The 60,948-nt window shown below is 37.6% G+C and overlaps 1 protein-coding gene and 1 long non-coding RNA gene across 4 annotated transcripts; one reads left to right on the top strand and one right to left on the bottom strand.

Moving 5' to 3' along the window:
- Positions 1-4,542: 4,542 nt before the first annotated feature.
- On the bottom strand, positions 4,543-25,477 carry LOC113964953. 3 transcript variants are annotated; one of them, XR_003533358.1, is made up of 7 exons: positions 25,376-25,477; positions 24,073-24,303; positions 23,252-23,298; positions 22,520-22,577; positions 21,352-21,432; positions 7,033-7,118; positions 4,543-5,825 (listed from the first exon to the last, which is right to left on the bottom strand). It is a non-coding gene; the product is annotated as an uncharacterized LOC113964953 (long non-coding RNA). The 3 variants fall into 3 exon arrangements; XR_003533356.1 differs by lacking the exons at positions 21,352-21,432; positions 25,376-25,477 and having other exon boundaries at positions 24,073-25,075; XR_003533357.1 differs by lacking the exons at positions 21,352-21,432; positions 23,252-23,298; positions 25,376-25,477 and having other exon boundaries at positions 24,135-25,075.
- Positions 25,478-25,647: 170 nt separating this feature from the next.
- LOC113964952 (exosome complex component RRP43-like) lies at positions 25,648-35,082 on the top strand. The gene is made up of 11 exons (XM_027677725.1): positions 25,648-25,683; positions 27,319-27,355; positions 27,965-28,028; positions 29,118-29,191; positions 29,734-29,779; positions 30,749-30,854; positions 30,942-30,987; positions 31,240-31,336; positions 31,914-32,034; positions 34,297-34,403; positions 34,864-35,082. The coding sequence occupies exons 1-11, from the start codon at positions 25,667-25,669 to the stop codon at positions 34,977-34,979; spliced, it is 831 nt and encodes a 276-aa protein (XP_027533526.1). The 5' UTR covers positions 25,648-25,666; the 3' UTR covers positions 34,980-35,082.
- Positions 35,083-60,948: the final 25,866 nt, after the last annotated feature.

Genomic DNA, 60,948 nt, shown 5'->3' with positions numbered 1-60,948 from the left:
ATTTATAGAATTTGCTGCTTGCATGGGAGTGCTGAGAAGTGTGGTAGAGTAAATTTAGACAAATGATAACCTCTCACAACCCGTTAAAGCTCTTATGACTGAATACTGCTTGCTGATGGTAGACTGTCCTTAGAAAAGGTCTGAGAATTCGGAGGCCTTAATGCAGTATCTGGAAGCTGCAGAAAGTCTGAAAAGGAGTATTCCCTGCTTGTGGTGGCTTTCCTCAACAGAAGTTGGAAGCATTTCCCCTGGGCCCTGCTATAGAAATGCTTACTTTGCAGTTGGCCAGCATGCCTAGCTGCCCCACAGCCCGTGCTGCTGCAGCTTGCTTGCTGCTCTTTCCCTCAAGTAAGTCAGAATATTTCTAGTAACTGCAGTCATGCATTTACAGTGCATTGAAGAGCTACTGCTGACCTGGCTGCTGGTCTGAAATGGGCTAGACCATTTAACTTCAGGTGTGGAGTGATATTACCAGCAGATTCCACATTCAGCAAGAGTTCATCTCCTTCTGCAGAAAGGGAAACATGGAAAACATTGCTTTAGCAAAAAGCAGGTCTACTCTTTGCACTAACACAAACATACTGTGTTTGTGTTAGTGTGTGTAAATGTGTGTAGTTTAAGGATCTGGCAGACAGACTGACAACTTACAGACTGATTTACAGGCTGATACACCTGCAAGAGTGTACAGGTACTTCAAAGACTGCATCCAGCAAGCAGGACTAGAAAAGTTTTGTTTCTTTCTTACATCAGGGAAATACTTAATTATGCAGCTTGGGCAGTTGAACAGCTCGATTAACAGTATAAAGAAAAATAGATTAAAAAATATCCAGGAAAATGGAGGCTAGTTAGCTCTTTCTTTTCTGATGGATCTATTAAATGAAATCATATTCTAGCACAGCCCTCTCAGCTATGATCTCACAACTATTAGTTAAGCTTGGTCATATGAAAATGCCATTTCTTTTCCCAGTAAGAAACAAAGGTTTGTCTGTAGCTTCTCCCCTGAGCCCCTGAGGGTGCTCAAGACTCTCTTATGTGCCGTTGGCTAATGCAATAGGCAGGTCGTAGTAGCATCCAGTTCTTAACCTCTAAATCCCTATCCCAAAGAGGTAGATAATTTATGGTTTAACTGGCAGGGTGCAGCCTTCAACAATGCTGGAACACTACTTTAATTCATGCCCCTTGAGCTACTACAGACATGCCACTCCATCCCTAAGAAATGTACATGGATCATAAATAAGGTTAGATGTTATTTTAAGTAATAAACATTGAGATACAAAAGCTTCATTGCAGCCTTCTGTCTTCGTCTGTCTCTTCATTTCAACTATTTTTAGTTTGTAGTCAGCATTATGACTGTGAAATCAAGGAACACTTGGACAATAGGTACATAAATAGTTATGGATAGGTCTCCAGAGCCTTAAACATTAGCAGAGAATTCAAGTTAAATACTATCTGGGACTATTCAATGGCTTAGAAATGTTGCTGTGCTTATACATATTGATATAATTTAATTTCCTATGGTGAAAAAACTAACCTGGACGTTGGCAGTGGTGGAATGGTCCACACAGAAGCTTTGAGAGTTGCAAATCTATGTATTACTGAACGCAATTCTGCAGAATGAGCTGGAGCCATCTTCGACATTTGTCTGCTTACACTTCACAACAGTGATCTCTGAGAACTTTATATAGGTTAAAACTGATTAAAGCTGTGTTATTACTCATTTAAGAGTTACCCTGCCTTGTGATAATGCTGCAGTGTTGCTGACACCTGTTTGAGATATTAACTGCTGGAGTTGTCAAAGAAAACATAGTGCACATCTGCAGACATGCCTGAGAGTAAAAAGAGATATTTTTACTGGTTTTCCAATAGATATTTAAAATATGAGTTAAACAAATAGCTTGTAAGGATAAAAGCTGAGTGTGTATCAATGGATACTGCATTGCTGTTGCTTTGGGTTCTGATAAAAAATGACAACAGTGAAGAAAACTTGTATAAACTACTGAACCTTTTTCAGTAACTTGCTTTTTCTGCATGTGTTTTTCAAAGACAACTCTTTGATATTAAGTTGCCCCTTGAAAAAGTCTCTTATGAAGTATTAGTTAAAGGGTGCAGAAAAGTAAGCCTTTTATGCAGAGATATAAAAATATTTTTTAAAACATTGAAATTTCTATTTATGAAAGCAGTAGCTATGCAGACATTGATGTTGGTAAGAATGTTGCAAAATTATCATGTAGATTTTCTCTATTTGTTTTTATTTCCTTTTCAAAGTTTGTGAGAATAATTTGTTTTGATGTGTCTTTGGAGGGCTGGATCATGCAGGACAGTGTGCAACATGGAAGATTTTCACCTCCCTGGGTCACCCCTGCAAATGCAAGGGTAGGAAGAAATAGTAAAGGTTAAGAGTCCACTGAAATACAAATGTATCTCTGCAAATCTATAAAGAGAAGAGTGAGGACCAGTTAGGCAGAGGACTGATTTGAATGACAGCTTTGGTGATCAGGGAAGTTGTCAGCATAGCCTCCCGTTCCATGTTGTGACACTAAAATCAAGCGGGGGCCCTGGAATACATCAAGAGCCAGAGCCAGGACTTTCTTGCTTAGTAATTAAAAGTCTCATTTTAAGAGGGCAACAAGACCTCAGGTCTTATCTAGGCTTAAAAAAGGGAGAATTTAAATTCACATTTCCTGTCCTTGAAAAGTGTACTAGCTTCCAGGTGACAAGTCAGTCTTTAAACTTGTGGTGAGTTTACAGCTGTGAAAAGGGGAAGCCCTCCTCTTGCTGCTGCACCCTGTGCCTGCTGGACCACTCAGGGAGTCATTTTAGATCACTGAAATGGCAGAAAACTACCTCAGAAGAAAGGAAAAAATAACAAAGAAGACAGCATCCTGCCATTCCAGTGAGCTGAAGTGGCTTGAGGGAGCCTCTAAGCAGCCCAAGAACAGGTGTAGAGGGAGCAGGAACACTCCTCTTTATGGCTGTGTGCAATTAAACCAGTACATCTGCTTCTGAAATGGTGCTTAGGATAATCTTCTCTTGATTCTGGGATTGCTGAGGTATGTTGAGCCTGAAGGAACACAGAGCAGAGCAAAAACCTAAAACAAAGTGTAAGTCTAAACTTCTGTTAGAGCATGTGCCTGGTGGTGTCCTGTGTGTATTTCATAATCTGCAAATACTAGGTAGGAATTAGGTATGTTACCCAGAAGACTTCTGATTGGTACATGAGTGACAGAATCTGAAGCCAACCATCCTTCTCAGGTAAAGTAAGTCTTCCATTTCACTCTCTGACTTTTAATCTCAGCCCCAGATCAGTCTTCTTTTCTACTTCTCCGCATTCTCCTTCTGTCCCAGTTTACTCCTTTTTTTATTCCAGTTCAGCTTTTATCTCCACTGCAATGGAATGCATCAGGCCACACTTATAGAAGCAAACCACACTGTAGCAGGTGTCTCACAACTGTCTATCTCTGCTCCCAAAATACTTTTGGGCACAGCGTGGTGGTCAGTGCAGGTCAAGGACTATCCCCAGCAGGCAGTTTGAAGAAGCAAGCCTGCTTTGAAAGGCAGTTGAAAAGAGACATATGGATGTGACCAGTGCCATGTCTGTCCACCTCAGAGTCTACGGACTATGGAGACATGTAGTGACCTTTATCTACAGCTCAAATCCACTGAAACAATAAGAGAATTCCCTGCAAACAAGTTCTAGCACCCAACTCCACAAAGTGCTGAGACTGTAAATGTGGTCTTACTTCTACATCTCTAAGGTGGAAGGAATCAAGTATTTTGTTGCCCTGACATGCACAGTTGATAAAGGAGACTGCTCAATAAGGAGAGAGTTACTGGAGAGTTTATCTGCAAAGTTTTGAAAAAAGTTTGTAGAATATGCTCAAGTGACCATAAAATAAAACTTAAGAAGTTCTACCTCAACATGAGGAAGAACTTCTTTACATTGAGGGTGGCAGAGCACTGGAACAGGCTGACCAGGGAGACCATGGAGTCTCTGGAGACATTCAAACACCACACAGATACATTCCTGTGTAATCTGCTGTAGGTAACCCTTCCCTGGCAGGGTACCAGATGATCTCCAGAGGTCCTTTGCAACCCTAACTATCCTGTGATTCTGTGAAATTATAAAAAAATATATATAATGTTTAGCACCCTCTTTCCAACCTTTGGCATATGATTCAAAAGAAGAATTTTTCTTAAGAAGATATCACCAGATGTTTACTTATCACGCTAAAAATAATGCATGGCCTAAGCCTCATAATTTGAAAGAGGTGAGCTACTTTCATTAAAATTTCAAACATGCTCAATTCTAAGGTAAGATGTGAGGAAAATTTGGGGAATCTGCTTTTGAAAACTGGTGGGCAACTTCAATTATGAGCAGAGCTATTACTGTTTACGTTTGATCACAGAAATTCACTTTACAAAAACCGAGAAGCTGGTATTTTATTCTAGTAATGGCATAGAGGAGTTGTGATTGATTCTGCAGAAGTGACAGAGATGTATCTGGACTAGGCAAGAGAATAAAGCCTGCGAAATCAAACTGAATATATTTTTTGAGAATTTATTCCAGCACTTGACAGAAAACTGAGGTAACCCTAACAGGAACAAAATCCAAGTCAATATTACAGAAAGAATAAGAAAAATCACCAGTGAATTTCCATGTGAAAGTACAACCATATACCATTCATTCTTTACAACTGTTCAAATTTGTACATGTTTCTGAAAGACAGACTGGCTTAGTTTGTTGGCAATCCACAACTATTTTGAAAGCACAAATGAAACTATGTTACTGTACTGTAACATAGCATGACATTACTATGAAAGACTCAAGACCCCTCCCTCCCTCTCTGATCTCATTTGAAGTGTGACAACATCAGATTGGCATTGCTAATGCACAGCCCCCCCAGTGTATACTGGGTCTCATTTTTGCATGCTCTGAACTAGCTTTCCATAACCTCTTCACTTTCAGACCTGTAGATGTCAAGGACTTCTAGCCTTGAGCAGGCAGGAATAATTAGTACACACGAACAAAACACATTTATAAAAGACAACATTTTAAAACTAAATGTGCTTGGTCTTGGACCTTCTACAGTCTGCACATGATCTACAGTTTGATCTCAGGAAAACTATTTCAGCTTCAGACAAAAACATTTGGAATTTTAAGAGACTACTGAGAAGTCCTTAGAACAACTTTAAGAACATTACTGTTATAACTCAGTAAAATCCATTAATGTTTCCAATAACATTGAATCTAAACATGCATCAGTGTGAACCATGAATGATAATTCCAAGTTGCAATATCGCCTAAAATTTCCAGATATCACAGAAACAAATGGTTGTGGTCATTCACGACACAACACTGCACAACGTAAAATAGAGTGCCTCTTTTTAATACATGTATAGAAATTCCAGAAGTGTGATGAGACAAAAGCAGATATATTTATTTGAATTAATTTATAAGACATGTTAAAGCTACTATTTAATAAAATAAAAACTGATTACCAGGTAAGAAAATCTTTTTTGAAATGCTTTCTCTTTTAAAAATGTACAAATTCCTTGCCGGCAATCTTACAAAACACATACATGCTGCAAAAATGAAACATATAAGAGCAGGAGCAATGACAAATTACCTCAGCTTTCATCACCACTTCATTTGATTGAAACTGTTCTCATGTTCCATTAAATATAATAATATATTTGGAAAATGTAAATAACCTAATTATATTTTCTTCTTTCAAGCTGCTAGGCACCAGTCATATATTGCAGTCATATAATAAGAAGATCTCTGCCCATCTGCAGCCAGCTCCAAACTTCTACTAACTTAGAACCTGTGATTAATGAAGAAGAAAATCAGGACATTGTTAGAAAAAAATGAGCACTGGCAAGACACACACTTAAGCAGTCTTGAAACTCTGCATTCTCAGCACACTCAGTCACACAACCTAGATCTTAACATTAATAAAAATTTATATTTTGAAAGTTATTGCTTTATAGTAATTACATTATGCCACAGGTGGGAGACTAGTTTGTAAGCAGCACAGTAATTCCATGTATGTGACAAGATGCACAGTCTTCTCCATTACAGGGCTTTATTCAAGTAAATAGGAACCTGAACACCAATAATTAGTCAAATGATCTTTTTATCAACTTTGGAGAAGAGGGCCGCCACCTTACCTTACAGGAGTAATACGAATGTGCCAATTTTCAGGCAAGTAAGGAACCTACACCATGAAACCAAGCCTTCTTCCATCTCTGCTAACATTTGTGATAGGTGTAATACATGTGTGGAACTGCATTGAAAGGAAGCATTTCCTTTCTAGGAAAGCTGTCTCAGGATGTTCTCTACTTGCACCCTTCATCATCACTGCAGTTCATTGTACTATCTGTTGTTCAGGAGTTGTGTTGAGGGGAAGAGATTCAGATTGAGAAAAGATAAAAACATGAAAAGGGTAAAAAAAAATGGAGGAACTGCATTTGATGGGAGGGAAGTGAGCAGAAGCAAGCAGTACCTCTTCAGCTGGCTTTGCTATGACAAAATGTGCATGGAACTATACTTTCCAGTAACCCAGTTTCAGAGACCTCCCTACAGGTCTGAAAGAACATCACATCTTCAGAAGAGATGGTGCCTCAGAGGAGGCCTTAATAGCTGAGAATTTTGGAAGGCAAGACACAGTGAAATAGAGTTGAATCAATAAGCGATGATGGTCAGACTTCCTGCACAGTGTTTTACAATTGCTCTATTTTTATTAACACATTACAGCAAGAGGACATGTTAAAGTAGTGTTTTGTCCTAGCAGTATAACTACCTACTTTTGCCTCCAGTGGGAGTGCAGAGTTTCTCTCCCTTGTTACTCCTTTACCTACTCTTCCTGTACCAAGCCATGGAAGAAGGCTGGCAAGGACAGGAAGTTCAAAATTTGTATGGAAAGAAGGCTGTGTGTTATCAAAACTGAGTGAAATATGGGCAGACCATTGGATACTTTATTCTGGATTGACATGTGAGGAATCTTACAAGAATATAAACAATTTGCCTACCTTCTATTTCAGTCCAGTTGACAGCAACTTCTGCTACAGGTATTTTCAAACACTGGGCTATATAAAGAAGTTCCACGTCAAATGCCCTGAAGAAGAACAGGAAATAGAAAATACAGTCACACTTATTTCTAGAAGAAAGACAGTGGCAATGTTAATTAAATCCCTTGCCTGATTTAATTGGTATCAAGCGCATAACTGAACTAATTGTTCAGTTATGCAGTTGATATCAGTGCTCTACAGGTCAGATGCACATGGAAGGGAAATTTATTCCCCTGACTGAACATCTCAGAACACAGGCAATATACAATATTACAACAGTAACAACAACACTTCGCTGCATTCTGTTTTTGAAAGTATAGGTCATGCTGTGTTCAGACCGCTGCTTGCTTTTCATTGCGGCCACTATCATGGTTTAAACATTTTTAAAGACCATGAAGACCAAGCAGTCAAACGTACAGTGTCATTCCACACCTTTAGGAGTTTCATCAAAGGGGACAACTACCTGCTGTGGCTTTATGCCCATTTGATGATTTCTCCTTGTACTTTTTAAGTCAAGAAACTCAAGGCAGCAGCACAGAAGTGAGAAATTACCTAAGTTACTGTGCATAACAGAACCTGAACAACAGTTTTACTTTATCCAGTGACCATTTAAAGCACAACACAGAAACCCTCTTGAGACACTTGTGTTTTTTGCTGGCACAATTTTTTGCAGGTTGTGCAGCAAAAGGAACTGGGGAAGTGATCCTGCTGTAAATCAGCTGCCCTTTTCTGCCCACTTTGTCCAAAATATACCTCAATCCTCTCAGTTCTCCGTGCAGAGAATTGTTTGTGTGTTTCATTGTTGCAACTGCATGCTCAAATGGGCCTTCTGGACCGGAAACACTGAAGCTTTTGATATCAGACAAGTAGCTTAGCAGCTTGTAATGCTCATGTAAAAACCAGCACATGAAACTGCCAGTAGCTACTATTGACAAGGGTGAATGCAAATCACAGTTATGAAGATTCTGCTGATTTTTGTTAAATTTCTTAGATTTATTGATTGCTAGGTCTTTTTTTTTTTTCCTCTTTGTAGTCTTCAAACGTCACTAGGGATGTTCTTGTTCCTTAAATGAGTTTTAATAACTGGAATTTTAGCTAAATAGTCCCCCACTCCCCCAATAAGCAGCTTTCTAAAATACTAGTCCCTATTGGAAAAAAACTGTCAATGGCCTTCCACATGTAGTTTCTACTAGATTCAAAACATATTCAAATACAGAGGTTTTGGGTTTTTTTCCCCAGAAAACTAAACCTTGAAGGTTAAGGAACTGGAAACATTTTAGCCAAGCTGTTGATAAGATTCCCAGTTTGAAGTCAAGGGAACAGATATTCAAGGCCAGCTTACAGAGAGCTCTTGTAAATGCAGCTGTGAGGCAGTCAAGTACGATTCAACATTAGTCCACATTTTCTCTCAATAACTTCATAAGTTTAGATTTTCCTTAAATTCTCATTGCTAAGTCCAAGACATTTTTCTTTTAAAATGAAAAAAATCTTCTGTTACTGGAGAAAACGTATGCAATAAAAACCCCACATTATTCATTCATGCTTCAAGGGTTGCTTGAATTCAAGTCATTGGTAATTCCATTTAACATTACAGAAAGGGTAGAAAGAGACAGACAGGTGATCAAGAGCAGGCACAGAGTCATACTTTAGCAGGCTGCTAGCCAAGTTCAGATGTTACTTCCTTCTACCTCAAACCACCCTCTCCTTTTTAGCAGTGTATTTCTGCAAAACTATTAATGAACGCAACAACAGCAGTCGACTTTGAAATGTGCTGCAAAGGCAGCATAAACAGATGTTATCTACAGAGACTACGCTTACTGTGCATGGAGAGTTTAGAGCTATTTTTTAAATTTGATTTTGATCAGGACACAGATCTTTTAATTGTCACCAAAACAGTTACAGGAATACATTTTTTTTCCTTGGTGAATTGAATCTGCTCAAAGCAGCCTTGCCATTTTACTGCTTTCTTTAAATGAGGGCTTAATATTATTTCATTAATTATGCCACAGTCTCTTTTGTTGAAGTTATATTATTTTTTTGCTGACATTTTACATTTGTAAGCCAAAACCCCCATGTATTCACCTTTGAATGTTTATGAATCATGTGTATTAAGACTAAATCTAATTTTGTAATACTTACTACTTAAATGACTAAAAATCTTAAGAGACGCAGAATAATTGTCTGATGAATTAGACTATATGAGCTCCTCTAAAAGTATTACTACATAAAGTATTAGCCTAGTGAACTGGTATTTGCAACAATTCCTGTGGACAACTGATTACTAGAATGTCAGCATATACATCACAGAACAACAACATTAAATAGTTCTGTGAACTACAGTGCTCAAAGTAAAAGATTAAAAGTACAGAAATTAATCAGGTTAAACACTAATATTGTTACATGTGGTTGCCACTTGGGTAACAGTGAACATATCCCAAAATTAAAAAAAACCTATTCAAAGCTGAAGGGAGAATGACTTTAGTAGATTATCACTGGGGTATCTTTTTTCTTCCCTTTCCCCCATCACCTTTCAGTATACCAGAATAGTTAATCAGAGAATAAAGACCACAGTATGTTCAATACACTGATAGCATTACATCCATACTGCAGATGACCAGACGCAGATGGTATAGAAGAACCATACAGAAGCTTCCACAGCCAGAATTTAAGTGTGAGTATGTTACATGGAGCCTGTCCTAGAGGAGATCAAAGCCACACCAGTGGATGAGTCGGTGAGTGCGATTTGCCAGGATGCCATTTGTGACTAGTTGAGACCCCTGGTGGCCTAGTGGTTAGCGTGCAGGACTTTCACTGCTGCGACCACGGGTTCGAGTCCCCGGTCTCCTGGCCTGATGGAGGTCGTTAGCCCTGTGTGGCCATCCATCTATGAGAAGGACACTCTAAACAAACCTACGTCCTGAGGACCTCACTGCCATTGTCCAAGCTTGCTTGGCCCCGGCAGATGAACCTTAGGATTAAAGGGTGGGCTCAGTTCAGCGCAGGCTGTGTCTCACCTAAAAAAATCCATTGCGCAGGTTGGAAAGGTAAAAAGACCTTTCCCCAAATCTTCGTTCGCGAAGATGGGCCATTATTTGTGACTAGTTAATATGAGACAAAAGCACTCTTAGAAGCAGCAAGGTATTACTCACACCATGTACTTCATCCTGCTGCAGAGACTGAAAGTAGGTGCCTCTTGGAAGAGGGACACACAGCTCAGAATACCTAAGTTTGGCTCCAGCCTGAATGAATTCAGGCTCCAATCTAAGTTTAGATCCAAAAGTTAGACACACAAAAATATACGGTGTGAACAATTTCCCCATCTATTTCTAGTGGCTCCATTATGTGTTAATTGACACTAATATGTAATGTAAAATAAAGAAAAAATTCTCCAGGTAGTTGTGTTTTGGTTAAGTTACAATTTAAGACAATGCTGGCTAAAATTCATTTGAACACCAAGTTGGTAGGTGTTTAATTGAATTCCATCCTTTTAAACTGAACCCTTAAAATGCTTGAGCTTATAAAATACATATCCTGAAAAATTATTCTGTATTTTAAAATTGCACTAGGACTCTTCTTTTTTTCCTGGTACTATATTATGAGTTTCAAAAAACAAATTCAGACCTTCAGTTATAAAGTTTTAACTGGAATTCAGGACTTTTGTACACTCATGATATGTTTTTCCAGTAAACTCTTAATGGGTAGAGAAAAATTCCAATAGTCAAAGAGGTCTGAGAACGAAACAAGATGTCAAATGGGTTAGTCTGCCAGCACTGCTCTAGCTAAACTGAGGCTTTTGAAAGTCCGCATATGTGTGCCAGGAGCAAGACTTTTTGTAAAACAAAAGAGACAAAGTTAAAGTAGCAAAATGTTTTTGTGTTGATTAGACATTAATAAACAATTCTACATGCCATGCAGAAAACCAGGAAAAAAATTCATTCCATGGCTTGTGTAGGTCTACAATGCCAAAGAAGTGGGAAAAAAAATCCCTGTAGCAATATGAATGCTTATTTTTCTGTAATTTTTATATGGTGAGTCACATTTAAAGATTAGTGACAAATTGGATAAACAAACGTTAATTTTTTATATTGATCTTTCCAGTTTTAAAAGTGAAACAGCATGGCTTGTTCAGTGCACAAGGCAACTTTTACAGACAAAAGTAATAGCAACCATTTGATCTAACCAGTGATCTGCTGCCTTGGGTAATATAATAAATTGCAACTTCACAAAAGTTTGTCAATCAAACCAGGACTAGAACTATGTTTTTTATCATTATTCCAGGTAGGACAGTAATCGCTGCTATGTCTGGTTCTCCTAAGGATGGACATTTTCTGGTTGGAAGGAAATTTATAATTTTGTTTGGTTGTCAGAAGAAAGCAATGATCAAATTTAGGATAGGAAAATTCTGCCAGTGAGACCATTTAATTTTCCAATATTTCTCCTGTGCATCAAAATTTAACACAGTTACATTTCTCAAGTCGAGATTGTAGATGCAGAACTAGACCTTCTTTTGTAGCCTGAAGTAATTACAACTGTCTCTGTTATGTTTTTATAATATCTCTTTTAATTTTCTTTTAAGTCTTAAATTAAAAAATGTGCTCCATCCATTTCTGAAAAACAGATTAATGGTGTAATCAGATTCAGAACCTAAAACACAAAGCATATGCTTGCTCTCTGTTCAAAAGGTTGCTCTCATTTCAAACTAATGTCAAAACACTGCTATTTAGAAAGTAAATTTCAAGAATGTTTGGTTTGCATTCATATATACAGAGTCAGCTCTCCGAAGAACAGTTAAACAAAAAGACAATGAGAACACTCACTAAAATGCTAGTTTAGGATTTAGGTATTACTACTTAATATTGAATGTATAAACAGTTTGCAGAATCTATTGATTTTCAAATTCTTTCTAAACTTTAAGGTTAGATTAACAAAATATTCTAGGAAATCTGTTGGTCTCTTTTTAAAAAGTGTTACATGATCCTTATTGCCATAATGATAGAACTGTATTTTTCCTTGTATACTTCAGTTTGCTTTCAAGATTTCCTAAGTATAAGCAACTATAAATCAAATTCACCACAGCAAGAAGAAAAATGTGGTCTGTTTCCTAGTATTTTTAACATTAAAGAGGTGATATTGCCATCAATGTCCACTGCAATGGAAAACATTAAGAAAGCATAAAAAAGTGAAGGTCTAAGCAGGTAGGAATTACTAGGTAGCTGATTTTATAGTAATTTTATATTAACATCATGAGTAAACACATTTTGCATGAATTTTAGTGTAAATATTTGTTATGTGCTCACATAAGAATTCACCTAGCATTGTAGTACCCCAAAAAATCCAAGCCTGACAAAACTTGAGCAGACAGGACAGATGATCTGGTTTTCGCAGAAGCCTCATGTTCATTCCCTTCAACAGCTCACCACATGCTCCAGTGCAGCAGCTGGGGAGCCCTCGACAGACTCAAGGACCAGGATGCTCTCAGATGGCTTTTATTTGATTAAATGATGCTTATTTGTTGAATATTCTCCAGCACTCTCCATTATTCCCATTCTCCAGCACTCTCCATTATTCTCCATTATACCCAGAACATCTGAGCTCTGACCATCCTGAACTGAACTCTTCTTTCAATACCTAACAGAGCTGCACTTCACTTGTAGGATTTTAAGACTCCAAGAGAATCAAATAATTTCTTCAGATGTTGAATAGCCCCAGTGCAGTGATGCAGAGGCTGTAACAAACCCAGCTTTCAGTGCCTTTTACCCAATATCAAGATAGTGGTTTCTCTGCAACTCATTCATACTGGTCTCAGTATGAATGAGTTGTTCTGTAACACAGCTGGGGACCCCACATTGTTGCAGGTTCTGGCAGAAATACAATACTGATGACTACTTCTTACTCTTACGTTTTCATACTCGTGGTAGGTACAGAACCTCTATGATACAATATCTAACCAGTTTTTATTTTCCTTCTTACACACGTTATGCAACGGAAAGGTATTAGGGGCCAGAATTTTTTAAAAGAAAAGGCTTCCACTACTGATCTATTTCTGATTCTTACAAAATTACATACAAAAGTATCTATGGAAGATCTGTGGGATGACTATTTGACGTCCCTATCTAATTTCCAACTGCAATTATTGCACTTGTTTGTACAACACTGACATTTAACTTAGGACTATAATTTCTTTAAATTTATCCACTCTCCCCATATACTTATACCTCCCCATGTCCCAGTTTATTTCCAGGTCTTATAAATATTAACTGGGAAAGGGACAGTACTCAGTTTTGTGCACTGACAAGTTATCTTCCAGTTGCACATGCTAAATGACTAGCTGTGAAGCTGGTAATTACCTTTTGAATCCTTATTGTAGTTTTTTTTCTTCAGCAGTGGCAATAATCTGAGTTTCTCTCCTCTAAGAGGGTTTCAGTTTCCACAAAACTTGCCAAAGCTTTTGATCTTCAAATCTCTACTGTTCTGCCAGATTTGGTTTAAATTAGCCAATAAACATGAAATTGAAAGCAGGGAAACACAGAGACTGCTGATGGACAGATGAAGATAAAACCAGACAATATATTTCCTGTTTTAGCAGAAAATTAAACCAAACTAAAAAAACCCAAACAAGCTATTGTTGTTTTAGGCAAATTTGTGACTTGGAATTATCTGAAGAGCTTCTTTATTGGAAGAATTTGTGTTATTCTTTCCTTGACAAACAAAACAAACATTCCTCTTCACTAACCAGTACATTTTTGATAAATAAGGGATTAGTTTTTGGATTACTGTAAATAAAAGTGCAAGACTAGAAGGCCAATTTTATAGCAGTACATACAAGGCGCAATGAATTAAGAAATGAAAATCTGTGTGTTACACATCAACAATATAATTACTATAAGTCAGCAATATTCTTTTTTCATTGCCTCTATTCCCAGATAATGGACAGCACATTTATTTTTACTCTTTCATTCCTTTGGTGATACAAAATTGAATTGGCAGAAGAAAACTTAAGATTTTTTCTGTAGAAAACACTTTATATAACCAGTAAGTGCAATTAAATCTTCAGTTTGAAAAAAAATAAAATTTAAGATTGCATTTTTACAGCTTAAACTTATTATCCTCATTTATTTCTTTCAGTTTTCTTCTTGAAGAACTTAATTTATAAAGTGAAGTTAAATAAGGTAATTTTGGGATGTGCACTTCTGGACCTCACATATGTGTTTAACCATGTATTTAGAAAATCCCTCTATGTGAAATTTAGAGAACTTTACAGATCAAGTTTGAGTTTGGAGGTAGCAGCACAAATCATACTTCTGGCTCAGCTAGTTTCCTTTAGAGCAATATGCAAACCACTTGGGTAGAAAAGTGAGACAAAGTGATTTTCTGAACGTTGACCGCTCACAGTTACAGATTCCATACAACAGAAGTTCTATGTTCCACACTTGTGTGCCCAAACACTACATTCACAATTTCATTCTGGAGGAGCAACGTAGCTCAACTATCACTGCCAAACCTCAACCTAAAACTAGATGTATTGGAATTGATTAGGTACTGTAGGCTTGCACTCATTTTTGTACGGGAACACTGTTCAGTAATTCTGTTCCCTGTCAGCAAGCAGTAGCCCACGAGAGATTTTCTTGAATGAAGACAACAGTTTGAAAATATTTGATTATACTTAATTAAACTATCCTTTTTAGCAACAATTTCGGTGCAGGAAATTTACAGAAATTATAGTAATTGTGTGGAAACAGTGTTTCAGTCCCTTAACAGTACTCATGACTGTATCACTCTCATAAGGGAAATGTTCTAGCTAAATTACAACAAAAGGAGCTCTAAAGTAATTCAAAGAATATGAATCATCTTCTATTGTCTCAAACTAATGATATGTATCAGTAGTCCTCTCATCAAATATTTTAGCAAGAAAATAAGAAAAGAATAAGCATTTGCTTTCACTTTGAGTCTTCAGCAATTACAAACATCAGATATTGATTCTAGGTAAAATGTTTTGCTTAAGCAGTACTGAATTGTAAAGAACATAGAATTTCTCGCAATTACCAGGATATTTGAACATAACGAGAAATCTAAGCTGCCATGCAAGCAGTACTACAACTGGTTAAACTGAGCAGCTAGGATTTATACACAGACATGACATGCTTCATAGGAGCTGCAATACTAAAATTACTTTTTCAAAACCATGTTCAATTATTAAAAAACACCCAACAACAAAAAAAAGGAACAATTTACCACTCTTCTATATGAAGAGTTGAGAAAGTCTGCAAGGCAGCTCCTCTGGTTAGAAGTTTAAATCCTCACTGTGTGTCCCTGATCTCTTTGACACAGAGAAACCAAACAAGGAAGTGGAACTTGTACATAAGACGAGTTCAAAAGTAAGAGCGCTGTGGACAAAAGGCAGTAAGTAAGATGGTTTCATTTAAGTGATGAGTGAAGTGCTTGAACAGAGCTGTCTTACAGGACAATAATCCTGTTTTGTGACAGTTTTCAAAGTTTGTAAACTGATTCTGTTTTGCACTGGAAGGAAAATAGAACCTATCAATTGTTACAGTGAAACAAAATTACAGCTGAAAGGGAAAGACTTGCCAGTCAAGCACAGCCTAGGATAAGGGAAGTCCCAAGTCCTTTTTTCTGCTTTCCCCAGTTCACAGCAGCTTTTCACTTGGAAAAATGCTTTATTAAGTAAAGCAGGAACCTACACCTGGATTTCAAGTAATGAGTGGGAAGACCACAGTATCTTCTGCACGTTTCTTTGGAAATTCCCCAAGGAAAAGAAGAGTGAAGGAGGAAGAGCATGGCATGTTACACACTCTACTCCACTGGACACTTATAAGCTATTTTTTCCCTCTGTCTAGTCCTCTTGTTTTTCTAAAACTTGGCTGAACAGATGCAATAAATTCAAAAGTTACCAAGACAGACAATGGACAATAAGCCAGCAGGACACCATAAAGTGCTACTCTTAAGAATACACATTTAAACTAAAGAGGTTCCAGCTGCTAGTCCAACACAAAAATTGAAAAAGTTTTTAATTATTAAAAAACTCCAGATGGGAGCATCTCCTGTTATTTGCCACCTAACTTAGTTCATTCAAGACTAAATGATCTCCAGAGCTTGCACACACCATGTTAAGGCACTTAAGAGAATGCAACTGGAGAATGCACCTTTTTGCAGTATACGACAGACCAAGTAAAAATCAGGTCTTAAGTAAAGGCTCCTGTGTAAGATAATACTTCATTTTATATTTCCAGCAATGTTACACAGTCATCTCTTTTGTTCTTTTGCTTTCAGGGATATATTTTATGTTCCTGGTAAATGTTCTCCCAGCCTACTCTTTGGGTACATTTTTGTTCTTGATGCAATAATCATTCGGATAAGTTTGTCCGTGGACTCCAGAGGCTGGAGTCTGGATTTGCAGAGGTCGCTCTTAGTCTTTTATTCAAGACAGTTCCCAAACAACTAGAACTCTGATCTACAAATCACTTCTGAACTCACTGCTGGTCTTAAGCTCAATTTAAGTGATTGTATCTAAGATTGCAAACCAAGTATCATGTAAAATCTTTAGGAGCCATCAATTTAACTGGTAAGCATCTCTGGGTGAAAAGAGATGCCTTCACACCTAACAATTTAGAACCTCACTTGAAAAATGAGAAGATGCTCAGCTTATTATGCAACAGCCTTTGGCTTAAATTAAAATCCATAGGTTGTGCCTTTCAAAAAGTGTTCCAGTTAATGGTGGATCTGGTGTGGCTTCTTTGGCTCTGTGACCAAGAACACAAGGCTGCCACTAGTGCCAAAAGGGAAGCGCTAAGAGGCTGCATGATTGTCAGACAGTGAAACTGTGCACTTACTTCACAAAGAGGCGTTCCTGGGTTATGATTATCACTCCTAAGACTATTTATACCTGTCATATTTTAGATCCATTAAAGTACATTAACAATTCTGGAGGCAGAACAGAATTCTTGATGTCTTCAGACTGAATTTAAGGTGAAATTCTGGTCTCAATAAATCCTATACAGCTGCTTATCACAGCTTCATTCTACCGTTTTAGATGCCATTAAGTACAGAGAGACATCCCAACATCTAAAAGACTGTTCTGCAACTGTTTTATACCTATTGCACTATAGAATAGGTATTTTCTTCCCACTGTAGTAGTCTTTCTGTCTTTTTGTTTCAGACTAGGGACAGCTGGACAACGAAATGAAATGGGCTACATATTTCAAACAAATCAGTTCTACCTAACCAGTTGGTGATTCCTTTATTAAAATCAGAAATACATGGAGAAACAGGAAACAGACACATCCTAAAAATTGTACTTTTGTATTAAAAGATAAAAGTCCTCTCCCCTATGTAGCAAGACCTTCAGAGATGAAAAGAAACATGAGTGCACTGAAGAAAGTTTATCTGCATCCAGTACCTGATCATACAATGAAGCATTTTTTCTAGGTTCAAATTTCTGAACATTACCAGTGTATCTTGTTTTGAACTTTTGTAACTGTTTTAGTAGTTGTGTATATATTTTAGAATTATTTCAAGTATTAAGCATCAGTATAAACAAAGCTTACTCATGAAAACATTCAACATGATGAGCACAACCAATGATGCTGAAAAAATGAGCCCAGCAACGTGTCTGTTGCAATACAAGTCCCATGCCTGTACTTTGTCAACTACTCTCTGCCAAGACATCAGAAAACCAGATGCAAGATAAGGTCATGTGCCTATGCATCACTGTTTATTCCACAAGAGCCACACATAGCCAGCACTGTCTGTGTGTTCAAAACTCACAAATTTTACAATGAGTAATAAAGAAAAATTACACCACTTTACCAAGAATTGAGATAGTCTTCAAACAGTTGGCTGCTAATTATCCTTAAATCACTTTAAACAGGTTTCAAGATTTGCAGGTCAAGCTCTTGCACTGGAAGGGAATCAGTAATAAATGAACTCATTTTCCTTCCACTCTAGCCCCAGTACTGGTTACTAGTTACCAATTTTATCAGGGTTTAGAGGCTCTGTTTGTGACATGTCCTCAACTCGAAAAATTAAATCCATAAATTGGAACACTGACTGAAACAAGTACAAAGTGCCTGAAATCCAGAACACATCCTCTGTATATGATGGAGCACATCCTAAACTTACGACAATCTTTTCCTTATTTTTAGCTTCCATTCTTTTACAAATATTGATTCTTTAATTGCAGAATCTGTAGAGCAGATAAGCTCTAGAAATATAAATTAAAAAGTTATTACTTAAACTAGTATTTCAGAATCAGTGTAATCTTGTGTTGAGAACCACATAAAAACTTCAAAGCACTATACTTTTCTGCTTCTTATAGCTGCACTTCTTCTACTGCTAAATTCTGAGCCTAAATCAGTTTTTTCTACAGTTTACAGATAATCTAAAGTTTATTACAGTTTGCATATGGTGCATACAAATTACTTCAATTTATTCAGGTTTGGTTTAGCTTACACTGTTTACTGTATGAATACAGTATATATGTTTAACAGCACAGATAAGCGTGCAGCATTCCTAGGAACTGAATGTTTTCCTTAAATATTGTGCAATGGAAGGGTAACAGAATGAAGTACTTGTTGCACTGATGTACCTTCAAACAAATAAAATGCCATGGTGTTAGACAAACATATAACCTCAAATTAAATAAATGCAATGAAAACGAAAGGTTTAGCATCGTTCTCGTGCTACTATTTCTCACATAAAATCTCTCAAATCTAGAGCTGCTGCTGCCCTCGTAGCAAAAAGCATCAGAGTCACACTGCTGCCTGTTGGCTCCTGTACTTGTGCTTCTGAACTCACAGACTATGACCCATTCCACAGGCACATCCCTTGCAGCTCTGGCTGGAAGCTTGCACATCACTTCTGGCACTTTGGGAAACTAGCTACAAGTACCTCACTCATCTGTGTTTAAGCAGAAAATTAACCTCAGTTCTTTCAAGTCAAGCTCTCAAAAAAGAATGACTATCCAGGGAGGTGTTCTTGTTCCCCAGGTTTTTGAATTTTTATTTACAATAAAAGTTCTTCCAAACACTGTCATTTAACTAAGGACTCTGAGAAAAGAAAACCTCTTTAAAAGAAGGTGAAATTAAGATGCATCCTTAAAGGTATACAGGATGACATCAGATAAAATGAAAATACAAAACAGTTACCAAAGAAAACTAAGTAGGCAACACATGGTATTTATACAGAACAGAACAACTTCAAAGAAGTTAAAGGAAGGATAAATAGAGCATTCTGTACTGCATTGAAGTAGGCCCACTGGATGCAAAGCAGTTAAGAACTCTGTGGAAGCTCTTTCTGACCGCCCATTCTTGAGGCTTCTAAGCTTACACCTAGGTCTTCAGACTACATCAACTGGATTTCAAAAAAGTTGAAGAGAATTACAAAAGTCAATCTCTGTGCATATGTATTAAACTAAAGCCATGAGAATTTATACTCACAGGCCATGGCTGGAGATTTTTTAGACCTTCTTCTACTTTTTCAATATCTGCAAATTTTGTAGCTCCATCTGCATCAGCCATAAGAATTTTCTTCCCCCGGGAACTAAAGACACCCTCCAATGAAAATAGTCAGTAAAAATCAACACTTTCGAAATCAGTATTTGTCATAAGCTAGATGCAAAAGACTCCAAAAATCTAATGTAGTAACAAGAACAGTGATATTTCACAGAGTGAGATATCTCACAATTGAGTCTTAATATTCTGCTACTAACCCCAATTTACCAACTTATATTATAATAACATCTAGAGACTTTACACACTGTGAGGTGTCCCACAGTGACACACAATGCATGACACAAAAGGCTAACAATCCCTCTAAAGAGAAGGTTCCAAACTAAAAGCTTCACAAACCAAAATCTAAAAGTCAACAAGTTGCTAGTCAGCTGTAGAAGGGAGCACAAGAAGCAGTGATTAGCAGCTGCCAGTGCACTGAATGGCTTTTCTATGTCATTTCAGCTATGGAAAGGAGGATGCAGAGGTAGTTTTTCCCAACACTGTTTCAAGAGAATTCAAGAGTTATTTCTCAAAACTAATTTAAGATTCAGTCTTAAGTCACAGTATCACTGCAAAATGTTTGTGATGCACAGGTCTCACAGATTGCTTTGCCATGTGCTTGGTCAGAAAAATTTCACAATTTTTGAAGGGGTCCAGATAGGAAAACAATTAGCAGTGGGTTTGACCAAAGTACTGTCACAGCCAAGCATGTGTGAGTTTGGAAAACCTTGTCAAGGAAGCATACACTCTACACTCTGCACTGCAAAAGTGTATCACACAGAGGATTTTCTCCTTCTCTTGAAATAACTTCAGAAGTATATACCTTACAAAAGCTCCATGTGTTCTAATATAATGTTCTCTCCATTTCCTATATTACTCATTTTTCATAAAAAAATAAAATTGACACATTAAAGATAGAGCATAAAATACAGATAAAGACAAGTCACTGATAACTCACAGATGATACTACCCTTTTTTGTAAAAGTAAAGTGTTATTCATCTTAGGAAAAAATATTCCTTCTAAATGCGTAACAGCTATTTTATTTTTAGGACAACATGATTTCAGGATAATGTCTATGTGAAAGCATAAATTGTGCTGTTTCTGCTATCGAGTGTGGGTGATGACAGTGGGCTTCAGTAAAAACAAACTTTGCAGGATGAAAATGCTTCTTTGTTAGCCATTTTAAAAAACACATCTATGACCTGAAGAACAAAGTTTGGAAATTTGGCTGTATTTTGTCTACAAAAACTTAACTTTAATCTGTAACAGTTTGGTTGGTTTTTTTTTTTTTTTTTGGTTGGCTTTTATAAACACAAGTCTATTTCTAAGTGGAACTAACATGAATATGAAATTCAAGGGGTTTTTTTCCCTTTGAAATCTCATACAAAAAAAATGTCTTCATTATTGATCTTCCTGGCAAGAAAATACTGTTTCCAAGATCTCAAATAAGTTTATTTTGAAAAACAGGTTTTGCTTTAATCTATAGAATCTGTACTCAGTTTTCTCATAATCATTTTGTTAATGCATTGAATTCAAAATGTCAATCAGCACAAGTCTATCTTCTGCATATTTGGTGGTTCAAACAGAGAAGGAGATGAAAGTATCTATTACCATGCTGACTGCTCCTCCTTTCCCTCGACTTTTTACCGAAGAAAGCACTTACACTTTGTCACTTCCATATTTCTTGCAGTACTCCATTGCAACCTGACAGACACACAAAAAACCAGCATAAAACAAACCCAGGAATCAAGGTAGAAGTTTACGTTTGCTCACCCTTTAAAAGAAAATAAATTAACAGCACAGAGGTATAACCACTTCAGTCAGCACAAATACATTGCCAGTGTTCACTGGAGTCTGCTCGGGAAAATAAAAACCAGTTCACAGTCAAAACAAGAAGACTGAAGAAACTAGTCATATTCAAAAGAACAGGATACTCCAAACCCCATCCTCCCACCTCCAAAAACCTCAAACCTAATTTAACTTATACTATTACAGACCTTTTATATTAACACCAAGAGTTAATAAAAGAAATATAATTTTCTACTACAGCCACCTATTTATCACTTGTCTTGCTGCTGTTTGTGGTTTTAAAGAAAAATTCACATTGATCTAAAATCCCATTCACACTGCAAAGATCTGCAGATTTTGTTCCATGCTGTGAGGAAGAGAAAGCACGGATTTTCTCATCTTATTTTTTTCTAAAGGTTGTCTTGAGTGCTTGTAAGTCCAGAGGCCTGCAGCCGTTGTATGCTCAGTTAAAAGAGATGCCAGAAGGAATGCACGGTAGTCAAAAATATTTATGAGCAATCCTTAATGGACAAGCTTAAGGAAAGTAAATCAAAAAGCAGTATGCATTTTAGTAGCTACCTCAAACATCTTCCAAGCAGTAGTGAAAAAAGCCCCCAAGTTAGTGAGCCTTCCTTTCCAGTGACAGACATCAAAGTTGAACCAGAAGAATACAGAACTATTTTGAAAATACTACTACTGACATAGGGATTTTTAAATAAACAATGCCATGAAGAGTGTGAAGAAGAACTATGTCAGATGTTCTGTCAATCACAGTATGAACTGGGTATTTTAAAAGACTTTTTAGCTTCCTCAAGTTCATATTCACATCATCACTATGCATACATAAGAGTATTTTGTAAGAAATTTCTTGAAGTTAGGGTTAGAATTCTGAGAATCTCAGCTGCAGGAAAATGGCAGTAACAGTAGCCAACCAAGAAAACTAGAATTTGCAGAAGAATTATATGTGTATTCATGTGCATACGTGACATCCACGATGTATAAAGAACAATGACAGAAAGCACTCAGAAATATGAACTTCTATTGTCAACTATTTCAAGTACCAAAATATAAATGCAAAAAACTGTTACATTCCAGAAATGTATAACAAAACCCCACACCTCTGATTGCTTGGGAAGACAATTGTTTTTCTTACCTTTGTAGTTTGATCTTTACTGCCATCATTAACCACTATGACTTCATAAGTCTCGCTTCTTGAAAATAAAGGCAGAAATAATATATTTAATTAATTTCTTAAGTAGGCAGTAGGTCTTTCAAACATCATTATTCTTTTCTCTCCAGTAGGTTTTAAATCATTCATGGTTGCCAACGGACACTAATATGATATAGTAAATTTGTTAACATGGCATAATTAAAGAATTTCATCATACTTGATGAATGTACCATTACACTGGGTTGTCATGCTACCATCCAGAACTGAAAAATCAATTCAATTGTAAAAGATGAACACTCGGAACATTATCACTGTTGAGAAAACCCAAAAAGAACAAAATCCACAAACTTTCACAATGGGCTTCTTACCTAGAGAACAAATTATAATGAAGAACAGATACTTAAGAAACTTGTTGGAACAAACTAGGATTTAGTTTAGAAAGTTAAATGTATGGCTAATCTTTAGCTTTGTCTTGGAAAGATAACATTCACATGAAGATTTTTTCATCCCATAGCAGTATATTAAATTATTACTTAATTTAAAAATACTTTTTTGCAATTGATCTAAAAATAACTGATAAGAGACAGAAGTGTTACTTCTAAGTAGCCAAGTATTACTGTTTAATATACACCAACATAACAAAGTAACTAGATCACTGCTTATTATACATAATACACCAAAAAATAATGAATTTTGAATGCAAAAAGAAAATACCTGTCTTTTTTCTAGATAATCCAAAGCTTTATCCATCATAAGAGGTACTAGAGAAAAGGTAGAGGAGGTCAGGTTAGTAGATTATAACAGGTAAAGCACCAAAAGCACTTTCACAAGCAAGCTGTAAACAACCACAAAGCAAAGCTGAGCAAATCGACTCTTTCATATGACACTACCTTCAGCAAACAAGCTTAGCAGCTGCAACTTGAAGTTCTGTCCTTTCTGAATGCAAAAAGAACACTGAAGAAAATCACACACATGATAAAAGACATGATAAAGATATTTCTTCTGAGGAACCAATTTTGCATTTTGAAATTTGTAATTCTCTACACAAGATTAGAAGAAAAAGAAATCATTCTTCATGACTGACCTTGAAAACCAGCACTGACTATCTACTTAAGCAAGCTGACAGCTTGTGTACTACCATGTTTAATTATTTCTATCACATCTGAAAGCCTTCACTCAATATCAGGTACTCATATCTATGGCCAAGTCAAACACAAACCTGTGAGATCATCCTTTTTTCTGCTCGTTTGAAGCTGCTGCTGTTTAAAGAGTGGAAAGCTCTCAAATAAGTTTTAAAAGTCTTTTTTTTTACTTCTTGCCTTGCAGCATTTACAGGAGCAATGAACAATCATTCTTCTGGGGTTCATTAAAACAGAGGACTCTTACAAGTGCCCCATGCTATTTTTTGCAGCAGAAATCAAGTTACACAATGACTTAATTTTGAAATTCAATGTAAATGGACTGTTTTCTGGAAATTGTGTCCAAAATCTGACACATAATCTGGCCTGCCAGAATCTACCCCAAACATAACTGACCTCTGCATTATTACAATAACAACAGATAGATTTTCTTTTCCTCAAAACAAGAAAAATCTTACACCAGTCTTCCTCGTCATATGAAGGCACCACAACAGAGTTCCCTTGTAGGGGGATCATGTATACTTGGTACAGGTTCTTTCCTGCCTTTAGCGTTTATGAAGAATTTCTCTTCTTTGTGTCGGTGAAGGGTTGGCATTTTTGGGGAGTTACATAAGCAATTGCACAAATCTATGATGAAAAAGAAATAAGAAAAATTGTTGACCATTCTATTAGAAGTTGACCTAGCTGTTGAATGTGCTACAAAGGGCAACCAAATGTATTTCAATAATGAGGTGGGTCAATGCTGTGGAACTTCACCCACTGATTGAATCACACAGGACTAAAATCCTCTCATGCCGTTTGGTTACTCTTAGTCTGAGCACTGTCACCATCATTGGCTTGTTACTATTTTTGACTGCAAAGTATGCAGATGCCTCCAAAGTTGTGGTCCAAGCACACACAGCCCCTTCCCCAAGTAATCTCAAGCACACAAACTGGTGCGGCCTCTGATCCCACCCTGTGCCACTGAAATCAAGGCCTTGGCTCATGACCAGCCAGTCACATGTGCTTGCAAAACAGAGGCTCTGATCACCTTATGAATAGCTAAAATAAAGCCATGGAACTTGGGGTTTGGAGCACTTTATTTGGTGACACCACATACAGAATCACAGAATCAATTAGGTTGGAAAAGACCTCTGAGATCATCAAGTCCAACCTACAACCGAACACCACCATGTCACCTACACCATGGCACTGGGCGCCACGTCCAGGAAACACCTCCAGGGACAGGAGGCATATGTGGACAGGAGGACTCCGCCACCTCCCCAGGCAGGAGGCATACGTGGCACTGCGGACAGGCAGCAGAATTCCACCTTCCACGGTGTCCAATTTCTGCAACTTGCAGGGTATTTCAGCCATGCAGAGAAACAGCGATTTCCCAAATGGCTACCGCGAACGGGCGTTACCACATTTCCCAAGGCGTCTTTATCCCCTCCGCAGGTCCCCGGACGCCTTGCCTGCACCAACTCCCGCACCAGAGCAGCCCCGCCGGCTGATGCCCGCACGGCTCCCGATGCCACCCGTTGCTCCAGGGCCAGCCCTGCCCGGGCCCGCCGCAGCCCCCTGGGACCCCCTGGCAGGGCCGCGACTCGCGGGCAGTGCCCCCGCTCCGCAACGCGGGGGCGGGCACGGGGCGGTCTGGCGCACCGCCCCCGCCACGGAGACCCCCGGGCCCGCCATGACCGCGGTGCGCGGCTCTCACCAGGACGAGGAGGAGGGTGGCGAGGGTTGCCAGCGCCGCCGCGGGAAGGGATAGGGACAAGGGCAGAGACGGCGGCAGCGGCGGCGCCACCGCCCCCCGCGGCGCGCGGGGACGGGTCGCGCGGAGGCAGCGAGGCGGATGCGGCCGCACCGCCCGCCGCTGCCGCCGGAAGCCGCCGTCGCCCCCTCGCGGCCGGGCCCCGGCAGTGCCGCCGATATGACCGCCGCCGCCAAGGCCGGTCCGCCTGCAGAGCCTGCCGCCAGGGAGCGCAACATCTGGGGCGGCGGCGCCATGGCAGCTGCGTTCAGGTAAGTGCAGGGCCTGGTGGCCGCGGTCCCGCCAACCCCGCTCCGGGGGTCCCGCTCGCGCGCGAGGATCGCGGCAGCGCCGCCCGGGCCCCGCGGGGCCGCTGGGCCCCCCCCGCGCCCTCTCCGAGAGGAGCGGGATGGGGTCGGTGTTGAGGGGCCTGCAGGGCCCCGATGTGTGGGAGGGGGCTGAGCGAGCAAGAGGTGTCCAGCCGGGAAAAGGCCTGGCAAAGTGCGGAGTTCAATGTGGCCTGGTGTCACAGAATCGCAGAGTATCCCGAGTTGGATCCATAGGGATCACCAAGTCCAAGTCCTGGCCCTACACAGAGTCACACGACGTGCCTGAGAGCGTTGTCCAAACCTTCTTGGACTCTGTCAGGCTTGGTGCTGTGGCCACTTCCCTGGGAAACGTCTTCCACCATCTAAACACTCTCTGGGTGAAAAACCTTTTCCTGATATCCACCCTAAACCTGACACAGCCGATAGCATTACAAGGAGATTAAAACTGTAGGGAATTCAGTGGCTTCTCATTTATAACTACTCGTTTTAGAATAGTAGAATGTTTTGGGTCAGAGGGAATCTTCAAAGATCACCTGATTCCTGCCGTGGGCAGGGACACCTGCCACTAGACCAGATTGCTCGGAGCCCCATCCAACCTGGCCTTGAACTCTTCCAGGGATGGGGCATTCACAGCTTCTCTGGGCAACCTGTTCTAGTGTTCTTGCTTCCGTATTTATGTCTTAAATGTGCAAAACAATGTTTAGCAAGTGCTTTTACATGAATTGGAAGAGAACAGGTGTTTTGTTGAGCTTCAGAGAACCAGTAGTACAGGACCAACATATATGGAGCCAACAGGAGCTAATTGATGCTTGCCCTTATGTTTGTGATATCTCTGTATGTTAGTTCGCATTTGGAAAACTTGCTTTTCCCATTTATCTTTTCTTGGTTTTTCCTTCAGAAGCACTATATTAACAAAACTGCGATTGCTTTGTTTGAGTATTAAGAACACTTTTATAAAAAAAAGATGGGGTTGTTTTTTACATTAATGATCCTTGCTTACAATACTAATACACAAACACTGGTAGTAGCATGTAATTAATAATAAGTGTTAATTATTTCTCACCTGAAGCACTGCACGAAGCATATTTTGTAATTTTATATTTTCTCAAAGGTTCTAAGAAAAATTGTAGGATTTAAAATTGTTTTATACCATTTTGTACATCTGAATGCAGTCCTTGAACTAACAGATATTTCAGACACAGTTATAAAATTATGCTTTCTGCATTTCTTGAAAACCATTCTACACCCGTCTGTTCAGTAAACACTTCTGTTGATTTATAACTAATATTACTGAGGTGAAAGCTAGTAGTGTTTGTTAGGTATATGTGCAGACAGGTTCCTTGTAAGGAGGAAGCATTTTCGAACTGAATGTAGGAAAACAGATCAGTTCAGAGTTTTCTCATCTTTCCGTAACCATATTGCTAAGCAGCTTTGCTTAGCATTTGCTTTGCCATACTGCTAGGCATCTTGATTCTCCAGTTATTTGTTGTTGTGGGTTAGTGCTTGCTTATCTTTTTTTTTGCTATCTCTTGCCTACTCAAGAGCTTGCATGTGAACTTCTCTTTCTATTTGTTTTAGAACTGTGGAACCATTGGAATATTACAGAAGGTTTTTGGTGAGTAAAACATGAGATGCCTGTATAAATTGCCTATAATGAATTTTTTCTTTCTTGTGGTTCTTCAGATCTAACACGATGGAGTATTGTTCAATTTCTAACTTAAGGGTCTTTCTTGTACTGTGCAGTTTCTACCTGATGGTATTTGAATGTTATGGGTTTTTGGGTGTTGATTTGCTTTAGTTCACTCTCTTTAGTGCTCCACTAGGTGGGGATGGAGGAGGGGAATTGCCTACGAAACCTTAACAGTGCAGACAGGTGGAAACTCTCATTTTAAGTTACCAACGAGTATTCATTCATGGATGGTGTTCTGAATCTAGCCTGTAATACTTACCTTTGAGACAATCCATTTATTGTTATATTTTCTAAATAAATTATAATAAATTTTAAAAATCGGGGATTTTTTTGCAGGCCTAGAACCACATCAATTTTCATCAATTGATGAAAAACCAACTAGAGTGTGACCAAGTTTTCCCTAGCATTTTTGAGGCTGTATATTTCTGCTAAAAAGAAGAGAATATTATTTTATATCAACTCCTATAGCATAAATATTAATGTATTATTTAATAAAATATGTTTTCTAATTTGAACTTTGTAATTTTTGTTTAGAAAGAGAACTGTCGACCTGATGGAAGGGAGTTAGGTGAATTCCGAGCAACCACTGTCAACATAGGCAAGTGCTTATTTGGAATAATAATAATAATAATGGGGGAGGTATTATTAATATCAGGTTATAATAGTGGCCTTTATGACTTGCTAATCGGTTTTCTTGGTTCTTACTTTGAAACAAGGAAGAGAAAGGATTTTTATTTACCATTTCAGTAAGCATGAAAGAGAATGCATGGCACAGTAATATACTTTAACATTGTTTTCAGTCCTGATCCTGGGCTAATGTGCACAGTGTAATTACTCGGGTCTGCTCCTGTCCAGGTATGTGCAGCACAATTTAGGTGGTTGTGGAATCTTGTCTTTGTCTAAGGTCAGCAGCATATGTTATAGATGCTGAAGGCAGCGACAAGGCATACACTGACCAGCACAAAATTGATGCCTGAGCATTGTGGGAGGGACACTGAGTCCTGGCTTCTGCTGTGTTCTGAGCTTGGTGGGCACCTGCCTCGAGCAGAGGGAAAATGAGCCAGCAATGTGCCCTTGCTGCAAAGAAGCCAATGTTATCTGGGGCTCCATTAGGCACAGCATTGCCAGCACTTAAGGAACATGATCCTGCTCTCTGCTCAGCACTAGTGAGGCCACACCTGGAGTCTTGTGTCCAATGCCGGGCAATGTTTATAAATACCTGAAGGGAGGGTGTGGGAAAGACAAAGCCAGGTTCCATTCATTAGTGCCCAGGAACAGAACATGGGTCAATGGGCACAAGCTGAAACACAGGATGTTCCCTCTGAACATGATGAAACACTTCTTTACTCTGAGAGTGATGAAGCACTGGCACAGGTTGACCAGAGAAGTTGTGGAGTCTCCTTCCTTGGAGATAATCAAAAGCCATCTGGGTACAGTTCTGAGCAACCAGCTCTAGGTGGCCCTTCTTGAGTAGGGATGTTGAACCAGATGAATTCCAGCTGTCCCAGCCTCAGTCATTCTGTGTGATGGTTTAATATAGAGATTCTGTCCCACTCTGGATTTGAGACGTTGCTTATCCTCTGTTTAGTATAAAGTGATGGAAAGTTAACGCTTTGTGAAGGTGGATGTTAATTAATGCTCTCTGAATGAAAAATAGATTTTATTGAACAGTACTTTTTCTCTTCAGGTTCAATTACAACTGCAGATGGTTCTGCCCTGGTGAAATTAGGAAATACTACGGTGATTTGTGGAGTGAAAGCGGTATGGTTGGTTTTATTTTAATTTATCTGTTAGCAGAATTTGCGCATTGGTGTTTAGAATGAATCGCCCACAGAGTTACAATAATGTGCCAATCAGACACAATTACAGTCTTTCACCAGTTATTTTCAGACGTGAAAGTTAATATAGAATTTAATTACCTAATCTTACCTGTGTAGTCTGAGAACATGTATTTTTTGTGGTGCCCATCATGTATGGGAAAAGATGTATACAAATATAAACTCCTTGTTATTTCTAGATAAAAGGTATATAATTGAAAAGTTACTGAATATTGATCAATAAGTGCACTGGGGATTAGTTGGCTGGACTATCAAGTGCCTTGTAGCCTCAACTTTACTGCTGGCCTGCCATGAACTATGAGCCAAATCACTGCATGCCCCTGTACTGAGTTTTTCCATAGGAAATTTACAGACAAGGACTGATTAAAAATGGCTTTTGTAAATCTCATTGTAATGATAACTTTCAAGAAAATGACTAGCTGTATATAGAATAGCTGGAAAATCTTGTCTTTTTTGTTTCTCCAGGAACTTGCTGCACCTGCAGCAGATTCTGCTAATAAAGGGTTTATTGGTGAGTGTGGATCTTGCTCAGGTCTTGTATTGCTTCAGTTAAGAGGCTGTAATGACAGATTGTGTTGGGAAGATTTCTTAAAAGAATGGATTTGGTAAAATTATATTTCCAAATTGACATCTAGGCAGTGGTACTTCAGAAATTTTAGAATGCCCTCTGCTCTTGAGTTTTCCATGTAAAACTACTTTTTTATTGCTGATTCCAGGCCAGGCTGGAAACAGACCTGCAGCAGGGGCAAGTGTGTATATTAAGAGGGGGAAGGTAGTTAATCTATAAAAGATTGTGGCATGCACGGTTGTACAAAGGCATGTTAACTTCTGTTTTGAAGTCCCAGTAGACAAAAAATGTAACTCTTAAAAACACTGAAATAAACCCTGTTTATTTCTTGGAAAACTGTTAAAGTCCTGGGGGTACCTCCCTGCTCCTGTTTGGAGTTTCTTTGGAAATAAAATAGTTTTGTGGAACTGAGAGGTTAGACCAAATCCCTCTTTTGCAGGGCATCTCCAAAGTATGTTATTTTCAGTGAGCTTGGGTTTTTTTCACAAATGTTTACGCATGTTTTTGCTTCAAGTCTAAAGCCTCAGTTTTTAATGACTGATGAAAAACAGACAGCATACCAGTCAAGTCAGGCAGTGGGATGAAAATACTGCTGTTTCTTGATCTACTGAAGAGTGCCTAACACTTAAAAATGAGTTTGTGTGGGGTCATGATAGCCATAGCAGGATTATAAACAGAAAATGGTAGTTGGGATTATGTGTTTTACCATGAAATATATAGTTTCTAAATACAGAGTACTACAACTTCTTTAAAACCAACTCATGCGTAACTTTAGTTTTGAAAGGAGTAGGGAGGCTTGATTGAAAAATTTTTGGTCTTGCCTTGCATTTGAAGTACATAAAATGGTATTAAGAGTGATTGTTTACTTATATCTATTTTTGATATCCCATTGCCTGCTTTTCTGATACCTAGTACCAAATGTAGAACTGCCATCCCTCTGTTCAGAGAGGTTTCGCTCCGGACCACCTGGTGAAGAGGCTCAAGCAGCGAGCCAGTTCATTGCAGATGTGATTGAAAAGTAAGAACCATCATAGTGCATTTAAAACACAGACAACTCTGCAAGACAGTTTTCTGTTTTCTGGCTTATTCTCTTATGTTATTTTAGTTCACAGATGATAGTGAAAGAAGATCTGTGTATTGCAAATGGCAAGGTAAGTTGTATATCAAAATGAAGAGGGGAATACTAATAAGATCTCAGTAATGAGATGTTAAAGAAGGTGTTTGGGGTTATAGGTTGTTTTGTTGTTGTTTTGCTTTTCAGTCTTTGTAGCTTGGTTTACATCTGAAGTGTAAAAAAAATTTGCATGATTGAAATAAGTATTTCTACTCAATGTGGCCAGAATTTTCTTGTCTATTTGCACCATTTGCTGTGATGTCTCACGTGTGCAAACCTTTTTTGATAGCTTGCTTGGGTGTTATACTGTGATATCATATGTCTGGACTATGATGGAAACCTTTTGGATGCCAGTGTCTTTGCTTTGTTAGCAGCATTAAAAAATGGTAAGTCTTCCTTAGAGTAAGGGACATGTTCTGATTAGTGTTGCTTGGAGAAATGCGTTAGTTGTGAACCATGATTAATAGGTAACTGGTTCACAGTTTGTTAGGACTGTTTGTTTCCTGTCATTTGAATGCTAAATTACTCAAATGCAAAGTGGAAATGATGGTATGGGTGCCATAGGTGTGTAACACCTGGAGAGACTATATTCCTGGTTTTTATATGCCCAGTAGGCTTTTTGGGGGAAAAATACTTTTTGTTAAATATGACTCCAAACTATTTTAATTGCATAGCATTTTGGAAATAGAAAATGCTTTTGTGTAAGGATAAGTGCTTCTGTTACCTTGAGGAGAAAAATCAAATACTTCCTTGAACAGGTAGTCCTAAGCTAAATACTTTGCTTGAAATTGAGATTTTTTTTTTTTGTGCAGAGTACTGTTAACGTAACCAAAACTCTATTCTGATTGATTTTTGGTGGGTTAAAAGGGCAGCTTAAATATTTCAGTAGTCTTGGACATCTTTAGGCCTGCAAACCCCAGCAATGTTTAATATTAGACCACTGTAATTTTTTCATCTCTTCAGTACAATTGCCATTGGTTATTATAAATGAAGAAACTGGTTTATCAGAAGTGAATTTAAAACAGAAGAGTCCTTTGACTATCAGAAAGCATCCAGTTGCCACATCGTTTGCTATATTTGATGAGTAAGTTCATAACTGTTTTGTACTTATGGAAACAACTGTGTCTGTAAAAGTTTGAGTTAAAGACCGAGGATGCTAGCAGTGATGCTTCTGCACTTCTAGTGATGAGTGTGCAGCCTCAGGCAGTGCTGTTTAACTCGTTTTATACCCAGGCCTCTCTTGTTGAACTGACCTGTAGTTCTGTGATGTGAATGAATATGCAGAACAAAACAGTCTACACAGCTTCTTCCTGTGACTTTAAGCTGAACTGGTTCCCAACCTAAAAGATATGCTTAAAAGTACAGGGATAGGTATTGTTTTAGGTTTTTGAAATATCCATGAGATGAAACAATGTTACCAATGCAAGTAATGTTTTAGAAGCCTTTGTAAATAACTGATATAAAAGATAGTACTTTTCAAACAGCTTATACTAAGGATACAGTCAACAGAGGAACTAAGAAGTGACAGTCTAGTTAGAACAACATAACCTCTGGATAACTGACACATAATTACCTAAGGTGAAGTATGACCAGCACTCCTAAGTCATTGTTCATGTAGGGAAAGAATTGAATTATGAGATTTCAGAATAATCCCATCTGATCATTTTACTCCTCACTTGAAATTGTTTACTGGCTCTTTGTTAGTCCGTATATGTTAAGGATATTTTCTGCTGCTGTTTATAAGAAATGCAGTCATTTCTGGTGGCATCCATTTGAAAGTAGAAAATGACAAATAAGACAGTGTTTACTGTACTATTTAAGATTTAGGTCTATTTAGAGACATTGGTAGTTTATGACACATTAATCTGTATTCACCGAAGTGATTAGTAGGGCCTTTCACTCAAATAAGAGGGTGGGGAAAACAATAAACTCAAATGTTGACCAAGTGATTACCAAAATGAATCAGAACATGATTTTTTTGGTGCTTTAGAGTGCCTCTGTTAATTGCTTTAATACCAGTTCTGATGGCTCTGAAATTTGATGTAGACTGAGAGAGTTTGGGTAACATACCGGACAGACACACAAATCACACTTACTTACATATAGACAAAAAAATTGCCTTTGTAAGAAAGCTTTCTATGCATGTCTCTCAGGCTTTGTTTCCTTCACTGAAATCAACTGTTGCGTCAAACAAGCTAATTAAGTCTCCCTTTAGCTCCCAAAACTAAATATCGAGGGGGTATGTGCCTATGTTGTGTGATTGGTTGGTTTATTTGTTTTAATTCTGATTTGTTAGTTTTTCTACAGCTGTTGACACAGCCCTTTAAATAAAATGCTTGACATACTCTGGCATTCAGAGGCATTTTTGTTCTGTGTTAAAGCCCTCCTTAAATAAATAAGATTTGTAGGTTGCTGGGTGGTGTGGCCATGGGTGAGGAGCGCTGGTGCAGAATGTGGTGCAGCTCCACAGCTGGCTCCTGGGGTGTTGACTTGTACATAAAAAATAAATGATGCTTTTAACTGTTCATGTGTCACTGCGTCACAAAAAGGGCTAATGTGTCACAGTATTAGACTTCAAAAAGCAGCACTTTTGTACAGGGTAGCTAAGGACTTATGTTTTTGTTACTATTGCTATTAAATGGCAATCTGAAATATTGGTGAGGTTTTAAAGTTCAGCTTTAAGTTCAAGTTTTCTTGTTGAATGAAGTTGGCTTATAGTTTAGATCCTCTTTTTTTTCCATTGATTTTGCTCCATTTTTAACTTAAATGGTTCAAAAATAACAGTATTTAATCTCTCAAAGATATGCATCATGTGATGTATGACAGTTTATTTTGTATGCCTTAAGGACAGTCAAAGACCCTGTAAATCCATTTTTTAACTATCCCCAGGCTGAGTGATGTTAGAGTTCTCTGACAAGAGACTGAGAACTGCTTTGGTGAACTTACCATTGGAAATGAGTTTTGCATTAAGGTGACTGGTAGAGATTAGTGCAGGGTACACCCCATACCAGTCTTTGTGTAACTACACAATGAGCGACTGCATGCTTCAAATGGCAGTTTAGTGGCATTTTCCTGCAATACACGGATGTCACAAATCTAGGAAACTTTAGGCATAAAGCTGTATTTTCAGTTGACATATACACTTGATTATGTGGAATCTCCCATATTTTTTGACTTTTTAATTTTTTTTAAATCAGTCCACTTTGGTAAGAAAACAGCCTGGGCACTAAATCCATCTACAAGTATTTTGTAAGACTACAGTAAAAATGAATGTTACCTGTATTATACAATAATGTTAATGGAGCAATATGTACAAACAAGTCTGCACGTGTTTTTCTTTCACAAGCACATTACTCATTGTTGATCCAACTGCTGAAGAGGAAGATTTAGCAACTGGAACAGTAACCATTGTCACTGATGAAGAAGGGAGACTATGTTCTGTCCATAAACCAGGTACTTCCAAATTTATTACAGTATATTACATATAAGTTTATTATTAAACCTATGGAGATGATAACATTTAGGTCAAGAAAAGACTATGTATCTGCTTTGTTTTGTAAGATTTGGGTGCTTTACAGTAACAGAGTGTCTGCTCAAATACTCATTAAATTACTTGCTCTTGAAATTAGTTTTTAAGATGGTGGGATGACTAAAGTTCAACAAGAAGTCACAGCTTGACTTACGTGCAGCAGACGACAGATTTTAAGCATGTCTTCTGTTACAACTCTATTTTTTTTCCATTACCTTTGCCTGAGGCTAGAGCTGGGAAAGCTGCATGACCCCCAGGTGAAAGGTGTTGGTCATGAGAATTACTGTATTAATACTCTTATTTGGAATAAGAGTTATGTATCTTATTTAGAGATACATAACTGAAGTATAAGCAGAAAATCAAGTTGTTCCCTTTAATTTTTAGGTGGAAGTCCTCTTACAGGAGCCAAGCTTCAGGACTGTATCACCAGAGCAATTACAAGACATAAAGAAGTAAAGAAGCTGATTGACAAAGTAATAAAAAGTATAATGTCCAAGTGAACAAAAGGAGAGATCTTTTAAAAAATGGATTTGTAAAAATTGTATTTGTTACAGTGTTCACAAACCTTTTATACGAAATAAACAAATACCAATACTACCTTTACAAAGATAATTTTTTCTAAAATGATTTTCACCCTTGTTCTATGTATAATGCTGCTGAATGGTAAAAAATACAAGATAAAACATTCTGTTAAAAAATTTAAGTAACTTAAGGAAACCAGATCCTAGCTGCTTTATAGATGAGATTTCTAGGTTCTGTAGGGTTGGCTTCCAAAATGTCAAAACTTAATTTTCCCACCAGTAATAAAACCCACAAATTTAACTTTAAGCTTTCTCTTTATTAATCTGAAAAAAATCCCCGTTGAATCAATTTTTTGGGGGGGAGGCAAATCTCATAATTTTGGAGGGGCCGGTGTGCCTCTTTTACTTTTTGAGTGGCTGCCTGAATGCTGTTGATGATGCGGGTGAGCTGCTTGTGTTGCTGCCGCTGCCATAGCCATTTGATGCCACAAGAATCAAAACTGCTGCCATAAAGGAGAAGGGGGAGAAAAATCTTGCTAGTGTTGAATATAAAGCTTTCATGTCAGGAAGAATGAGAGGAAGGTGGGGGGGAGGGGGAAAGTAGAAAAATGAGGAAGCACCAAGTTGACAAAAGGAACACACCATGTACTGGGGCAATGGGTACAGTCAAGCAGCACCCAGGACACAGAAGTCTGCTGAGGGCACAGCTAACATTTTATATGTGTATGTGCCCTGTTTTGGTTTTTTGCCCTTTCTCTTCATTGCAGTAACTGCAGCAACTCAGCAACTTCTGTGAATGTTTGGGTTACACAGTGCATTTTTAATATAATACTTTCTCAGTGTATGCATCGTATGTATTTTCTGTATATATTACAAAGAGGAGACTGTGTACTGAAAAAATATTAAAATATTTTAATTTAATTTTTTTAAAAGCATCTGGATGACAGAATGGTAAAAGGAATGCTTTGCAGAGCTGTTGCTTCCATGTACTGATTGTAGCAGTGCTACATTTGAACTTGCAGGTGCTTACATTCATGCCATTTTAAAATCTATTGGCACCTTCTAGAGCTGATTTAGATAAGTGCCACAAGCACCCCTTGAATGTTTGCAAATCAGGAAGGTGGATGGCTTAAATGAATAAAAATTCAGTGCTCCAAGCTGAGAGAACCACAGATTATAAATCTTGCATGATAGTTTGCCGAATTCAAGTTTTTTTGTAATTTGTGACCATAGTGACATTAGTTAAAGAAGTCAAAAGGGCAAGATTTTTGATTTTGGAGCCAAGAATTGTATTTTTTTTTTTTTTTTTTTAAACTTTGTCAGAGTGAGGTTGCTGGATTACTTGTATCTGTTGCTGCTGCTGCTGCAAGGCTTGTTGCTGTTGCAAGGCCGAAGAGATCTGGACTCTCTGCTGAGGAAGGCTTTGCCCAGGTCTGTTCACCGCAGAATCAAGCTGAGACAACACTGAGAAAGGAAAACAGGAAGGCAGGCAGGTCAAAGAGGTCAGGTTGAGTTTGTCAGGGCTGGGGAAGGAAGACATAGGAATACAGTGTAGCAGGAAAGGGGGATCAGTAGAATTAGTTTCAGAGTCAAATTGAAAACAGTGCAGAGTAAGGTATACATGATATACGTACTCAGAACATAACTAGATTATGAAGTGTTTGTGGAGACAGAAAGAGGTTTCTCACACTGGATGTTAAGCACAGAGTTAAAGAAATACTCCTCAATGAAGTCTGGCATGGAAGTTCCCATCATTTTCTTTTTGTATTAAGTATAGCTTATTTTCATGTGATACAATCAATTGACTTCACTTAGCTGCCAAACAAAACAGAGAAGCGCATGTGATAAAAATCCAGTATTTCTTGTGTAACTCACATGCTGATAATAATCAATAAATTGTTCTGATCTAACATCTGACTTCTTTAAGACCAAACTCCACTTCAGTGTGAATTTATCAATATACACACTTAACTACAAAAGGAGGCTCAGCAAGCACGTACCTGTGGCTTGAGGTTGCATAAAATTCCCTACTCCAGTCAGGTTAATTACAACAGCTTGTTGGGCAGATAATGCCTGATCTTGAGTGGATGGACCTTGGTCAGACCCCTAGCAAAAATGAAAACCTTGATCCTTATTACTAGACTTTGGTATCAATGAATAAGCAAACAAAGCCAGTGTGAAGGCAAACTTTTGAAATGTTGTTTAAAAATATTTAATGCTATGTCATCCAGTGCATGTAGATACAGGCTATAATGCAGTCACTACAAATAGAACAGATGTTGAATGCCCCCAAACAGCTTTGTTTTGGCAGAAATGGTACTGCACCTGTTACCCTGCAGAAGTCCCATGCAGTTGTCAACTTCCCTGTAGTCTAGCAGAGACTAGACTTTATGGTTGTAATCTTATGACTGTTTCCTGTCCCACTCCCAGCCCTAGAGTCTTCAGGTGACCCTGAAACCATCCATGTGCAAAGGTCCTAATCAATCAAAGTATGCAAAGCCTGACACTTTCCCATGTTCATATTGTGCTACACACAGCTTAATTTCATAAAAAATACAAACCCTGCTTTTAAAATTATATTTTCAGAATAGAGTAGTTCTCAAGTAATCACACAAATAGAGTAAGTGGAGTCTGACAGTATCTCCTGAGGTCAAAGGGTGCTGAATTATGACCTCTTCTAGAACTTAAATTATACATTGTTTTATAACATAGGGAAATAAAGCATTATATTCACAATCCAAGCAAACTGCATGGCTTATCAGTCAGATAAAGAGCCTGGTGCATTCCAGGAGCTGTGATGCTTCTTTAGCATAACCATATGATATAATGCCACTAAGATCTAAATAAACCAGACCACAAGATTGCACGTTAAGAAGACATCATCACCTCTAAGACTGATGACTAAGACTTCCAGAGTCATAGAACCACCGTATGGGGAAAACCCTAAGAATGAGATGAGAATGCATCTGTTCTGTTGGTAGCCAAGAAAATTGTTGGTCTTTATGGTTTGTTTCCACTAAGCACTGTGAGCACATACGTTCTTGTCCTTATGAAAGATAAGGGATCTAATGTTCATAATAGCTCATTTTAGGTAACGACCCCCTAGTCTTCCTCTAGAATGCACAGAAAGAGGGAAATTCCTTAGGGCAATTTAACCAATGCAGAGATTGACTTCCTCCACAAGAACTTTCTACCACAAGAAAGACTAAGCTTACATCAGCCTTTTTGTAAATTTCCTTGATGTTCAATGTCTAGACTATAAAACCCAAGAGTATGAGCTAGCATGATTTTTTTTTTCAGTAATTTAACTAGTAACTGACATTCAGACATTTGGATGCTGTGACCAAATCTGAAAGTTTCCCATTAAACTGTCCCATATTCCAGAACAAGGCTTGTGACACAGGAGACTATACACCATAAAATATTTGAGACAGGCATCTTGTTTATGAGCAGTCTACAAGTAGCACAAGTGAAATTATTACGACAAACTTCAGTATCCAGTAGAGACTATTTGGTAAGCAAAAGTCTTGCATGTCTGGGAAGACAAGCACAAAAGCAGAGCAGCTAGTTTTCCCAAACTGCTGCATCAGTGTTGGTAAAGATTTTTAAGTGCAGGTAGAACTAACCACTCAAAATTTGTAATTTTGAGTATAGGTCTCGATCAAGACTTTAAACTTTTTCAATGCTTAAAGCCTTTAACACCAATTACAGGCAAGAGTAGTGCAAATGTCTTAAGATTACAGCTTTAAAGCCAACTGATACTTCCTCTGGTGCAAAGAAAATTCTGTTGAACTACAGCAGTGAGGATTGTAAGCCAACTCACAGCAGTGTAAGTAACAAGTTTTAGTTAACTCTGTAATAATCGTGACAGCATTTTTTTCTCTGTTCATCTGATGTATCTGCTAGTTATGATAAACATTAACACTAAGCTGATTTTACACATACAGTAGGCTGACTCTCTTCATGATAGAGTTAGACAATGCTCAGCCAGTTGTTTTGTTACAGCTCTTCTATACAGGATACAAATAAAGAAGTATAACCCAGTTCCAGCCATAGCAACAGAGCCACTGCAGTCTTTGCTGTTTGAGAAGATTTAGGAGGAAGACTTTCCTCTCTCTCTGCTACAGATCTGTTGGGTAAAGGCTCGTTTACTTGTGAAGGTGGGGAGAATAGGAGAAACTGTTTCATCCATGCACCCCAGACTGAGGGCTGTTAGCACACATCTGTTCTCCCTGTTGCTGAGGACTACAGGTTGTAGGCTGCTGAGATCGTTGCTGTGGAGAAAACTGTGATAGCTGCTGCTGGAGTGGGTTAAAAATAAGTGAACTGCCTGGAAGCTGTTGAAGATTAAATACAAAAGGCATAATTCAGTCAAACTGCTGAGTTTCCCACTGTTCTAGGATGAACATAACATTGATAATGATGTACTCCCTATAGGTTTCTTTTTTGGTTTGTTTTTTAATTCCTTTAAAATCAATAAGTTTACAATTGCTGCTGTTTGGGAAAAAGTCTTATGTTCTGAAAACAAACCTACGTGAAATAATAGTGAGATATGTCCACAGAAAAATACATTTTAATTATTCTAATTAAAACAGTAGATATTGTACTGATACTTAAAATGTAAATGTTAGCCTTCAAAAGCCTTGCATATTATTTCCTCTTCCAGAATATTCCATTGGATTTTAATAGATAGTGAGATGGCCTTGATTCCTCTCCCTTACCCCAGCTTTAATTGCTCTGATTTCAGCCAAATATTCTTGGTGTATATGAGTGGCAGAGCTAGCTTGAAAGGATGTGCTTCAATGTGGAATCATACAAATACAAGCATTTAGATCTATAGAAGAGCTCTACTCTGGCATAATTGCCTCCTGTGCCTCCCTTTTTCATGTTTCTGGAGTGAATACAGGAGTGGGAGGTGGAAGTGGCAAAGCTACAGCTGTTCTTTTACTGGTAATACTTCTTGAAGCATGGTGCAACACACATGGAACACTATAGCTGCAATTTTGCACGTGTAACTGGCAGCTGACTTCAAGATCCTGGAACTCCACCCAGTTCCACAAACAGTCCTTGTTCTGCTTTTAAATGCAACTCTGACATAATAAGCAATATTCTGCTCATGTTTGTATGTATGCTTAGTGGAAAGAAAGCATTTACAGACCTTCTAAACTCCCTATCTTACATGAGCTTTTATTTCCATTACCAGAAGCTCTTTTGACTTATTATCGTACCTAGCTGGGCATGCTGAGCTCAGCTTTTCGGCATTCTATGTGTAACCCCTGAGTGATTCTACTGTACTGTTTTGTACAGTATGATCATAATTACAGTATAAAGAATGATTTGCAATAAAAGCTTAGGCAAATCCTGAAAACAGAAGATTGTATTTTAGCATTAATCTTTTGAATTCAAATGTCAGCATTTTTAGATTGTTCCAGAAAATTAACTACTTTATTCTGAGCTAGGAATATAATTTCCACCTGGTATCTCTATGGAAGTAGCATTTTCTCTTATTCTAAGCATTTTAAATAAGCAATTTAAATTTGCTGTAAGTGATCTGACCAACTGGCTCCAAAGATCTGTGTGGGGCAGTGCAGTAAACAGGTCTTTACAGAAAGATAAGAAATAATCATTCTTATTGTGTCCAAGTATATCAATTACCTGTAGAAGATTTAAGGGCCGAAGATTTGATGTATTTTTCAAACCAAAGGGGCTGCCTGTTAAAGAGAACATCTTTTTTTACAACAATTTCTTAGTGACTACTTTAACCTAATTAATGTTTTTGTCCTAAACTGTTAAACAAATACTATATATGCACTGCCTGCACAATAGCATAGTGTTAAAAACTTAAAGTGGAAAACAACGGAGTCAACAAAGAACATGTACTATTTCAATCATCATGGGACTTATCTAAATTTCATCAGATAATTAAACTGCCATTTGCCAAATTTGGATCAACTATGAAGCAATTATTTAAGAACCAGAGGATAATACTTCATCTTTAAAAGCTACTGTATTACTCCTTCTGCTTAAATGTAGCATGTACCTCTGTATTTGTTGTGGATGCAGTAGCCCAAGTGTATCAATAGATAAACAAAACCCCTAAAAAACTTGAGCTGTTTTTTTTGGTTTTCTTTCTTTTTTTTTTTAATCTTTCATGTCCTGCAGAAAGAAAGGAAATAAATGCCAATGGAGGCTAGAGCTTTAACATAACAACTGTGTGCAGCAGATGTACACAATTCATAGCACTAACATAAAACCAGAGTCAATATGATAGAAGAAAACTTTTATAAGTTTTTTTCTTTGTGCAAAACAAGAAGGCAGAAAAGTTACATCTTTTGAACTACCCACTTTTAAAATTATTTAATGCAAAAAGCATATTATAATACTGTGCAGGACACTGAAATGTTCAGTGTACAATTATTCATAAGAAAACTGAGAAACTGCAGCTATGGTTTCTTCTTTGTATGAATCTGTTCATGAAATGGCTCAAGACGCATACATATTTTAAAAATCTTTTATGATCTATAGCTATGATTACAATGAATCTGTCAGTGTTAATGAAATACTTAAACTACGACATCACTTCTGATTGAAATTTGCATTTTAACACTTGAGTATATGGTGCTATCATCAGCAGCATCACCACCACACTTGCAATCAGCAATGATTTGTAAACCAGTGTAGGAGTGTTTTTAAAAAATCATCTTATCGTTTATTGTATCATCACCTCAGGACTGATCAGGTTATATACATACGTTGATACACAACTGCACCAGCTTCTATAACATTTGATAAACTAGATGCTTAAATTATGAAAAGGCAAACTGATCTAACATACTGTTTTTACGCTGGAGGAAAAAAAATCTACACTTTGGAATTTTACCTCATCACATCATCTACCAGCTTTTCATATATGAGATCATGCTAATTGCATAAAATGTATTAAAACATATACACAGAGGGTGCATACATATATATACAGAAAACAAACACAGTTACAATAAACAGAAAATACATACAGTGAACAAGTGACCTGCCTAAAACTGCATAACTTACACGATTTAGGGTGCACTGTACACTTAAGTTTCATCATTCCACAATTTAAGAAGTTTATCTCAGGAAGCATTTATGCAAAAGCCTAAGATTTAATGGAGAATTTCGGTCATGACTCACTTTGTGAAGAGCTTGCAGGAGACATGGCAGCTGGAGAGAGCATGCAAACTCGATTAAGATCCATAGATTGTTTCCGAGAAAGACCAGAAGGCTTAGAAGGAGGAGGAGGAGTTTGGGATTTTAGATGACCACTTGACTGTTGTGAACTAAAAATATTCCCTGAAAAAGCATAATTAAAATATATTATTGTTCTGTGAGTACAGCTTAACTCAAATATTTGTTAAGATACACTTTTGTGACCAATATAATCAGAAATAAAAAAAATTATGCTCTTCTCACAGATAAGATACTGGTATTTTTTTAATTAAATCTATACTAAAGGGATATCCTGTAATTTTACAGCAGGCAGAACATGTAAAAAGGAGATGCTTGAGCCAATAAATAGTTACCTGAAGAGCTACTTAGTGAACTTGAAGGTAATTTGATAGGAGGAGGTTGGTGTTTTACACCTTTCCCCAGCACTGAAGATCGAACAGAGCCTGATATACTTTCTGGCTGCTGGGAAGAAAGAGAAATTAACACCACCACAGCAATGATGTCAGCTTCCATATAGCTGATGGAAAAGACAATTCAATTAATTTGTACTAAGATGCCTCAAAACTATGACAAAATTCCCTTCAAACATTTCAGATTTTTATGTATTTATTTTAAAAAAACATAACCTATGACCAATGCTTTTTAGATGAAGTGTTTACCATCAAGAAGCAGCATGAAAGTGCTGGTAAAAATTTAAACAGAGCAAAGAAATAATTAAAGTAATTAAGGAGTTTCACTTTTCTCCATAACTCTGAAATCTTTCTTAGTAATTTTCACAAATGCAAGAGTGACAAATACACTTGAGGTAAAAGAACACTTTGGTTTTACTTGAAAAATTGCATAATTTCATTCATGCACTCTATATATACCTACCATTTCCAACCAAGACAGATTAAAAGAATAGGATGAGAATTCCTGATTCTAGGAGTAGAATTTTAAATACATTCAGCAAAATCCTGGAGGCACAGAAATCAAGACACATTTCCCCAATGGCTTCAGTGGGATCAAAACTTCATTAATGTTTTTAGAGGAAGATGCTCCCTTTTAATTTGTTCTTAAAATTTACTTATCAGGCTGTCTGAACATAAATTAACTTCAGCTACTTGAGTCTGTAGTTCGCTATCCTTCACAACAGACCCTAAATCCATAATTCCAATAGCTGACACTGTCAAAAGACTCAAGAATGAAACGTTTACAGTCATAGATAGTCTACGTATTTTTACTTATAAAGCAGGTATCCATAAATGAAAGTAATGTCTAAGCAAACATACAGCCCACAAACTGCTGAAAATAGCAGATGAGGCTGTTGATATGGTGAATGGAATATATCAATGCTGGAGCCTAAATTAGATGTGCATGGGTTGAGAAATCAGGTCATTCTGCATTGTGCAGAATCACCTTTTTTTGGTAAGCTTACCTTCCACTGATTCTCAGTAATGAGAGAGTCCCTCTATGTGTTTCTAATTGCTTGCTTATAAAAAATAATCTTTTGAGGAAAATTCTGAGGACTATCTTTCTCTTCTTCTACTAAAATCTGCTTTCTTGATTTTGAAAATAAAGACTAATGCCCCATTCCAAAGGTGACTAGATCATTGAATACAGTAACCTGAGTAACTTTGGTCCAGCTTTTGGTGGGGGCTTGCACAGGCAGACAAGATGACTTCTGCAAGTACCCTCCCACCCCAAGTTATTATATGATTTTAATGCATATGTACACACTTGCAAGTACATACCTGTATGTGTATACACATAAACATTCCTATCCCTTTCTGCAACTGCTGGCCTTGGAACGCTGCTGATCTGGCTGACACCAAGAACTACCTCTTTCAGCTTGTTGGAGTTTAAAACTAGGTGTTTATGGGAGAGATGTCGATATGGAAATAGCCCAACAGATACAAATATCATTTACTACTTGGAGCCTAAATACAGCTCATTGCTAAAGTACTGAATCTGACCAACAAAGCCAGAAGCAGCACATAAAACACAAGACAATGCCAACAGGCAGGAAAATTTGGGAATGCAAGAATTTATACTGGAAATGTAGAAGTGTGTGTGCATGCAAATATACACACTTTAAAGTTGTTGGGGGGTTTTTTGTTTCCTAGGTTTTTTTTTTATTTTGTTTTTGTTTGTTTGTTTGTTTTTATTTTGTTTTGTTTTCCTCTTCAAAGTAAAGAGAAAATAATTTTAATTTCTAAAGGTAAAAAAAGTTTAGCTACTACATCTTCTTCTGTGTTTACTGACCTGCAAAATAAAACACATAGCTGCATTTTACTATACTACTCTGTGAAAGGTTCATCTGAATAGGGGAAAATGCTAAGACAAAACCTTGGAGCTAACTACACTATACACAGCCAAAAACCCCTTGAAACATCTAAAAGACAGCATTTGAACACTGAAAACATGAATGCTTTCCTTTAACTTTTCTGATATACTCATGTTGAATGATTATGACCACAACACATTTAAAAATTCATTCAGAATGGCATTTTAAGTGTGGATAGCAAAAATTACCCTGAGATTAGCTCAGTTGGTTATAACATGTGCTAATAATGCCAAGGTCACAGGTTTGATCCCCGTATGGGCCATTCATTTAAGTGCTGATGATCGTTGTGGGTCCCTTCCAACTCAAAATACGCTTTGAAACAAACAAAGCAATCTTTGAAATTCTAATAATTCAGTGATCAAGGTCAAATAAAAAATGTGTGGCTCAATAAACTCACTTCCATTTCCTTCCCTGGAGAAAGATGACTGAGATTGCCTGATCCACCTGAATTATGAAATATTTTTCATGGGACATTAGCTTCCCTCTGTGGTAACTCCTGATACTGGTTCACCACCCCGAAACAAACAATGAGGACATAAAGAGATTAACAACTTTTAACTTCTAAAGTAGATACATATATATAAACACATAATTGTATATGTTATGGTCAATATTTTATATATTATGTAAGCATATCTGTATAAAATAGATATGCACATATATAAAAATATTTATATCTCTATACATCCTTCTACATTATGTTCCTGGGCTCTTAGGTTTATTCCATTTTAGCTTTTAATCCCTGTCTTTTTTTTCTAATGCAAAATACTGAAACCACTCTTTTGGAGGAATATGGAAAACAGTAGATAGAAGACTTCCCTTCCTGAAAGCAACTGCAGGTCTTTGGGATGTCAGTCAATGGGGATCCCATTCCCTTCCCAGAGACCTGGAGTCTTTTATAAAGGTGTCTCTTCTGCTTATGCTCCCTGTGAAACAATCAACCCCTCCTTTAACTTCAGGTCTATGTCAGATGAGGAGTCTAAATGCAAGGGATGAACAATCACTCCTCTTTGAGCATCATGACAGACACTTGATAAAGCACCAATAGCATCAGGCAAACAAATTTAAAATACTGTTCAATCACATGAAATACTACCTCTCTACTCATCTAAGACAACCAAGTTGAGGGAAAACTGTTTCATAAACATGAGCAGAATATACAGTGACCTTGCAGACTTGAAAAATCAAGCTGAAGTGCTGTTGTCACTTACACTCTGGCAGACTGAACTTCAGTGAAAAACTACTGGAATATTTGTATTATCTTACACCTAAACCTGATGAACTACACTTTATTTTGGTATAGCACTGATTCTGTAATATGCTGTTACTTGAGTAATGCAGACCTAAGCAAGGGCCCCAAGACACACGACAGAAGAAAAGGTGCAGTGTATTTTTCAGCAATTAGATTTGAGACTGACTTAAAATTACAGTGGAATTAAGAACAGTAAAATGCCATGTACTCAAAAAGGTCGTCCTACCCTCTTCTATTGTTGCATCTTGTCCTAGTCCCTGAAATCCAATTGCTTATTCTGATAGAAGGACTTGTGCAATGAGATAAAATGGTTCTCATCTCATACTGCACCAGTGGGGACTCATCCCTCTTGGTAAGTAGACTGATTTTGCCAGGACACTATCCTCATACCTCTAATTTTTGCCTAAGGGTTGCCGACAAAAGCTGTTAAACTCCAAATCAATACGTCCCTGGAGTACAACACGCTCTGTTCTCAAACAATATTAAATAATTTGACTGTTGTGCTGAGCATCTTTAGACCTCTGGACATCACTTTGTGCCTTCAGGGATCATTATCAGATCCAAGTATATTTCTTCAATGAATCAAACAAATTACATTATTATTTCAGAAATAATACCTGAAATACAATGTCAATTGCTTTCTAAAAGAAAATACTTATAGTTTCTTTTACATTTCACTTAGGGGCTGTGTATCTGTGGTTTTAGGTCAAATAGAGCTTTGATAAATTCTGTGAGTAAAATAACAGTATTCTTTTAAGTATAGTGAAACATTTTTTCAGAAAAATAAAGAAAAGGCAAATTGAAAACAATAGGAATGTTGTCAAACTTGGGCCACACACCACTTTTTTCAAAGTCATCATAGACAATTTATCGTAGTTTGTACATGATGTATTGTAAGAAATATTGAGGATGACAGGGATCTATCATTCAAAAAAATTTGGGAAAATATGAGAAATTAATTATATATTCAAAATTTTAATTTTTATCTGAAGAATTTTTAAGAGTAATTTGGCAAGAAAAGTGACTGGGAATGAAATTATTCTCTAATGCATTCACAGATTTTCAGAGCAAAATATATTTGATTGCTGTTAAGTGTCATAGGGTAATTCTCACTAAAATCTCACTACATTTTTTTAATTGTTCTTATTACAGTCAGAAAAAATATCTGTTCATTTGGGTTGGTGTTTCAATGCATGTTCTTAAACTCTTCAAGGAAGGCAAACTTGGTCCTGAAACAACTTCCTAACTGAAGTTGTAGTTAAAAATCACTGGACTTATGTGGCCTATTTAATAATGCATGAGGAAATAAAATTGTCAGCTTTATAATGATAGAAAACCAAATGATGACATTTCAAACACTAAACTGTCATTGAGAAGAGTTCTCATGCTAATGAATTTTGTATGTGGAGACACCTCATGCAAAGAAATACAGAAAATCACCGAAGCTTCTCAATGCAGCTGCCAAACTACCTGAGAGAAAAGAAATATCTGAATGTTATAGTCAGGAGCCTAATTTATTTACTCCTACGAACTATCTTTAAAAAAAAAATCTGACAGAAGATTTGGAGCCTAATTTTATGTTCCTTAATGTCTCCTACTTCTGAAATGCTACTGAAATAAAACAAGAGAATAATTTACGTTGGATAGGACCTCTGGAGATCACCTGGTCCAAACCTGCTAGACCATCTTTGAAGCTGGATATAACTACAAATTTTTATGAGATTGCTCATGATCTTTTTTGATTGATATTTGAATACCTGAAGACAGATGACACAAGCATTTGTGTGACCCAATTACGGGTTGTGATTTTTTCCTGATGTCAAATCATGTTTTTCGTATTGCAGCTTGTATCCATTGTCCTACACCCTATAGCTGTGCTTGTCTAAGAACAGTCTGTCTTCTTCTACATTATAAGAGAATATAGATATTTGAAGGAAGTAATAAAATTATTTCTTAGTCTTCTTTTATTAAGATTGAAAAAGTCTAGATCTCTCATTCTTTCCTTATCTCTCATATTTAAGAATATGAATGGCCATAGCATCTACAGGGCAGTTCTCTGACCCATATTTTCTTTTTTCACAAATAAAAACTCAGAACAGCTGTAAGTAGCTAGCAGTCAAAGTGCTTGATATAGAACAAATCAAAATTCTCTTTTGGTCAGAATCAAAATTCTGGTTTTTACCTGTAATTTAAAAAGTATAAGGATATTCTTTGCACTATTTTGCACTTTTTTTGCAGCAGGATCAGTGATATGCAACATTACGCTTCTGTATTGTGTACCAGAAGGATCAGATTTGTGTTAGAAAGATTTTCGTGCCACAACTTACATGATTGTGCAAGTATGTACTGACATCTGGTGGATGTTTGACAGAACACTTCAATAAAACAGTGCTACTACATAATGCTTGTTCAAAGAAGGTACTTATAATGCGTTTCATTGCATCAATTCTGAGTCCTCTTTCCAGTAACACCTATGGGAGAAAATAAAACCCAAGTAAAGGCTTCAAGATTGAGATTTCTCTTGGTGCCATGCTATTTGGGAAAAGTAGATTTCCACAGAAAGTCTAGTTATTTTCTGGTTTTCTTTGTAAACAAATGCACCTTTTAAAATACATATGGCAGCATGTTGAACCATTTCAACACATATGACTATACTCACATATGTCCATCTGGCAGTATATGATGTAGCTTAGCCCATCACAAGTTCAAAAAACCCCACATTATAACATTTGCTGGCTGCTAGTCCATGGGGCTGTGCTTAATGAGTACCTACTTGATCACAGAACAGATGCTGTTAAAGAATAGATGAGTGTGTTGGTTGACAGCAGTGTGCCCTGGCAGCCAAGAGGGCAAACTGCATCCTGGGCTGCATCAAACACAGCATAATGAGCTGACCAAAAGAGGTGATTACCCCTCTGTATTCAACATTGAATTCAATTCCAGGCCTCGCCTGGAGTGCTGTGTGCAGTTCTGGGCCACACAATTTAAGAAGGATGTGAAGGTCCTTGAATGTGTCCAGGAGAGGGCAACAAAGCTGGTGAAAGAGCTGGAAGGCATGTCCTGTTAGGAGTGGCTAAGGAATGTCCTTTGGCAAACAGAAGGCTGAGGGGTGACCTCCCTGCTCTCTACAGCTTCCAGAGGAAGGGGAGAGAGAGGTTCTAATCTTTTTCCTGGTGCTAGGATGCATGAGAATGGTTCAAAACTGTGGCAGGGGAGGATCAGACCAGACATTAGGAAGCATTTCTTTGCTGAGAGGGTGATCAAACACTGGAACAGGCTTCCTGGAGAGGTGTCAATGCCCCAACAGTGTCAGTGTTTAAAAGGCATTTGGACAATTCTCTTGATAACATACTTCAACTTTTAGTCAGCCCTGAACTGGTCAGTCAGTTGAACTATATGATTGCTGTAGGTACGTTCCAGCTGAACTATTCTATTCTATTCTATTCTATTCTTTAAATCCACTCAGCTTGCAGCAGTTCCAACTGATAACCCACTAAGTGAATTTTTGCAGCTATCATTTCATTTTGCATGTTCCTGAACGTCATCTGTGTTTGTTTGTTTTTCTGTTGCTTCTTACTCTAAAATAATTTTTTTGGCCTTCCATTTCTCACTGCTGAGTTTCTCTTTTCTACCCTCTTTTTCCTCCAAAGCTCTAACTTTATTTTCAATCTTTTTTGCTTATACTCTTTTTTTGCACTGATTAAATCAGTTTCACATCCACTATTGATGAAGCAAAAAAACCTTATTTATTTTCTATATATTTTAAAGGCTATTAATATTTCCATATTAGATGCTGGCAGATGATACATATCATCACAGACTGTTCTGTGAACAGACAAGCTATATAAGTTGTCTGGGTGTTAAAAAAGTTATGTGGTTTCAAGAAAACAATGATTCAGAATTTTAAAATAAAATCTACTGAACATTTGACAGGAAGAAAAGGTAAGACAATGTGAGAAGTAGATGAGTTACGAAACTGCAAAACTAACATTTTTATTGCAGCATGTATTGCGTTTAACTTCTAATGATGTTTTATCTTTTAAGATATTCGTAGAACATAAGAGTTCATAAAAGCCTTTTTTCATCTATGTAACATGGAAAAAAATACATAATCACTTTCAACAGCTTAACTTATGATTTTTTTCACATTTCTAGGAATAAAAATCAGCTTTTAAAATTAATTTTATCTTGCAAAGACTGCCAAATTTTTAGGACCTAATCAATTATTTAGCCCTTTAGGCATCTACTGCTCACACTAAGAGGTAACATATAATAATAATAAAAACATCCTGAATTTCCATTCACTGAATATCAACAGACTCACAAACCGTTCCTTTTTGCTAGATTCTATAGCCTATTTCTATAATAAGAGGTGGCTATTTTTGCAGTTCCATGTGTTAAGTTACAATTATACAGTTAGTTTAGGAAGTTGACATTCCTGGCTTAAAGTCATAAGAATTAGAACAAAAAGATATCTTTGACTACAAAAAAATTTGAGAGGTTTATTGTTTGAGGGTTTTTTTGTTTTTGTTGTTGTGTTTTGTTAGATTGTTCATTATATGAATATGAGGTTAATGTAGTCACATGCCTTCTAAAGCAGAAGATTTTAGTGAAACAATACAAACAATTGCATTACAGAAAAAAGCTCTAGTATAGCAATACAACCCTTTGATTTGCCATGTTTTTATTTACTGTTCTATGACCACACTACATGACTACTGCAGAAAATAAAACAATTTATGATTTTTAAACTATGAATTTGCAAACATCTGGTGCTTTGAAGATAGAAAACTGGTAAACTTCATTTTGCACATGGTGGCAAAAAACCCTACCATGAATACCTAAACCCAAAGTGGCAACAATCTGTATGTTTCATTTATTTCTGCATTTTTATTTGTCATTTTTCATGCTCAGAAATTAAGTGGAAGCACTTGGAAGATGCAAGTCCTCTTCTAAACAGGGCTGGCAAGATAATTGCAAATGACACAGAAAAGGCTTAGGTATCCAATGTCTTCTACACCCTAGTTTTCACTGGTAAGTATCCAGTGTGGCAGGAAAATGGACACCTTGTGAACAATCCATATTCCCAGTTCTAAGAAGCAGTAGGCCTCACTTGACATAACTTTGGAAGTTGTTAAAAGAATAGTTTATAGTTGCAAACTGTGAACTCTGTATGTTTATAGTTGTTAACTGTGTGAAATTCTGTGTGTTTATAGTTATTAGCTGTGTGAAAACTGTTTGTTTATAGTTGTAAGTTATGAGAAAACTGTGTGTTTATAGTTGAAAGTTGTGGGAAACTGGAGATAAAGAGAAAACTGGAAAGTCCCGGGAAGGTCCCTAAAGGCAGATCAATAGGAGGGACTTTGGGTGGCTCGAATGATGTCAGGATGCGTGAACAGAGCATCGGGACCAATGAGCTAAAGGCATGAGATGCGTGCACAGACTGAGCTATCCAATCGCTTTGTTGTAATCACGTACCTGGAAAAAGCTAACTGTATAAAAGCTAACTCATTTAAATAATAAATTGAACATCGTTTGATCATATTGATCGTCTGTGCGTTGTTCCTGAACTCTTGCCGTCCATAATCCAGTCCCCAAGTATCCATCTGAATAAGGAATGACAAAGCAAATGCCAAAATAGTTTCAAGGGTGAAGAAAAAAATCTGAGTGAACAATTGCTTATTTGGCAGGATTCCACACAGTCTTTGTGGACAAGCTAGTAAAATAGGACTGGAGAGATGTACCATGATACGAATGGAAAGCTGGATGAACCACCAAGCTCAAACCAAGCTTCAGGGAAGATGGTTAATGGTTAAAAGTTGAACTGACAGCTGGAGTTCCTTAGAGGTTGATACTGAGTCTCCATATTTTTAAAATTATGGGGGAAACAAGAATTAATGAATCCTCTCTATGTCTGGGGAAAACACTAAACTGAAAAGACGACAGACTAGAAGAAGAGCCACCATAGAGAGAGACCTCAACATTGAGTCAACAAGAATGGCATGAGGTGTGAAAAATATAATGCCCTGCACCTTTGACAGAATAATCTCAAACAGCAATATAGAGCAGGGTCCAATTGACTAGAGTGTTGCTCTACCAAAAAAACCCTTCAGGGTCCTGGTGGACAGCAATTAGGACAAGAATCATCAGTGTGTGTCCTCAGTGGTATCAGTAAGAACATAGCATAAGCATTTAAGTCTGCCTGTTGCGGTTTAACCCCAGTCAGTAGCTAAGTACTCAGTATGGTGGGACAGCAGCAGTCAGTGGTGGTGTGACTTCATTCAGGCCACAATAGTCTATTGTTAGTCTCTATTCTCTGTTAGACTTTTTCACTGGCCATATGGGACTCTTCTAGGGTGAATGGATCCTGCTGGTCAGTACTTGGCTCTCCAGTTGACAAATCAGCCTATGGATCAGAATCAGGGAGCAAAGAACACTTACTCTTGATAGCTGACATGCAAGTCTGGACAGGTGGGGAGTGGGACATATCCTCTTTTGATTTGCTGGAACCCCTGGGATAGTTTTCCCCACTTTTTGAACAGTTTTTCCACAGCCAAGATGCAAGTCTGTAGCAAGAAGAAAGGTTTTATTTGTATTGCCAGATTTGGCAAGCCAATTCATCTCTTGATGGTGACTCTTTGTCTCTCCAGGTCATTACTGCCAGTGACTTGGCATATGACAATTGTGTACTCCGTTCAAATTTCCACCACATGGGTTATCTGTGTTGGACTTCTGGATCTGTGGAGGACTGCATGTTGTTCAGATCATGGGCCAATTCCCTCAGGTGCTAGATATCTCTCTCCATTGTGGTCCGTTTACCTGCATGACGTACAACATTTTCCTTGAAAGAAATATCTTTCCTTCAGGTTTGAGAAGAGTTGCCTTCAGAGACAGAGTACTTGTCAATGCCCCTTTCTGTGGAAAGTGATGCCATCTGCTTGGCTTCCCTGTCCCCTAATTCCAGGCTACTATCCCTGTTATCACAGCATTGGAGAAGCCAGGTGATAACATGTTGAAATTTTTTCACATATCCCGCAGCTCACTCAGAGATAGGAATTTGGTACTTACCTCTTGTTCCGTCTCTTCCTGCTGTTCTTGTAGTGACCGTGCTTCATTCTCATTTAGTAAATGAGCTGACTCATGTTAATTTCTTCTTATATATAGAGGCGACTGATACTGGCATGGATTGGTTCTCTGGTTCAGCTGCATCACGCATTGCCAGGGTCTGAGTAGCTGCACTCAGGATCACAAGGGTACAAGTAGCCACAGTACTTGTCACTGGGCTTTGGGCAGCTGCAGTGCTTGTCACAGGGGTTGAAGTAGTCACAATGCTTGTCAGAGGGGTCAGAGTAATCACAAATAGTTGCTTAACCACAAACAAAATCTGAACCACATTCATGGTTCCTAGCAATACTACCATGCTGGTTGCAACATTGCAAGGATATTCAGAATTTTCAAAATTCTTAAATGCTACTGTAGTTGTCCTGGAAAGGGAAAGATATGGGAAGATGTCCCCTCCATAGATTGTCTCTCCTAGCAGGTAAAAGATGTAATTATTAGTGGCTTCCAATAGATGGCTCCCAAAGTACAGAGCTGATGGCAATGCTGAGTACAAACACCGGATTACTTTCAGGACCAGCAATTCCATCGTATCATAAGGCAGTATTACAAAGTTCAGCAACATGACAACCTTAGCTGAGCCTCCAGAGGTGATATATAGCACAACAGAACATATACTGCAAGTAAAGTTAAATGTAACTCTGAGAACAAGCACAAAAACTCTGAGAGCAAATAAACAAACATTGTAAATAGCAGCTATTAAACTTATATAATAAATGCTTATTACAAATTTATTTTAACGTGCTCTTGTCAGATCTGTTGTAATCTCTACCCTTTATGCCCTACCTTGGGTGTCAAAAGGGACTGTTATGGTTTAATCCCACCTGAGAACTAAGCACCACGCAGCTGCTGGCTCCTTCCCATCACCTCCCATAGGGGGATGGAGGAGAGCACTGCAAAAAGCCAAAACCTATGGGTTTGAAATAGAAACAGTTTAATAATAGAAATAAAGTAAAATATAATAATAATAATAATAATATTAGGGGAAAAAAAAGAAAAAGAGAGGAATAAAAGACAAGAAAGACAAGAGATGAAAAATACAATTTCTTACCACCCACCAACTTATGCCCAGTCCATCCCCCAGCAGTGACCAGGCCCTCCCAGCCAACTCTCCCCACTTTGTATGCGGGGCACGACATCCTATAATATGGAATATTCCTTTGGTCATTTTGAGTCAGCTGTCCTGGCTATGCTCCCTCCCAGCTTCTTGTACATGTGCTCACTGACAGATTACAGGGAACTGGAAGTCCTTGACTTAGGGTAAGCACTACTTAGCAAGAAGCCTCAAAATATACGCAATAGCTACACCACAGGAAATGCCTATTCCCAGTTCTTATTTCCTGGTTATTTGTCCAGTTCTAAACTGAATCAGAAGCCCTTGTGGAAATCAAGAATATCAGTAAAAAGATGTCAGTTCCAGCAGAGGGCTTAGAGCAACTTGTTGCCATCCTGCAGAGATCAGGACATCACATGAATGGTTTTCCCACACCAGGCAGGTTCCACATATAGGTACAGTAGAAGAATGATAGATCAGGGCCAGAGGGTCGAGTTTGAGAAGATTGTTCTGTAGTGCAGTAAATTTGGTCATGCTGTTGGTAGTACCAGGCCATGGGGTTTATACTGACGTCACATAGCTTTGGGACTGAGAGAATGAGAAACTTGTCAGTCTTACTTTTCTGATGTTTTAAATCCCTAAATATATAGCTTTTGTAGTCAGTCGAACTAGTCATTCAAATAAAGCTATTGACATTTTGTTATTATTTATTGTCAAATCACAATGCTTTTTGAGAATTGTAACATTAATGTTATTTGCTTTGCATGTAGCTTTATTTATACTAGGAAACTCAATAACAGCTGGGTTTAACTCCATTTGTCTTTTTCTCTCCAATTTTGATAAAAGAATTCTTTTAAGACAAGAATGTAGTGACATGTTTTTTCAAACTAGTTTGATAAAGCTTTCATGCTTAGAGAAACTATTTAAATCACATCATAAATTCCTTCCACTCTTTGCTGACCTCAGCTTTTACACAATGTCAAGAGCAATCACTTTGTAGACTACATCTATGTTAGTAACTTAAACAGAACCAGGCAGGCAATGCTCTCAGGTCTGAAATGCAATTGTCTGTATTTTTAAGCTCTTAGACCATTCTCTGGAACAATTTTGACCTGAGCCAACTAGCAAGTTCTTAACTAATTCATGGATGTGTTTTAGGAAGTTGAATATTCCAACTACTGTGTCTAAATGCCAGCTGGCAGTTTGCATGTAGCTGCTCTCTTTTTGTGGCTAGAAGCATTTACTAATAGATATGAGTCATTCTATTTAACCCCTTGCCCAGAAAGATTTCTGAGTTCTGTTTAATCTGACATAGCTATTGACATAGCTTTAGCTTCTGAGCTTGAAGAGTTTCATCTATCAGGTTCTTCTGGTGATATTTGAAGTACAGATTTGTGTACTTTGAAAAGATTTTGACTAATTCGAAAGAACAGCTTTGTAATATAAGTTTTTGCCCTTTTTAGGAAAATGTGTATTAGCTATATGGAAACTTATAAGCGCTAAATCTAATTATAAACACTAAAATAATGAAAGGGCTCACAGATATTTTAAACTTAATGTCTTCAGACACCTTTAATCAGACACTAACCTGTTTTGATTATAGCATCTTCCATCTGAGGATTTCAAAGTATTGCTAAAATATTAATAAGTGAGTCAGTGAAACCTTATAACATATCAGTAAGCTGGGGAAGATTGAAAGCTGGATGTATCATTTATTATTAGTGCAACTACATGGCTCTGGGAAGCAGAAAAGCCATGTCAAACAAAAATCCCATAGCCTTCCTAAAGAGATATCATCATCATATGATGAGAACAGATTAGTAAAGAATAATTAATCTACTTGCCAAACTCTGGTGAGTGTAACTCCCACTAGTACTAGACTCCAGACTGCTATTTTCTCCCTCTTACAGAGTTTTAGCTCCCATTATTCATATGTCTAAGTTCTGCATTAAACATAAAGTGTCTAATCCTTGATAGTAAATCACAGTTCCTGTTTACAGCTGTTTTGCTCTGTGCTCTCTCCTACGGTGGATGAGTTGGAGGGGGGAACCTTCAGGCCCTGGGAGTTAGTCCATTACCTGGAAAGGTGCATGCTCTCCCACCCTACCCCCCACCACATGGCCCTGTGACCCCACAAGGAGCACACACGCAAACCACCAGGGAGGGACAGACGAAAGAGGAAGTTTAATGTGGGGTAGGGGTTTATAAAGCTCTTGGGAGGGTCAAAGGAGACCAATTACAGGTGAAGGGTCTTACAAAAAGCCCAGTCAGGTAGGGAGTTAACAGCCAATAGGAAAGGCTTAACAAAAGGCCAATGAGAACACCTTAGGACATCTTCCCAGGACACTCCTGCCTGGGAGATAAGGGGTCTTTACAGAGGGTGTCGGGAAGAAGGAGCAGTGACTTTGCAAAAAGCCATCTATCTATCTAATGTTTAAACAACATTAAAAACTCCTCTTTCTATAACATTTGAGCTGTTTTCTTCTTTTTCTTCACCAGTCCATCTTTGGCAGGACTTTTTCCATAAATCCATTGCCACACTCTCCTAATGAGCAGACTGTACTATTAAAAATCCTGTAATTCCAACTGGAAAAGGGAGATAGCCCAAACATCTAGGCCAGTAAGGAATTCCCAGAAGACCCCTTTTGTGGGAATGAAGCAGTTGTCACCCCAGTGCAGGTGAAAGATTCGGGCCGGGCATGAATGCAGTCAGTAGATGGTGTGCACCAGGTCCTCAGCACAGTTCACTTCAATAAGTACCTGCTATAAGATGACCAATACTAAGCACAACATCACTGAACAGCTTGGCTCAAATCTCTTTCTGAACATCTTTCACTTGCTACAAGTATATCCTTGCTACAGAGAGATGCAGTGGATAAAAAGAGGATGCACAAAAGAAACAAACATTTACATCTTTGGCATTTTCCTTCACAATTTTTAAAGAGTTCTTCAGTGTTATGTGACTATAGAACAGCTCTCCTGACCATACGTTACATTTATTTTGATTATCCTATCTTAGCTTTTGCAGCATAGTGAGTGTTTTGACTATATATAGTTCTTGCCATCTTTTGTAGGCTGGCTATTGTTTAAAGCCTTCCTATTAGAATAAGTATAGAAAACTATTTTCAACAGTCTTTATGTCTTGGTGAATAATATAGATTTCTAGATAATTTATACAGATTTTATTATCACTATCTGCTGCATGGCTGGACAGAGTTATGTTATTGTTTTTCCTACTACCTTAATTTGCAGTATAAAATTCTTTTTAAAAAGGTCCTCAGAATATCTGAGCTAGTTACAATGCACAAACAGTTATAGCCACAAGAGAGAGCTCTTGTAAAAGCATAAGGCTACTTGAGAAATACATATATTTTGCACTTTAACAATGAAAAATAGTTTTAGTAATTAGTGTTTACTTTAATTATTATATTTCAGGAAATTAAACACTGATGCAAATTAGCACAGTATTCCCAATTCCATTTATATTCACCTTTTTATTTGTTTTTAATTAAAACCAAGAACTAGTAAATAACATATATAGGTACATTTTTTTTAAATAACAAACTATGTTATGCAATTATATTCTTGCAAAGATTTGATCCTTTGCTCTTTGCTTACACAATGCAATGACCCTCAGAGGTAAAATAGATCAATTCAATATGAAAATGCAGCACCACTCCCAATAATGTGTTTGCCTTACAGAAAAAGGTTTATGTCAGATAAAATCTTCCTCATGCCCTTTGTGGGTTAAATTAAACCTTTCTAGGCACTTAAATACAAGCTTATGTCTTTGAGACCTGAGAATAACATACCTCTCCATATCCTAAAAGAGTATGCTTTGTAAATGCAGAATAGAACATGATACAGATAGTCATGTAACCCAGTGGAAGTTTGCAATTTAGCAGTACTTATATCTTGGTGATAGATACCCTACCTTGTTCAGAAACAAACTGAACTTTGTAGAGAGAACACAGGATCACAGGGGAGCTAGATCTCACATCTTGAGCTATCTAGATGTGTTGAAGATCAAAGTACAATGCTGCCCTGGTTTATGTCAGTGACTGAACCAGTATGAATGAGTATCTGTCTCTGTCACACCTTGCCCTCTTAAAAATCATTTAAATCCAAAGGAATGAAGTTACTTTTGCTAACTGTTTCCCAGAAAACTGTTCTCTTGACTAGGGGACTTGGGCAGTAGTTATGTTTAGCCCCTTTAAGTTTAATTTGTGTTTACAAAGCAGAAAGCTACATCAATTGGAAAATGTGGTCTTTTATGTTTACAATCTTTTCTCAGCACTTCTGATGACATACTTTATTCTACTTTCATTAAAATCAGTGGCAAAACTCTTTTTATTCCAGTGACTGAAAGATCTGCCCATTAATATGTTAATTTCTAATCTTCCCTTCGAAATTCTACCATCTGGGGTTTTTTTTCTGTTTTGAATTAAAAAAATGTGTTTTACAGACATATTTTCAGTTACTAATGTTATTTCTTTCCTTATGCCTGATTCTCTTCAGCTGAACTTTCCAGATGGTATCCAAGATCCAAGCATCTTTACTTGAGGTTCTTAATTTTAAAGTTGCTACCGCATGATAAATATTGAATTAGAATAACAACCTTTTTCAGGTGCCAAAATAGCTCACCCTTCTGATCTCATTATTTTCTTCCATTCTTTCTCTAAATCTAATAGCTTTCTGTCCTCAAATTGCAGTGCTTAAAATATCTGTGACTCATTGATTGTAAAAAAATTGTCTTTTTATTCATTAGTAGTAGAGCTTTTCATTCAATGTCCCAGCAGTGGCCCAAGACAATTTAGATAAAAACCATTATTTCTTCTGTCTAGACAGGAATTAATTTGTAGTTTTGCCCTTTTGCATGGGAACGATGGAGAATTGTTGTCATTTGATGTAATACGGAAAAGCCTTTTGCACCTTTAAACTGAAGATCGGATATTGTCAATATTCCCTTTATGACTAAGGTGGGCACAATTCAGACAAGTGCAGATGTTTTTCCTTAATGATGTAATTTTACAGTAAATATGCATGCATTTAAAGTTACTCTTGTGTTCAGTACATTGGCTTTGAGGGCTTTATTATTTGAATGGAAAGAAAAGAAATTATTTTTCTTTCTTTTAAACAAAACATCACTAGGCTTCACTTTCCCTAGTAGGGACTTTGCACTAAATACAGATCACTAAATTCCTAGCCTAGAAATAAACTTCATAACTAATATGGAGTAGCAGACAGAATCATTGAACAAGAAAAGACTGCATGACATGATATTCAGTAACTATAGGCATCAATAACATACATATTTAATAAGAAGTATTATGAACATAGATTGTTATGTATGTTCCATAAGTTTATAGAACATATTACAAGTTTTCTCTGCACAGAAAACTTTATAATATGTCCTTATACTCAATGTAGAAAAAAAAAAGTGCATTTGTGTTTCAATTAAGGAAATAACCTCTCTTTTTCAGAAATGCACATTTACCTAAAGTCTCTTGACATGAGCATAAGCCTTTTATAGATGCCATAACGAGTCTTAAAAATCTCTGAAGCTAGTTAAACCATGGCAACTGCTAAAATTTACGCTGAAAATGTTCTGTTACAGAATGTCTAGTTTATTTTTTCAGTCACTCCTTTTGTGCTTGGTTTCAAGGTACTTTTTCAGCAACAGCAGAAGTTGTTTACAGAACACTGCGTGTCAGTCGGGCAAGCTCCTGCTTCTATGCGTGCAAACATGCTTGTAGTAATTCTAGATAACATCAGTGCATTTTGTCTTCATTAATTTCTAGCTGTGGCCAGGATCAGATATTTGCATCTGTGGTAGGTTGTTTTCAGGTAAAAATATGTCTTGCACCTATTATCCGTAGTCCTACAGTAGGTGTTTGAGCACAGCAGTGGTGCACCCAAGTGATTTTCTTCCTGGTTGAATCATGATCAAAGTAATTTATGGAACACATCTATGGCATACCATCAGCAATGTATATGCAAGGTCGTCCAGAGCCTGGCTCTTTATAATGTATCCATTATTCCTGCGAATGATACAACTGACACAGACTACATCCCTGGTAAACTGCCACATGAGTATATGGTCCAAGAAAAAAAATTTGTGATGTCAAATCAAGTGCTGGTCCTTCCCACTTGCTAATGTAGCTGCTGACTATGTAAGTGCAATGAAAAAGAAGACAAGCTATGCTATGAGAGGTAAGGAGTAGAAAATCTCTTAATCCTGTTCAGCAATCAGAAGGACCCCCAAAATACTAGAAATTAAGAGCAAGATTAATAACAAATAAGGGCATTTACAGGAAATTCATCTAAGGACATGTGAGGCAAGGAGTTTCTTGCATCTATCATGTCTGACAGGTCACTGAGTAGTTTTAGTTGTTTTACAGTGGAAAGTAGTTTTGTAATAATTGCTAATAATTTGTTTATGAGCAGTGTATGTCCATAGATTATATACTTAAATATGTCTCCCTCCACTGTATTTTCCACTCAGATGAACCATGTTTTTCAACACTTATTTTACTGGACCAAGCTAACCGTAGGTTTTTACTCTTATATTTAAAAATAAATTTTCCATTCATCTTCACATCTTCCAGTTCAAACTGACCACACGTGACCAGAACTGGATGCAACCACAGGTAGACTATCATTGCCTTCTGCAAAAATTTTACTAAGATTTCCAGGCTATTTATTTGTTTATTTATTTATTGTAGCTGAAGTTCTAGAATGTCACTGTGAAAACAGCACTACATGGGAAGCTTGTTGTCATCACAGTTTCTCTTCATCTGTCATGGCCTCTAGAAAACTAGCCCCTAGTTTAAAGAGATGTTATACACTTCATATTATAACACAATTTATGTGATATCAGTTTTCAGCACAATTTGTTTCTTCCAGAGTCATGACCTGCTCTCTACAGTCTTGGCCAAACATTTCAAATTTGTGTTTTACATGAATTTCGTGACCTATGCCTGAAAACATA

The sequence above is a fragment of the Neopelma chrysocephalum genome, unplaced genomic scaffold (assembly GCF_003984885.1).
Source record: "Neopelma chrysocephalum unplaced genomic scaffold, ASM398488v2 Primary Assembly neopelma1_43, whole genome shotgun sequence".
NCBI lineage: Eukaryota > Metazoa > Chordata > Aves > Passeriformes > Pipridae > Neopelma > Neopelma chrysocephalum.
The sequence above is the reverse complement of the archived record's forward strand: the minus strand, read 5'-3'. Positions and strand labels throughout refer to the sequence as shown.

Excerpts from the sequence above, each read along its gene's own strand:
- LOC113964952 (XM_027677725.1), top strand. Across the intron at positions 29,780-30,748 it reads TGCTAATAAAGGGTTTATTG|TACCAAATGTAGAACTGCCA; the intron begins GTGAGTGTGGAT and ends TCTGATACCTAG. Across the intron at positions 32,035-34,296 it reads TCGTTTGCTATATTTGATGA|CACATTACTCATTGTTGATC; the intron begins GTAAGTTCATAA and ends TTCTTTCACAAG.